Here is a 72089-nt window from a genome sequence, read left to right on the forward strand (position 1 = left end):
CGCTAAAGCATAAACATATGTCAATTGTACCCTTCAAGTACTTTAATATCTACTTGACTGCTTCTCAGTGTGCCTTATCTGGATTTGCCATGAACCTGCTAACAATACTGACTGTCTGTGAAATATCTGGGCATGTACACACCATAGTATACCTTAGGCTACCGACTGCACTAGTATAAGGTAAATTTTCCATGTAAGCCTTATCTTCTGCTGTTGTGGGAGATTATTTACCAGAGATATTGAAATGTGGAGCCAACGGTGTTACTACTGGCTTAGCATTTTTCATTTTGAACCTTTCAATAATGCGCTCAATGTACCCTTTCTGGCTCAAGAACAATTTTCAGCTTGATCTCTCTCTTTTAATTTCCATGTCTAATATTTTTCGTGCAACACCCAAATTTTTTGTTTCAAATTCTTTACCAAGTTGAACCTTTAATCTATCTATCTCCACCTTGCTCTTGGAAGCAATAAGCATGTCATCCACATATAGAAAATAGATATAATCACTTTCAGAAAGCTTATGAATGTATTCACAATAATCATAATTACTTCTGAAAAAACTTTGTTTTAACATAAAGGAATCAAATCGCTTTATTGAGGAGATTGTTTCAATCCATATAGCGATTTCTTTAAGCGACATACCTGATTTTCTTTACCCTTAACCTTAAAACCCTCAGGTTGATACATGTAAATTTCTTCCTCTAAGTCACCATGCAAAAAAGTTGTCTTTACATCTAGCTGTTCCAACTCAAGATCACCCTGAGCAACAAGACTAAAAAACACCCTTATGGAAGTGTGCTTCACCACAGGAGAAAATATCTCGTTGTAATCAACACCTTCTTTTTGTGCAAATCTCTTTGCTACTAACCTAGCTTGGAATCTTGTACCATCTGACTTAGTAGGATCTTATTTTCTTTTATACACCCATTTACAACCAATTGCAGTCTTTCCCACGGGTAACGGGACCACCTCCCATGTCTTGTTCTTATGGGAGATTGCATCTCTTCTTCCATGACGACCAACTAACTTTTTCTATCTTTGTCTTTGATAGCAAGGTTGAAGGTGACCAGCTCATCATCCTCCACCGAGAGTGCATAATCTACAAAGTTTACCTGCCCATAATGTCTCAGAGGCTTGTCTGACCCTAACTTCTGAATGAATTTATAATTTCTCTTTGGCCTAGTGGATGCTAAAGAATCCTGCTACTGCTGTTGTAATACATGTGCATTTTCTCGCTGAATCTCCTCATGATCAAGTTCATCCTCTGCATCATCTCGAGTAGCATTAGGATGCTCCACTTGAACATTATTAGAATCTATTTGTTGGTATTTAGACTATATCTCCACCACTTGAGTATTTAAAATTTTTCCAACATCACCATCATCTGACATCGTATCTTTAGACAAAACTACCATAGATCGTTCATCAAAGGGAATATCCCTGCCAATTACAAACTTAGAATCATTTACGCTCCAAAGATGATACCCTTGAACCCCTCTTGGATACCCCAAAAGATTGTCATTTTAGCTCTAACATCAAGCTTATTATCTTTGACATGATAATAGGCTGTGCATCCAAAAATTCTGAATTTCTCGTAATCTGCATGTTCTCCTGACCACACTTTATAAGGTGTGTCTCCATCTAGAGAAGAATGTGGGGATCGGTTCACTATGTAGCAAGCTGTAGCAACCAACTCCGCTCACCACTCTCTGCCTAACCCAGAATTAGAGCGCATACACCGTGCCTTCTCAAGTAGCATACGATTCAGTCGTTCAGCGACTCTATTCTGTTGTGGTGTTTCTCTAATTGCCCAATGTCTCACAATGCCTTCTCGATCACAGAACTCCTTGAAAGTTCTATTCGTGTACCCTGTGCCATTATTTGATCGTAGAGTTTTCAGCTTTCTGCCTGTTCGATTTTCAACCATTGCTCTCCATCGCTTAAAAATGTCGAATACCTCGCTTTTATGCTTGAGGAAGTAAACCCAAATATACCTGGAATAATCATCAACAAAAGTAACAAAATACCTGGAACCACTCTTGGAAGTAACTTTAGACGGGTCCCAAACATCAGTATGCACGTAGTCTAATAATCTTCTGCTTTTGTGTGTCTTTCCATACACGCAATGCTCACAAAATTCCATTTGTGATTTTTTCATATGTTTAAGCAAACCTTGTCCACAAAGCAATGATAGACCTTTCTCTGACATATGTCCAAGCCGCATGTGTCATATTCTTGTGCAATTTTTTTGATCTCTACTTTCATCGATTCCAACTGTTAACTCAACTATGACTGTTGTCCCCAAAAGAGAATAAATAGTACCGTGACGAACTCCCTTCATCACTACCAAAGAACCACGAACAACTTTTAGTACCCTATTTTTTGTAACTATTTTGCAACCATTTTTCTCCAACAAACCTATGGAGATAAGATTTTTTTGCAAGTCTGGAATATGTCTCACATCCTTTAATAAGGTTCTTACTATTCCATCACACATCTTGATTCTTATAGTACCTAACCCCACAGTTTTATAAGCATGATCATTGTCCATTAAAACTGTGCCACCATTTATGCTTTGATAGATAGTAAACCGCTTTCTATTTGGGCAAATATGGTGAGATGCTCCTGAATCAAGAATCCACTTATCGTAGATATCGTAAGATTGTTCTGTCACAGAGTAACAGTCTTCCTCATCATTTGAGACGTAGCTTGCTTCTTGCTTTTCTTTTGGGTTGTCATTGTTCTATTTCTTAAAAGTTATCTTCTTATTTGGACAATTTGCTTTGAAATATCCAGGCTCTCCACATTTAAAGCATGTTCTCTCCGCGTGAGGTCTAGATTTTGGCCTAGACTTTCCATGCTTATTACCTTTTCCTCTTTCATTAGTCCTTCCTCTAGTCGCGAACAATCCTTGTGCTTGATCATTATACTCTCTTTCATTTGGAGATGACATTACACTTGTAGCAACCTTACGTAGATCATCTGCTAAAAGTGATGCTCTCGTCTCATCCATGGTCAGAGTGTCACCCACCAGCATCAACGTCTGCACCAGATTTTCATAGGATTTCGGTAATAAAAATAATAATATGAGTGCCTGATCCTCATCATCAACCTTCAGATCTATATCCTTTAAGTTTGATATAATCCTATCAAACTTATTGATATATTCTCGAATTGAGGTGCCTTTTTCCATCTTGCACGTATACAATTTAGATTTTAAGTAGATCCTGTTAGTTAGAGTCTTTGTCATGAAGTTACTCTCTAACTTTGCCTAAACGCCTGCTACAGTTACTTCTTCATTTACCAAAAAAGCAACATCCCTCTCAAAGCATAAGATTATTGCAGCCCGCGCCTCAAGATCTAATTCTTTCCAATCCTCATCTTTCATTTCCTCCGACTTTTTCTCTTTTCTTGCCAGTGCCTTGTGTAATTTTTGTGATATAAGCATATTTTTCATCTGCATCTTCCAATAAGAAAAATCATTTTTCCATTAAACTTCTCAATTTCATATTTGCCTACTTTGACATTATCACTAGTGGAAGTCATTATATTCAAAATTGAATTTTACCACGCAAATAATGAATAATATAACGTTGGCTCTTGATACCAATTGTTGAGTTTACAGCGAAATTTTGACTTCTAATAGATACAAAATAATATGAAATTGAACACTACTCACAATAATGTACTCACTATATATTTTGTAAAGAGGAAAAATAATATGAAAAATTTCTTCTAACTAACTCTATAAGATGATGTGAATAAGGATATTGTTATTGTTATTAACTTCAATTACAATTTTAGAGACGTATATATAGTATCTCTATGCTATAACTTCAACGAATAAGAATAAAATTCTCCGACAAAAACTCCTTATTAAACATTTTGAGTTCTCTCCCGGCAAAACTCATTTATTTTACTTCCTAAAATTACTCTTATCCTTCTTTTATTCTCACAGTATTAAATTATAATTTATTTTTTGTAAATTAATTAGAAAAATAAAAATATTTTGTTCCAAATACATGTCCAATAAAATTTTATTAACATAAAATTTATTAAGATGATAATAAATTTACTGGTCCTTTAATTAAAAGTGGTGGATTCATTTTGAAAATATTAAAATAACAAATATTAGATTCTGGAATGCCACAAAGCTTGAAGCAATCAAGTTACAAGATCATGGTACTATCATCCAAACCGACAATAAGTTATATCTGTAACTGTGTTCTCCAATTCCTCAGTGTGGGGGAAGCGTGGCTATTCCTTCACCACAATTGCTTTTTAGTACAGAAGACACATGGCCTCATCACTGAATCCTAATTCATATTTCAAACTTTAATACCATTTTTTTTAATTTATTTCTTTCACTGTCTTCAGTTCTAATTAACGCTACTGATAAAAATGTTATCTCATTGTGTCTATGTTTTGAACTTTACTTATTTGATCTCATGCAACTTGTTTTTATTAAATGAATTGTGATGTGATATTTTGGTCCCTAACCTAGTATTTTGCCATGTTCTTAGACAGTTGAGAGTAAATATGACTATGAATAATGTATGTTTGTTACTCATACTTATTAGACAATATAGGATTTTTTTACGATTATGTTATGTATGTTTTAAAATCAATTATCAGTATAAAATATATATTAAAAATATAAATATATTTTAAAAATAAATTAAATTATACCTATAATTATACACAGATACACTGTTGATTGATTTTAGTATATAAAGAGTATTTTTTATTTTACTGTGACCACTCAAAAGATTCGAAATTGAAGAGGTCCCCTGTAAGGTTCAAAACTGAAAGCTTGCAGTGTTTTTTGGTGTCATAGACGAATAATAATAATTAAGTTCGTTTAGTTAAAGTTTTGATAATCATATCGTCGGGTATCTTTCTCTAAGCTATTATTTAGTGTGATTGTGCTGGTGGATAAAGTGGTTAGGAACACTGTATTTTATTTTTATTTTTTTAAACCAAATATAAGTCCCAACAAAAAGTGAAGAAAAACAAGAAGAGAAAGTGAAATGATAATTAGTAACCTAGAAGGAGTAACAAAATGTAATATACATGAGTTACACAATGATACATTATTGATGCCTTCAACAATCAACACCTTTCATTCTTATTTTCCCTCATTGCAACGCAGGATTCGCTAAATTGAAGTTTAATTTCATGTTCTTGAAAATCTTGGGTGGAAGGAGTGTTCAAATGGCCCATAACTCAATGTGATGAAGGTGGGCACAACTCTCTTTAATATTGGTTTCAATTGAATAAGATTTGCAAAATTTGTGTGTTATAGTGCATAGATGCCTAACGTGTCATGTATGTTGTAGTGAGTTTAAAGACTAAATTCCTATAATGTTGTCAGAATTTACTGTTTTTGTTATTTTAGTGTCTTGAATTCAAAATTTATTATATTGATATCTGAAATTTAACTTTAAACATTATATTAGTTTTTGAACTAGTATTTTTATCCGTAATAATATTATAGAAATATACATTTTTTAAAATTATGATTCACTTTATTCTAATAGTATAGATTATGCATGATACAAAAGATTTATAAAATCAAACTATTTTTACAAAAAAAAAAATCGTAGGTTGACAAAAGTCTCTGATTAAGAAAATCAAGGTATCTGTAGATAAAAAATCAAATAATAAGATTTTTAGTTATTATTTTTATATGAAAAAGTCTAATTTTTTTAATTAATAATTAATTTTAACATTTGTTATTTAAAATTTAAAATAATTTAACGTGTATATTTTTACATTTAATTAGGTGTTAACTGTTAAATCTGTTGCACAAATAAAAATAATTAATTTTTATACTTGCTATTTAAAAATAATATTTTTTCTCCTTGTGTATATAAAAATATAATTAGATATTAGCATAAAAAAATTATACTATTAGTTATAAAATTAACTCAAAAATAATTTTTTTTAAAACAATTGAATCTTGATTCTAACTTTTAATTATAACATTAGTATTCTCTCCAAATTATATGCAATAAATATTTGAAAAAAATAGAAATGAAAATATAGATTAGAAAGATAAGCGGTAAAAATTTAAAATTAAATAAAAAACTATGTATATAATAACAATAATAATAATATTTTTTATTTAAATTATATTATTTTGTTAATTTTGCAGAAAGATAGAAAAAATAAAGAATGAGAGAAAAGAGAGAGAAAGATAAAGATGAAGAATGAGAGTGAGAGTGAGAGTTTGTTAATTTTGAAAGAAAAAATTTTATTTTAATTATAAAAAAATATCGGATGACATATTTTGATTTGTCAAATTACTAATATAAAATATAAATTATATATAGAGTAAAAATAGTAGAAAGAAATAAAAAATGAAGAGAGGTAGATGAGAGAATTTAGGAAGGGAGTTTATTAATTTTGAAAAAAATATTTTCTCTCAATTTTAATAAGAGAGTGTCATATGATACATTTGATTATTAAATTAGATAGTAATATATGATACATAATATATGTATATTTTAATTTTAATTTTAATATTTCAATTTTATTTTTAATGCAATTAAAGAATGTCATGTTGCATATTTTGATTGTCAAATTAGTAATTAGTAATTGATATATTGATAATGATATATAAAATAGATAGAGTGGTTCAAGAAAAGAGAAATAGAGAAAGGAGAGGGAGGAGAGGAGAACTCTTTAATTTTAGTGGAAAATATTTGATTTCAATTGCAATGAGAAAGTGATATGTGGCACATTTTGATTATAAAATTAGTAAGGAAGAGAGAAGAATTCTTTAATTTTGGAGAGAAAGATTTAATTCCAATTACAATGAGAGAGTGACATGTAGCACATTTTGGTTGTAAAATTAGTAAGGAAGAGAGGAGAATTCCTTACTTTTGGAGAAAAAAATTTGATTTTAATTGCAATGAGAAAGTAACATGTGGCACATTTTGGTTGTAAAATTAGAGATATATAATAGAATAATAGATATAATAGATTTTTTGGCGTTGAGTCAACGAATAGAAAGCGAAACTAACTTTGACTTGCCATGCTAGATATAAGGCTAAATGATGTCGTTTTGTTTTGACGCTTAAACAAAGTAAAAACAGATTGTTTTGGAGAATAAAAAAAGTGCTTTGCACATCATACAAATTTTTCTTCACCTTCTTCTTCATATTCTCATTTTTGTTTGACGCGGTTTAGCTTTGTGTCTACTGTAATAAATAAGAGCTAACTCAACATTTCATTCACTCACTTAATGTTAAAAAGTATAGTTATTAAAATCGAACTAGTAAAAATAATGACATAATATTAAATAATTGAATATACGTATAAAATTATTTTATACTGAAAATTTATTAAAATTAAATTAATTTTTATATAATCTAAGAACCACAGAGATGAACTTGTGTGGCAGTAATATAATTATAGATAAAATATTTTTAAAAATTAAATAACCTATTTTGTTTTTTTCTCAACTATTTTGAACCGGTTAATTGTATACTTTTGTTGGTTCTGGAATTTATTTTTAATAAAGTGTAAAACGTTTTATACAGTCATGCAATTACATTCATTTTTTTGGATAATTATTCTTGTGATCAATAAAAAATAATTATTTTTGCTAATGTAATATTACATAATCGAATGCACATGTAAAGCTGATAGTGTATCGAAATTAAATTCATTTATTTGTTTTTTAATCAGTTCTACCAGTTTATTTGTTTATGATCAGTTCTCCTGGGCTTAGATTAGTTTTTGAGCAGCGAGTTTTAGGCCGAACCAGGAGCAAGAAAATTTTTGGGCTGAAAAGAATGGATCAAACGGTTGACCCGGAACCCGGTTTCGCACAACAACCCAAACAACAATAATACCCGACCCGAGATCCAGTTTTGAAGAGAAGGAAAGATTTTGGCGGTAGGGTTTTTTTCTTCTTTCCCAACTCTGTTTCTCCTCTAGCCTTCTCCTTCGTTGCTCTCTTCTCTTCTCTCGCTGCTCTCGCCGGAACTCTGCCCTGAAGTCTCGCTCTCTGTACACTGGCCGTCATTTCTGCAGGTAGAATTCGTCCATCGATTCTCACGGGCCATAGCCTCACTTCCTTGTTCTTGTTGCTATTTATTCATTGTTCCAAGGCTAGAGCTACTTTAAATATTTTTGCTTAAATTATTTGTGCTATATGTGCCATTATTATTATTATTATTATTATTATTATTATTATTATTATTATTATTATTATTATTATTAGCTAGAGTTCGATTTGGTAGATATATATAGTTGATAGAGTTATTTGTGCTATATGTGTTATTTAAAAATATTTTTGAATATAAATTTTCAAAATTATTCCTTGTCAATACTTCAATTCGCAAGTTCAGAATTTAGTTTGATAGTTTAGAGGCATATTCATTTTCATTATTTTTTCTCTTTTATAGATACTTTCTTCTTTATTTTTTGTATATTTTTGGATTTACATAGACTTGTTATTAGAGTCTGGTTAATCCGGTTGATTCTGACCTTGTAACATGATGGGTTTGATATCTGGTCTGGTTTTTGCTTCGGACAGCAACAGTTAAACCCTAACCGAAGAAAGAAATACAAGAAGAGCGTGAGTTTTAGCAAGGTACAGATGGATATGGGGGAAGAAGGCGCTGAAGGGATCTCCAAGAGGATCCAAGCACGGTTCGTGACGAAGCTTGAAGCTGAATTCCAAGTGTCAGCTGCTGCCATTGCCATCCCCTCTGACCTCACCCGGTTTGGCCTCTCCTCCCTTGTCAACGCTCTTCTCCAATCCAAAGGTATTATTATTATTGTTCTCATTCATTCCAACACTACGCCAAATCAGACACCTTTATTTATTCTTTTTTTAATTTGATAAAATTAGGATGTGTAAGTTAGCTGGTGTTTTGTTTTTTTTTTGTTTTTTTATTTTTTTTAATTTGTGCAGATCCTGATCATAAACCGGAGCCGTTCGACTTTTTGATCAATGGCGAGTTTGTTCGGATGTCGCTTGAGCAGTTCCTTCTGGCCAAGGGGATTTCTGCGGTAAATTATACTTATAACAAATATGCCATTGTATTATAGGTTGAGCCTTTCAGTGATAAGGATTAAGTTCATTATGGAATCTATCATTGAAGTGAAAATGAACAGATGCACTGCAAATTCATAAATATAAATATATAGACAATAGACAATGTATCTATTTTATTTTAATAAAATTCAATGTTAAATCATGGGAGTCTGCCCTATTTTACACATTTAAAAGAATACTGTGAAATTCCAAGGGGGTGGATTTGGAACATACAACTATGACTTATCCATTCCTTTGCTCTTTATCTGTCAGCATGGGAAGTAGACAGCATTATCCATTGCTCTAGATGAATAGGCACATATCTAATCTTTGTGAATGACTGATTATAGGAAAGGATATTGGAAATCGAGTACACGAGGGCTGTTGCTCCACGAAAGGAGGAAGACCCTTCTATGCATGATGACTGGGTCAGTGCTGTTGATGGTTCATCTTCTCGGTAAGCATCTAAATCTGTAGTGTTTTGACTCGACATTTCTTAAAGTCTTACATATAATAATTCAGCCTTGAATTTGTATTTTATCAACTGTATAATTGATCTAGGACATAGTATGTGTGCAACTTATCGTATCCTATAATTCGATTGTTCATATTTGCTGATGGCACGAGTAATCGTCGTAAAATTTTGGCAACATTGGGACCAAGTACATTGTCTTTTTAGGTGTCTTCTCTATGAAATTTCTTTACAATGGAGCTGGAGTATAGTAGTAGAACTAGTCAGATGATACAACTACCTCTGCTTGTGAATCGGCTGTTAGCCTGTTATATATTTGCCAGTTAGATAAATGAATGTGTTTTAAAATACTTATTTAGAGTTAATCCTTGACAATATATTTGTTTTAGTGGCTGAGATATTAGACTTTTTGTTCTGTTCTTCAAAGTAAGATTGATTACCTTGATGTCCTTCACTAAAAATACTAAGTTGAATTCTTTGCAGGTTTCTTTTGACAGGATGTTATGATGGTTTAGGGAGGTAATAATCTTTGTAGTTTTGTTCTTCAAGAATAATTGACATACTTTATGGTTGAGTTGAGTGACATATCATTTTGAGTCTCCATGTAGTGAACTTCCATCATATGCATATATTTCAGGGTGTGGAAAGGTGCTGGATTGTGTACCCATACATTGGAGGGACATAGTGATGCTGTTACATCTGTTGGTATCGTCAATCCAGAAGGTATGAAGACATGGAGTTTTTCCTACATGCTGCTACCTTTGTTTCTGTTTTATTTTTCTGATTGTACAATATTAACAGTTACAGATGCATATTCTGTTTCTGTTGTGAAAATCCAAAAGTATCTAACAGTATTAGAAAGTTCATTGTTGATTCTCCCTGGCTATCAAGTTTAATGTCCATTAATTTCGCTTTTGTTTTTTCTTCTGTTCTTTTTCTTTCTATGGTGATGATACTGGGTTTTTAATGATATTATTATGATTATTTCTTAGTATTTTCAATGTTTCAGTTTCTTGAAAGACAATTCTTAGTATGAACACAATTAAATTTGCATTATCCTCTAGTAACTATCCTTTTATGTGTCCAGAAGGCATTCACGCTTGTTTAATGTTTCTAGCACTCATCGAAAGCTAGTTTCAACCTAGCTTAATTCATTTTTTTTATTTGTCTTGTAAACATTTATTCTCATGTGTGGGCATTACTCATCAAGGTTTTGCCATATTCAGGTGTGGATGCTGTGACACTGGCTACTGCTTCGAAAGACCGTACACTGAGGCTATGGAAGGTAACTAAAAGAAACTGCTGAGCTACAATCCCATATATTGAACTTAAGCTGATTACCTTTTTACTTGTGTAAAAGATCAACACAGAAGAGGATATCAACCGTTCTATGAAGATTAGGGCTTTCAAAATCTTACGTGGTCATAAGGCTTCGGTACAGAGTGTTGCTGTGCAGACTTCTGGAGAAATGGTTCCTATTTACTTCTCTATTAAATTCTTCACATATTTTTTATTAGTTCAGATTATTATATATGATTTAATAGTGGTCTTTGACATTACTGCTTATGTCATCACATTTGCTAGGTTTGCTCGGGTTCTTGGGATTGCACCATCAACCTGTGGGAAACGAATGACAATGGAGAAGATGACCTAGTCTCTAAGAAAAGAAAAGTTAGAGGTCAAGTTGAGGAGTCTCAGTTAGAGGTTTGTACAGGTTCCTGGCACATCCCCCCCCCCCCCCCCCCCCTTTTCTCTCCTCCTTTTTCTTTTCTCTCTGTGTGTGTGTGTGTGTGTTGAAATTGGAATTTGTGTAGTCCCTGCTAATACACCCCTCCATTTAAAAAGCAATAAAAAAGATTTGATAGATAGAAATATGTTACCTTATAAGAGGTAATTGGAGATGTTTGCTGTTTGTTCTTCCCACATGCTAAGTATACTCCAGTCCCTCATTCTTTCGGTAGCATCTCAATGCCTAAAAGAATTTGACTCAATTATGAAAGTGTAAACTTCAATCTTTAATATATTTGTTAATTTAACTAAGGGTTGACCATGAAATCTCAAGTTCTTGTATATTGAAGGCCTGGAGCTGGAGGCTAGGATAGTTTTGAAACTATTATGAAAGGGATTTGTTGATTTAATTCTTAGACATGTTTAAAGCGTTATTTAACTGGGACTGTAAACCTATGAAAGTATTTCATTCTCTGATGTATCATTATATAGTTCTTGATTGACATACGAACCAAGCCTTCATCAATTGCAGTTTGTTGTATTATAGGGCGAGGCTGTTACAACCCTTGTGGGCCATACACAGTCCGTATCTTCTGTGGTATGGCCACAACGAGAGTCAATCTATTCTGCATCATGGGATCATTCAATTCGAAAATGGGATGTTGAGACGGGCAAAAACTTGTCAGATATCGTAAGTTGACAGCTACCCCTTGTGTGTCTAATTTGCTGAAATTGTATGTTGTTGAAGTCTAAAATTTTTACACATAAACCTGGTTCAATATGATAGAAACAACATTTTGTGGTTATCTGTTAATTTTTATGTTTGGTTATTGATTTAAATATTTTTCTTCCTAAAGTATTATTGCAAATTATTATTCCTTTATGGACAATTGGACACCTGAGGCTACATTGTCCTCCATTTATAGTTCTGTGGGAAGGTTCTCAACTGCCTTGATATTGGTGGAGAAGGTTCAACTCTGATAAGTGCTGGTGCTTCTGACCCTATTCTTAGGATTTGGGATCCTCGTAAGCCGGGTTAGTAAATACATCAAAAGATTTCCTCTCACCTCTCAGAAATCTTCATATGCACGCATACCAGTATCATATAACATATTTTCTTCTTTCTTCAGGGACTTCTGCTCCTGTCTTTCAGTTTGCATCTCACACTTCTTGGATTTCTGCTTGCAAATGGCATGACAGTTCTCGGTTTCATTTGCTCTCTGCATCGTATGATGGGAAGGTTATGTTGTGGGATCTGAGAACAGCGGTAATGCATTCTAATCTTTTCCGATTGCTTTATCCTATTGGTGCAACAATGAACCATGTTTAGTATTTTACAGTTGATGATTTTTCTTTGTTAATGTTGCAGTGGCCTCTCTCTGTCATAGAGTCACACACGGACAAGGTATACAATGATCTTTCTGTGCCTCAACTTTTCTTTCCTGCTTGATTAAATGATTTGGGTCGAAGTTTCTGTTAATCGAATTGTCATCTATTTGATTCAGGTTTTATGTGCTGACTGGTGGAAAAGTAACAGTGTTATCAGTGGCGGAGCAGACTCAAAACTATGCATTTCTTCAGAAATTCCTGTATAGCAAGTTAATTGTATTACTTGGGGCATGCTGTAACAGTAGCAGATATTTATTATAATATAGGGAAGGAATTCAAATTATGAGCCAATTTTGTCTTAAGGCCAATTTTGCCTGTGAGAAAAATTTCATTTTTGTTTGGCTAACTGGATATTTATGTTTACACTCATAATATAGTTGTCCTGAACTCATTTGCCTGCCAAATCTATCAACATTTTGCTTATGTGTGTGTGTTGCAGTTTGTTCTGCATTTTTGTTACTTTTGTGAAGGTGGTGGGTTTAGGTTATTCACACTTAAAAAATGCATATACCACTGCAATCTTTTGCTACTTGACCAATCGTAGTGATTTTTATATGCTCATTTTTTAAAATGTGCAGATAACACAACTTTACAATTTAACTAAGATAGTAAGATAGTATAGACAACAGAAAGGTTTAAACAAAAAAAGAGAAGTAACATGAAAGCATAGCTGGCTAATGCTCTTATATTGTGCTAATTCATGTTTTGATCCACTTGATAAATCTATTTAGATTACTGTTAGACAAGCCACCTTGTTCAGTGGCAAGTTGAACCTTGTCCTTGATACTTGCAGCTCTTGCTTTCAAATGTTCATCACTCAAAAGCTGCTCAATTTTGTCTCTGATTTCCCCTTTTGTGACTATGTCACTTTCGTCTCGTTCGAGTGCAATTCCTACCTTCCAAACATCACAAACATAGCTCCTATTCAAGAACTGATCAGCAAAGTGAGGCCAACATAAGATTGGGACTCCATTGCTTACACTTTCCATTGTAGAGTTCCAACCACAGTGACTTATGAAGCAAGCAACCGAAGAATGACTTAGAATTTTCTGCTGTGGCGCCCAACCCACCATCCTAGCACGGTTACTTACCCTTTCTTCAAACCCTTCTGGATACAGATTTTGCATCCCTCCTTTGATATCCGGATGCAGAACCCACAGGAAAGGCCTATTTGACGTTTCGAGTCCCAAACAGAGATCTTGGAATTGTAGTGAACTAAAAGTTGTGATGCTTCCGAATGCGACATATATAACTGAACAGGGTGATTGTTGATCCAACCATTTCAAACAATTCTGGTCTTGTGGCCAGAAATGACCTGCAGAGTGGTCAAGTTCGTTATGGCTTGATGACAGAATTGGCCCTATTGGTGTGATTTTTGGAGCCAGAGAAAATGCTGCAGACTCAAGATCATAAGTTGAATTGCAAAGAATCCATTCAGTTTTCTCCATAAACTCAATGTTTTTCAACATGAGCTGGAAAATATGCTTCTGAGCAGCTGTGCTCCCTGCGCGAACCCAGACAAGGTTTTCTGTGCTTACAACTGGCATTGTTGGTGATAGCTGAATGATTTGATTTTCCAGTGGAGTTCCTGGATGATGGATTGTTATAATGGAGAGAAAGACAAAGAGTCACTCACACTTTAGATTCATTTCATTTCAGAAGTTATGAGAACAAATTTTTATGGTTACTAGTTACTCTGGAAGTTTATTATAAATTAATTTGCGTATTTCTGTTGATTGATAGTTAAACAGTATTAAGTACTTTTGAAGCTTTCAAGTAAGAATTATGTTTTTTCTTCTAACTAGTAACCTAAGATTGGAACACGAAGCTAACATTGGATATGCTTTCTTCCAATTCCATATATAATGATGTTTTTTGAATATGAAATGGAATGTTACACAAACAAGACTTCTTAAGCTATCACTTTAGTAATTAAGAAAAGCTGAGAGAGTTTGACTATATTGGATTGCCCTTATCATTGTGTAAAAATCTATAACTTTTAATTAGGGTGCAACAATTTAACAAAATTTGGTTGGATTTTACTTTTACTCAATTTTGATTTTGCCAAGATAAGGTGCTAAGCCAAGGCTAACAAGCTAAAATTCAAGTTTGATTTTCAACAAAAGTAAATAAATAAACAAGAATATTTATCGTGAAGAGAAAATAATGTATTTTTTAAAAACTTTTATAATCACTTTATTTTTCGTTTTTGGACATAATTTTTAAGGTGAAAACTTACATGCAGAAGTCTTCATGCGAAATTAATGATAAAAAATAGCGTATAATAATTTAACAGATTTGATTCAATTGTCATCTAACAATTTTTAACTAAAAATTTCACGTGAAAATAATTGTAGATGAGTTTCTACCGATTTTTAACATAAAATTGTTGCTTATTTTAATTATATGGTGAATATCCATTGTAATTATGTTATAGGTCTTGAACAATAAAATGTGAACTCACCATCTTGGTCGATGAAGCCACTCTCAATCAACTTTGGGATGCTCAATCCCAACACCAACTGCGCGGCGGCGGCAGGACAGAACGCCACCGGTCGAATCCCCTTCTTTACGGCAATGCCAATAGCCCAGCCAATGCTCTGATCAGCAAGCACACAACTAATCTTTTCTTCACAAAGTGATCCATCATTGATGTCTTCAATGATCTGCTCAACTTTCTCCGGCATAACCTTCAGCACCGCTTCGGACGACTTCCCCGGCATCTTCCTCTCTTCTGAGGATCCTAATCCATCAGGTATCCACACAAGATTCATTTGAGATAGCAAAGCATTATTATTCCCTTTTGGGAATGCATTCATGATCCTCTCATGGTTATGTTTAGTGTTAACAAATGTTACCTTGATGCCTTGTTTTACTAAGCACAAGGAAAGTTCCATTAGTGGAATCACATGCCCTTGTTCAGGGTAAGGTACAACAAGAACATGAGGCCTTGCCATCTTATTATTTTTTCCCTATTTGAACTTAATTTCAAGTTCTTGAAAATCTTTGGTGGAATGAGCATTTAAACTACCTTATTCTTGTGACATATACACTACAAGATAGATAGAAAATGTCATTTGCATGAAGATATAGTACATAATACATAAAATATGTGACCTATGCACGTAAGTTAAAAAAAAAAAATCAATTTTATTCGAAGTTGATTAATTATTCGGATGAATGTGGGCACATCTCTCCTTTGGTCCCTTCTCAACCTAATCTAATGATTTTGCATGATAGATAAACAATGACAGGTTGAATTTGTTATCATCTATTAAAAACAATATATCTGGTTAAGCAAAATTTTATATTATAAGGTTTCGATCACCTCAACCGGACCTGTTAGGCTAGTATGCTGTCATGATGTGTGGTAGTGTTATCATTTACACAATAGAAAATAATTAAATTAAGTATTTAGCAAAACAATCCCGCTATGTTACCAACAATATTTCTGCCAACTTCTGTCAATTTTTGTTTATAATTGTGTTTAATAAAAGTGTATTTGTGGATGTCTCTAATAAAAATGTCTTTTTTATGATTGTGTTTAACGAAAGTGACTTTAAAAAATGTATTTTCTGAATGTATCTCTTTATACATGTATTTAAAATATAATAATTAATTATTGTTGGTAATAAGTTGACAGATAATATATTGGTATCCTATACTTTTTCTTAGCAAAAAAGTGTTTATATTAGTTAATTAAAAGAATAAAAGTTGAGAGTGATGGCTTTTCCGATAAGTTTAATATATATACATTTTTTTTAAAAGTTTATATTTAATTTATATTTTTATTCAAGTATTTTAATTATAATATTATTAAAAAATATATCTTTAAGATACTTGTTAGCAAGACCTTTAAATAATTACGACCGTGAGAGAGACCTCTTATAGAATATATATAATATAATTGGCATCAATGTAAGATGCAGGGACGGATGTGGTTTCAAAAAGGTGCCAAGAACTTGGGGACCATTTTACCTGTCACCTATTCGTTTGGTTTTACCCTCGGTTTTAATATTAGTCTAGCGATTTTTTTTTTTTGTTGAAGAGTGAAGATTATAGTATATTTTTGAAAAAAATGGGCACGGCAGATAATATTTTTAATTTTTTTTATTATTGTAAAGAGTACAATTTCCCCTTTCTATTAAATATCACTATTTACCATAGTATTTATTATCTTTAGTCTAATTTAATCTTTCTGAAGGAATAGTTCAAAACTTCAAGTTACATTTATAGTACGTACAAATTTTATATTAATTCTGCATTGAGGATATTTTATTGATAATAATACTCATAATCATACTTGGTTTTAGATTAACGTATATTTTTAAACTTATTCATTAGCAGAATTCTTCTATTGACTGTAACAATTCCAAGTTATATATATAAAAAAAAAATCTTGGTGATGGTAAAAAATTGAGTTAATACTCAATTTGGTCCTGAATTTGTACGTGAGTTTTAATTTAGTTCTTGAAATTTTAATTACTTCTATTTAGTTCTAAATTTTATAAACGTGTCTCACATTAATTTCACAGACGATTTTTAGTTTACAAACGTTAATGGAGCGTTGAAATGAACAATCAAATGCCACACTTAAATCTGTACAATGATGTATTTTAGTTTTGATATTCAAATAGTTCAAAAATGATGTTGCATCACTTGTTTTGTTAGGTAAAGTTTCAATAAACACCACTTATGATATTATTTTTAGGTTATTTGAATGTCAAAATCAAAACAATATCATTTTATAGAGTTTAGTGTGTTATCCGCCTGTTCAAACAGCGTTCTATTAAACAGCTATACATTGAAAATTATTTCAATGACTAACATGAGTCATGGTCGTAAAATTTAGGGACTAAATAAAGACAATTAAAACTTTAGGGACTAAATTGAGATTCATATGCAAATTCAGGGACCGAATTGAGTATTATCTCTAAAAAATATTTAAATAGATAGAAGTACTCTTAAAAAATAAAATATATTTTTTATTCCTAAAATTTGTTAAAAATTTTAAAAATAATTTAAAATTTTATTCTAATTTTTTTTTAATTTGTATCAAATGTATCCGTGATAATTAAGAGGAGTGCTAGGGGTAGATTTTGTAATTTGTAGCCATCAATTAGTCATCATCACTATTTTTAATGGTGTGAGATTACATCTAATAGTATAAGATCACTTACTTTTTTTATTGGTTAAGTGCGGGCTAAATTTTAATAAAAGTGCTAGTCTGGTAGACTTTCTCGACAATTAATTTTCAAAAGTTATAGAATTAATTTAACAACAGTCTAGAATTATTAGCTCCTAATTTTTTAACTATTATTGTTGAATTAGTCTTAAACTTTTTGAAAATAATTTTTTAAAAAAAATTAATACAAAATAAGATTTTTAAAAATATTTTAAAATTTTTTGATCAATTTAAAAGAAAGTACTTATTCTGAAAAAAATTCATATTCAAAATTAATCTTTAAAAAATTTTAGATTAAATACTTATAGTTATAATACTTTATGCCAAAAGACTTCTTTGTAGATTGCTTCCTATCTTGATCGCCAAGTATGCTAGTATGGCTACTATTTGGCACATGTCAAGACAAATTAATTAATTAATCCCTCTTCCAAAACATGAAAGCCTCGTCATTTTGATACACATTTTAAATGATAGGGATTAACACGTTTACTTAGAATCCATTAAACTCTCACAATATTAATACATTTACCTCTTTTTTAAGTATCTATCATTTAAAAATTTAAAATATAATTTAAATACACATAATTTATTTAATAATCTAATTAATGCATGTTACTACTCTTTTGGTATATAATATGAAATCTTTTTTATTTAAATTATATTTCAAATTTTTATGTACTCTCATACTACAAATAAAATTTATATGTACTCTCTACAAAAACAAAAAAAGTAGGTGAATCTAAAAGGAAGCAAATGTGCTGCCCACTATTGATAATGGATAGCTCCCACTATCTCATAAATCTTTCTCAATAATTGACAAAGGGTTATTTTTATTTTTTAAATTTAAATCAATCCAATTGGATTATAATTTAATTTAAAATTTTTAAAATAGATATATTTGATTAATTAATAATAAAAAAGAGTACATAAAAGTTTTAGTTTAAATTATAATCCAATTGGATTGATTTAAATTTAAAAAATAAAAATAATCGTTTACCAATTATCAGAAGAGATTAATGGGATAGTGGAGAGAGAATTGAAACGGTTATCTGTTTCGTTATCTTCCCCTATCCACGTGAGGGATATTATTGCTTTTCATTAAATAATCTTTCTTTTTAAGTACTAATTGATCAAACATATCAATTTTAATCAGTTACCAAAAAAAAAAGGTCACAAAAAAATATCTATTTTAATCTCTTCTACCAATTTTTTATGTACTAATTGCATGTCAAAAGTTTGGATTATTGATATTATTAATATTTTTTATTATTTTTAATTTTTTTAAAAAAATACGTGTATATATCGTTTACACTGTAAACGAAATATGGCAAAAAAAATTTAAATCAGTAAATTCTCGTAAAAATATTTATTTCGATAAATATTACATTTATTTTATTTATTAAAATAAAAAATTCCATAACGAGGACTCTATTTCTTATGCATATAAAAAATATTTAATAACAACAAAATGTTAGTAACAAATTATTAAAATTTATTATTATTAATTTTATTTAATATATTCTATAATAAATAAATATTAAATAAAATAAATTTAAATTGTTTGGGCGAATTTTTACTGTGTTTCGTTATTATCTAATTATTATGCCATTATACTATTGTAACTCCAAAATTTCTACCAAGAAAAAAAAAAAAAAAAAGAAAAAAGAAAATCGACAGAATTTCATTTTATGTCAGTTCAACTTAAATTGAGTTATAATTTCTTTCTTCTATTGTTTCCACCAAAATAAAATTGAATTATAATTTAGGGTCCAGATAATTAATAGTTAGATAATTAATAGTTATACAGGCAAAAAAAATAGTTAATAACTTCTATTTTGTTTTGGGCATATAAACTTATTCTGCATCTAGACGTAACCTTACCAACATAATGGTTGTTATATAGTTATTATCAACTAATAAATTCCTCTTTTTTTTGTTGGGTAGCCTGTTGAATCCGGAACCCATCAAATATACAGCCCCCGCTTATGCCAAATAACATGAGAAAATCGTGGGACACATAAATACATTTGTCCACTTGAGTTGCATTAGGGATTTTTTTATTTTAATAAATAAAATAAATATAATATTTATCGAAATAAATATTTTTATAAGAATTTATTGATTTAAAATTTTTTTTGTCATGTTTTATTTACAGTGTAAATGAGATATGATAAGTTAAATTAATACGTGTTATACTGTAAACAAGATATACACATATTTAAAAAAAATTGAAAATAATAAATATTAATAATATCAGTAATCCAAATTTTTGGCATATAATTAATACATAAAAAAATTGATAGAAAAGATTCAAATGGATATATTTGATCAATTAGTACTTAAAAAGAGAAATTATTTAATGAGAAGCAATAATATCCCTCATGTGGATAGGGGAGATAACGTAACAAATAATCATTTCAATTCTCTCTATTATCTCATTAATTTCTCCTAATAATTGGCAACGGTTATTTTTATTTTTCAAATTTAAATCAATCCAATTAGATCATAATTTAAACTAAAATTTTTTATGTACTTTTTTTATTATTAATTGATCAAACATATCCATTTTAAAAAGTTTTAAATTAAATTATGATCCAATCGGATTGATTTAAATTTGAAAAAAAAAATAACCGTTTGCCAATTGTTAATAGAGATTAATGTGACAGTGGAAGAGAATTGAAACGGTTATCTCTCACGTGAATAGTGGGAGATAACCATATAATTATTTTTATATTATCAGTACATTAAAAATAAATTATTCAAATATTTAGTAATATATTTGTAACTACCCATTATCAATAATGGGCAGTATATTTGCTTCCTTCCATATTCACCTACTTTTTTTTGTTTTTGTATGGGAGTACATATAAATTTTATTTGTTGCATGAGAGTACATAAAAATTTAAAATATAATTTAAATAAAAAAGATTTCATATTATATACTAATAGAGTAGTAATATGCATTAACTGGGTCATTAAATAAATCACGTGTATTTAAATATATTTTAAATTTTTAAACAATAGGTAATTAAAAAAGACGTAACCGTATTAATAGTGGGGAGTTTAATGGTTTCCAAGTAAACGTGTTAATCCCTATAATTTAAAATGGACTAAAATTGATCAAACATATCTATTTTAATCTCTTCTACCAATCTTTTTATGTACTAATTACATGCTAAAAGTTTGGATTATTGATATTATTAATATTTTTTATTATTTTTAATTTTTTTTAAAATAATACATGTATCTCGACATATACGGCGAAAGCTAGTGCACTCTAGGCAAAGTAGGGAGTGCAGCACTCTTTAAAAGTTAACCTGCTATCAAAAGTAATTAGGTAAATTAAATTTATTTATTATTGTTATTTTTTTTGTCATATGGGCTGAACAAACAAACCGACACTAACAAAAAAAAAAAACTAATTCGCTCGTTTAACACAGGACTATCTTTACACCAGAAAAGTACTCAGAAAAATTTGATCGACTTCCTCGTTATTCTGTTATTGTTGATGTGATGTCTTCAAGTATTTTCATTGTTTTGTTTGCTAGCAGGTGCTTCCACTATTGTTCTGTCTAGCCACAGATTTTGACGCTCTTGAACCCACCCCATTCCACATCTACCATAACTCCAAACGTAAAACTAATTCTGTAGAAGAACCCGGTCTCCATGAAGGCGCCATGATTCTCAGATGACAACGCAATCAAAGCACAGAATACATGACAGTTACAACAAATCCATTATCTTTTATTTCAAATTATCCTCAACGTGTACGTAATAGAATGAAAAATTAAAATACAATTATATTTAAACAATTATTTGTATTATTTTTATTAATTTATTCAAAAAATAATTAAATTTTGAAGCTAATTGGTATAAAATATTACATATATAAAACTAAGAAAATTTTTTATTTGTATAAGAATGAGCCTAATAAATAATTATTTTATTAATATATAATTAAGAGTATTTCTTTTTTTGCCAACGAGTTATAGTTCAAATGACATAGTCTCTATATTCACCTAAGAGTTGGTAAAAAAATAAGAATACTTTTTTTTTATTAACTTTTTTAAACATTAATTATTTATTTTACATACAATATAGAAATAAATGAATATAATATTTATTGAGTAGACACGTAAAAAAAATTTATTGTCATAGTATTTGAACCAAAGAAAAAAAAGTATTATTTTAAGAAAAACTAATAATATATTTTTAATAATATTCTTAATACAAAATAATAAATTTTAAATATTTTTTTAAATAATATATATTAACTAAAATAATATAATTATCCCAAATAATATATTATAAATATAGTAAAATGACATATTTTAATAAAAAAATTGTTAATAAAAACTTATATGAATTTTTGTTTTGCACAAAATAAAATTATTATATGTTTGTTTGTTTTTTACGTTGTATATATGTTTTTTTAATTAAATTAGTATAATACAAAATCTTTTATCATTCTGTTCATATTTAATGTTTTAATTTTATTTCTCACAAAATAAAATTATATATATATAACACAAAATTTTTTATCATTATGTTTATATTTAATATTATAATTTTATTTCACATAAAACAAAATTTATTTAAATTTTAATATTATATACATAATATATATATATATATATATATATATATATATATATATATAAAACACAAAATTTTTTAGCGTTGAGTTTATATTTAATATTATAATTTTATTTCACACAAAACAAAATTTATTTAAATTTTAATATTATATACATAATATATATTTAATATTATTTTTTTTTAAGATTCTAATATATTTTTTTTTTAGATTTAGTACATGAATTTTCAACTTATTTTTTATGTATTATTTATTTTAATTCTAAAATCCAATAATTTTTTTTACAGACATGTTGTTTTTAATATTTATATACTATTTTTTTTATTTTGAACTTCAGCCCAATACCTGAGACTTACAAAAAAAAAAATCTAAAACTTATCAAAAAATGATTAACCTGATTAACAGGTTACCTTTTTAAATCCAGACCATTCAAATAAAATGTAATAAATGAAGAGTTCAGATTTACGAATTCACAAGGTGTGCAGCACTCCATACTTAACAAGGAGCGTTTAAGGATTCGTCGACATATACCTATATTTTGTTTACAGTGTAAAAATCATCTCGTTTACACTGTAAATGAGATATGGCAAGAGAATTTAAATCGGTAAATTCTCGTAAAAATATTTATTTTGATAAATATTATATTTATTTTATTTATTAAAATAAAAAATCCGACCAGTAGGGGAAAGTAAAATTTGAATTTTATTCTAGTTTTATTTATAGGTTAAAATTTTTTTTTTAAAACTCAATCATATTTTTAGAATCTCTCCACTCTAATTCTACTAATATCCTAAAGTTCTCAATCTTACCTTATCCAATCTTATCTCCAGCAAAATCAAAACTTTTAAATAAATATAAAATTTAATTATTCTATATTTTATACATATTAATAAAATAAAAATAAAAAATTAAATTTAAATTAAAATTAAAAATAATAAAATTTTAAAAAAATTTAACATATACAATTATAAATAACATGATCATCAAGTTCTTAATAAAATTAAAATAATATAAATAAAAATAAATATTTTATCATTTTTTTCTAATTTTAAATTTTTGTAAGTTGCAATATTACTTTTTAAATAACAAACATACTAAATTAATAATTTAAATAATTAGCTTAATAATTATTTTAATTTTTTTTAAAATATCATCGTATAATATATTAGAAGTGTCATCCTATCCTATCCTATTCATAGCGAATCGGATTAAATCAGATTGAGTATCCGCAAGTATGATATACGATGCCAGTCCTACAAAAAAGTTACTTTTCCCCCATTTGGTTTTTACGTAGGTTTCTGTTCTCTTTCCAACTTCATCAAGTGTGGTTATGTAAAAAAAAAAACAAACAAACAAACAAAAAAACAAAATCTAGCGTTCTGAAAGAAATTAATTGTCTTACTGTATTGCTTATATTTTTTGGATATATTATAATTTTGTCATTTCCTAATAATTGTCCTAACAAGAAATATATAGACTAAAAAAACCAACAAAATATTCCTAAATAGTCATTTGGACTGAATACATTGCAATAGCAGGCTCTAATTTTATTATTCTTCCATTAAGTAATGGTGTCTTGTTCAAAAAATTAAGGGACAAGATAAAATAAGATAGTGGAACTCAGGTTTTCTACACATGTACTAAAATTCTAACTGTTCTCTACTCCATCTATAAATAAATTACTTATGCTCATCACCATCATATGGTTTCACAGTTCATCTCACAACACACATCATATATATGCATTATCCTTGCACCTAAGTGAAATCTAACATAGTTCTTGCAACTAATCTTAAGTTGGCCCTCCTTTATTTAACAATTCAAAAAACATTATACGTTAAGGCCAATTCTATGATGAAGAGGTTTTTGCATGCATAGAATGAAGAGAACTAGAGAAGTATTTAATCTCATTTTAAAAATAAATAAAAATAAAATGATATATTTTGTGTGATAGCTATCCAACCATCCCTCGTTGAGAATTATCTCTTCATCGTTTTCCCTGTCCATCATAGCATGCACAATGCAAAAAACATAAAAACTCCATTAATATTACATTAATTCCAATAATAGAACAAAGTCAACTAAGAATGCAAAAATATGACATAGAAACGCATGAACTGTTTTTTCTTATTATTACATATTCATAAAGAAACAACTAGCCAGCAATCCTTAATTGAGCATAATAGTAGAGGCCAATCCTTAATTATCCTTTCAACCAAGTCAGAAACCTGCTTAAGTTCTTTGAAGAAGTACTTCCTTCTTCCATATTCTGCTTTAGCTTCTCCATCAGCTTATGAGACCTTGATCTCGTATTCTCATTACTAAGCAACTGATCCACTTTTGCCTTTATCTCTTTACGTGACACTAATCCCTTTTCATCCGAATCAAATGCCATCCCAACCTTCAATGTATCACAAACATAATTCTTGTTGAAAAGTTGGTCTGCGAAATACGGCCAACACAGGAGAGGCACTCCATTAGACAAAGCCTCTATGGTCGAATTCCAACCGCAATGACTTACAAAACAAGCTATAGCAGGGTGACTTAGCACCTTCTTTTGAGGAGCCCATCCAGTTATTTTACCTCTATAACCCTTGAATTCAAGAGGGAGACACATTTTATTGGTGCAATTAGGATCTTGACGCACAACCCAAAGAAAAGGTCTATTGGTGAGTTCAAGTCCAAGTGCAAGTTCTGTGAATTGTCTTTGGTCAAGTAGTGTGTGACTACCAAAGGCAACATAAACTACAGAACAATGAGGTTGTTGATCTAGCCAACTCATGCAAGATATATCTTCTTTCCAGAATTGTCCAGATGATTTTGTAGTTGCCCTTGTCAATAATGGGCCTATTGGCGATAATAGCTTTGGTACTAAGGAAAATGCTTCAGGTTCAAGTTCTTGAATGCTGTTACAGAGATACCACTCTGTCAAATTTGAATGACGCATGCAGTGCACCACATATTTAAACATTCTCTTTTCAACTGACGGATCAAAGAGATTTCGCCACCAACTAGATCCGATGTCCATACCAGGAATGTAAGAGGATAACCATAATGGTTTTTTTGAGATCTCAAATCCTGCAATTCAAAACAAGATAAACTTATTTTTTAACCAAAGGAATACAACATGTGTGTGTGAGACTGTGAGATGTGATGTGATATTAATAAAATTAGAGAAAGTCTAGGGCCACCAGATTTTATGGTTTTTAGCTTACTATGATGTTTTTAATGGTGTGAGATTGCATCTAATAGTGTAGAATCATTCAATTTTTTTTTATGGTTAAGTGCTGACCAGAATTTAACAAAAGTGCTGGCCTCCTAACACTTCTCATAAAATTATTGGGAGCCACTTGAATAAAGACGTCTAAAACATAAAGATGTTTTCTAATAATTAAAATTTAACACATATAATTGATTAAATCGTGTTATTTTTGTCAAAATTAAGCCAAAAAAGTTAATTTGACTAAAAAAATGGTGAATCAAATCTTAAACTGGTCTAAATTAATATTTTTTTTATAAAAATTGACTACAATACGCTTATTATAAAAAATGACTAAAATATTCCTATTATATATATTAATTTTGATAATTCTAAATTCTAGCACTTTACTTCTTGTCATAGGATTAAAATTTAAAGTTTTTAAAATTAATATATATATAGGATATTTTAGTTATTTTTTATAATAGAAATATTATAGTCATTTTCTATAAAAAAAATATTAATTTAGACCAGTTCAAAATTTAATTTATTAATTTTTTGGTTAAACTGATTTATCTGATCTAATTTTAATAAAAATAACACATTTTAATCAATTATATATGTTAAATTTTAATTATTAAAAACCATCAAAAATATTTTTAATATCTTTATCTCAGTGGCTCCTAAAATTATTTACCAAAGACTATTTTATACTGTGAATACATTCAAAAAACATTTTATGTTACTAATACATCAAAATTAAACTCTAATATTATATACATTACCATCAGAGTCTAAGATGCCATCAGCAATAAGTTTGGGAGCGTTATACTGCAACACAAACATAGATGCTGCCGCAGGCCAAAATAATGCACCTTTGATTCCCACTTTGCGTGCAACTTCCAATGCCCAACCCATAATCACATCTGCAACAATGCAAGTTACTTTAATGCCCTCATTCAATTGAAGATCTTCTATGAGCTTCTCAAGCTCTGAAGGCATGGTCCTCAATACGGAATCACATAACTCTCCTAGATGGACTCTGTCATGGTCAGGTCCCAACCCATCTGGGATTGACACCAATTTGATTGGTGAAGGTGATCCATTGTTGTTCTCCATGGATCTGACTACTCTCTTATGGTTGAAGTCTGAGTTGACAAAGATGATATTGCATCCATGCTCAACCAGCTTATGTGAAAGGCTCATCATGGGGTTTACATGCCCTTGAGCTGGATATGGCACGACTAGCACTGTTGGAGTGCTAATCATGATGATGACGTCGCCTCACGCCTTTCTTTAATTTTGTGTTCAAATGAGTTTGATGGTTCTCCATTTCTTTATTTCTTTATTTATTTATGTTTGTTGTGCTACTCATTGTTGTGGTGGTTTTTCACAAGAGTTGTCTATTGTTGCTGTGAATATTACTTACTATCCACGTGATCTACGTTTATTAATTATTTAATTCAATTCCAGAAAGAGAAATACTAAATAATTAAATTTTTTTTATAAACTTTAACTAAGCCAAATTTATATGAGTGTTTTTTTAAGGTTATTTTTTTCATACAGAAAAATATTGGTATTTTTGTTGTAATTATTAGTGAATCAATTTTGTAAATAGAAAATTAATACACAAAATATATGTTAAACACATTATTATTCTGGTAATAACACGCAAGGAGCGTGTTAAACATGTGTTATTATTCATTTAAGATGTATATTGGACACATTTTTTATATATCCGTAATACTTTTATATATTTTAAATATAAATGTTCAACTAAAATACCGTCTTTATTTCCATGTCAACAAATACACCATGTTTTTTTTACCGTGTTTTCTTTTTTTTTCCTCCTTCGTCATTATTATCATTATCATTACTATCTCTTTCTCCACCTCTTTCTTTTTCTTCTTCCTCCTTTTCTTTTTTTTTTTTCATTTGATTTTTTTTATTTTCTTTTATTATTATCATCATCAGTGGTACCATTGTCATAATTATTTTCTTCTTTTTTTTTTTTGAAAGAAAAACTCAACACAATAAATAGAGCATAGAGAATAACACCATAGAAATAACAACTAATTAAAGAAGAACAATCAAACAAATAAAGCAACTATAGATCTCCCTTTGTCATTTTTGACATTGTCATCAATAATAGAAGGGATCTGCACCTAGCCATTTCTTGTAGCTCAGAAATGACATGTTGATAATCTCCTAACTCCTTTTTCTTTGTTCTGAAAAATCCTCCGATTTCATTCCAACCATACATTATAAATTATCTCACAAAAGCACACCATCCATTTTTTACATTCCTCCTTTCTACTTGAGATTTCACTCTAATTTTGAAAGTGTTCCTTTACCGTATCCGGATAAATCTATTGCATATCAACATATGAAAACCAAGCACACCATACTTGCCAAAAAAAACTATAGCAAAAAAATAAGTAGTGGCCACATTCAACAACATTGTTACATAAAAGATAAAACACATAAAGTATCTTTTTGGTAAATAAATTCAAACCGACTCAGTCTCTCCTTCATTTTATCCTACCAATCAAGACAAATCAAACAAACAGTTCCACTCTAAATGAGACAAGACTTTTTTAAATACTCCTTGTAAAACTGTAGCTTGATTTCATTATCTTCTTCTTCTTCTTCTTAACTCAATATCACATAATTAGTTTAATGATAATAAAATTAATATAAGAATTTTTTATGCAAAAAATCTTTAAAGAACATATGCCACAATTACAAAAGTTATATGTCAAAATTAAAAAAGTTCCTGTATCGCGGCTAATAAATTTAAGTGTTTTTTTTAATAAAATTTGTACAATTTAAAATTCTTCTCCTTTCCTCCTTAAAAAATATACAAAAATATTCACTCACTCTCACTTTCTTTTTTTTTGAAACAAAAGAAGCTCAACATAATAAAGTGGAGCAAATGATTCTAATAACAAGTGTTACATAGAAATAAATAAATCCTGTTAACTGCCAAAAGGATCTCTATCGATCCATTCTTTGTAGCTTAGAAATGTCCTCCTTATTACAATCTCAACACCTGCTTCCTTATGATTAAAGATCCTAACATTACGTTCCACCCAGACATTCCAGATCACTGTAAAAAATCTCAACACTCTCACTTTCTTTAGCCCAACTCTATCTCCATCTCAACATCTCAACATCGCCACCATCATCACTATTCCCAACCTCATTATGAAAATATCTCTATTCGACTGCAATTCTCCCCCACACCATCCTATCAACCCACCACTGACATATGCTTTTAACTTGGTGCACGACGCACTGCTACTTTTTTTCCCTTTTAATTCCTGTTATAAGGAAGTTATATTGCAGGTGTTGGATTTGAACTTTTCAAGAATACCACATAACTTGAACATTTTCGTAGCCACAAACCATGACTTCACCGTCCAGATCCATCATATCACGGTTCTCTTATTCTGCAATAATCATAAACACACAAAAAATCAACTATATTAATACATGAACCATGATAATTAATATTAATTAATAATTAATAATTAATAATTAATAATAACAACAAATTAATACATGAACAACGGGGTTGTGATGGTTTTCTCCAAGACACCATATATGAATATTGAGAGACAGAAGAGAGTGGATGGAAATATGGTTGAAATTGGAGATAGGATTATGGTGTTTATGGATTAGATTTGATTCGTATATTTGTGATATTTATTTAAATTTAATTAAAAATTGTGAATATAGATCTGATCTGCATACTAATAAGATTGTATTATAGATTTTATATAGGTATCCATATATCCAATTCGCATATTTGCGGAATTACAAATAAATAAATAAATATTTTTTTTATGTTTTATTTTAACTAGTAATTATCATATATATTGTATTATTTTATTTTTATTATTTAAAAAAATATGTTTAATATTATTTTAAAAATAAACATATTTAAAAGAATAAAAAAAGAGATTTTATTAATTTTTTTTAATAAAAATAAAGTTTAAAAAATATTTTTATTTTTTGTGAATATGTCCGATATTCGATCCAAGTAAAAATTGGATCGGATCAGATCCAAACTAAAAAAATTATAGGTATTAAACCTAATCATATTGATGATTTTAGTGTGGATAGAATAAAATTTTTAGTCATATCTGATCTAATCTGATCTGCATTTACCTCTAAATAAAATTAGAGGAAAGAAATAATGACCATAGTGGCTTGAGAAAGGGTATTTGGAAGAGAGAAGAATATATTGAAAAAGATTATGATACAGAGGATAAAATTTTTTAAAAAAAAATTATTAATTATATTTTCACCAGAAAAATTTGAACACAAGAATAAAATGATTGTAAATCGAAAATATTGAGAATAAAATTAAAATAAATTAAAGTTTAAAAATATTTTAAAATTTTTAATAAATTTTAAAAATAAAAAATATATATTTTATTTTTATAAAAAATATTAGCTCCTGATGAAATAGGTGCAGATGGAACTGCCGAAAGGAAGCGCAGATGGAACTGCCGCTTGTCTGAAGGAAGCGCAGACGGAACTGCCGCTTGTCTGAAGGAAGCGCAGCCGCAGACGGAACTGCCGCTTGTTTGAAGGAAGCGCAGACGGAACTGCTGCTTGTCTGAAGGAAGTACAGACGGAACTACCGCTTGTCTGAAAGAAGTGCAAACGGAACTGCCGCTATCTGAAGGAAGTGCAAACGGAACTGTCAGAAAGAAACGCAGACGAAACTGCCACAAGAAAACACAGACGAAACGCAGACGGAACTGGCACGAGAAAACGCAGACGGAACTACCACGAGAGAACATAGACGAAACTGCCACGAGAGAACGTAGACGGAACTGGCGAAAGAGAGCAAATATTACATGATTTCTTCATTATTATCGGTAAGCAGGTGTTTGATCATTCGACTCAAAAAAAATACAAGACAGAGAAAATAGACTAGTCGGTGAGGTGAAAAAGCATTAAAGAAGTGACAAAAGAAAAAGAAGAATGACATAGAAAAAAATGCAAAAACTACGGTAAAAAGTGACTAAATTGAAGAAAAGATTTGTGTATTATTGAGTGTATTCAAGTTGTTTTTTCAAATTGTCTTGAATGATATAATATAAAAGAGTATTTATAGGTACTAAAAGAATTGTAATAATAAAGACGTAATTTCATATAATAAATATTCAGATATACTAAATAATACTAATTGATCCTAATTATATTCTAACAGAGCTTATATCGTAAGCTCAAATTCAACTCAAAGAAAGTTCACGAACTTGCTCAAATAATAGGAATATAATTTATAATTCTATTTCAATAAATTATAACTTATATATTTTAAAAATATTAAAAAATATAAATTATATATATTATTTATTTATCAATTATAAATTTTTTATTTATGTTATACATTAAAATTATATATAAAAAATAAATATAACATTTTAAATAATTAAAAATATTAATATATATTAAATTATTAATACGCATATCTTATATGTATTTAATCTATATTTTTAATATTATGAATATAATCGAGTCTGCTCACGAACTAATGAATTGAGCTTATCTAAGCTCAAGATCAACTCATTTAATTTATAAACTCAATTCCAAGTTCATGCTCGGTTTACCAACTCACGAGTTCAACTTGTCGAACTATTAACGAGTCGAGCTCGTAGTGACTTGACTCACTTCAAAGCCTACGTACAAATGAATTACCACCTCATTTTGCACGTGTCACGCACTCACACAGGAAATAAATTATTTAAGCCTGGCACATGCAAATTAGGCCAGGGCAGAAAGGGAGCCCACGAAGTATCTAGTTCTAGAATCATGCAGAATGGGTCTGGTCCCTCTTGTCAGTTTTCACTTACCTTATCTGATACCCTAAAGCCCAAAACAACTACAACCACAAAATTGTTGGTCCACCCTTATTTTCGTCCAAGGGGCTCATTTGTGTAAGGGTTATTGTCATTTCCATTGGCTTCAGGTCTTGACATTATTTGCAGTCGAGTATCTTTTGATCGACAACTCTTGAAAACCAATATTACACGGTTAATATTGTAGTCAACTCAACACTAATATAAGGTAAAAAAAATTCGAAACTCTTCAAAATAAGAACATTTGCAGTTTAATTAAAAAAAGTTCGAAATCTAAATTCAACAAAAGCTCTTTTTAGTGAATTTTATATTAGGTTTGTTTGTTAATCTGTTATAATATTGGTTGAAATTGACTGCTATAATATTAGTTTTTCAACATTACTCTTTGCATATCTTTTTGTTAGTGTCGTTTTGTGGTTGAAAATTTTATATAAATATAAAAATATTTTTAATGGCATGCCGCAAAATGGGATTTGGAAGTAAAATCTCAAATTATGTGTTTTGGCTTCTCGCACTCTACAAGAAGCAGTTTTTAATTATTTGTTGGGTTAGCACTTAACTTTCTTTTCATCGCTAATATAGCTTCAAGTCACTCAACCATGTCAATTGCAAAAAGACAAAAAGAGAGTAGTTAAATAAATATAAGAATTGAAGAAATAAATCAATAAAGTCGGGAAGAGAAAAAGTGCTACAAAATTAAATCAAGTGGTGTGGAAGTAACAAAAGTTTAGAAAAATCAAAAGCAAAATTTAATTTGAATTCAAAGTGGTTATAAGTTTATGGTTTATCACTAAAATTTTACAAATTTTTTGTGCTATCAATTTGTATGGACTAGAATTTTCATGAAACATGGTTAAAGAATTGAAGAAGCAAAGTTTGAGTTGAATACAATAATTATCAATTGGCTAGATATTGCTAGAAGCTAACATATTGGAAGCTTGAAGATTTTTGAAGAACATTCAAGAGAATAGTACAATTACAACATTCTACAACATTAAAGAAATTTAAATTCAAATTGAATTGAAATTAGAAGATTATGAAAACTACATGAATACAAGATAAAAGATGATTTATAGAGTCAACTCATGAAATGGTGGTCATTACAAAATTGATTTGTAATTTATAAATTATTATTTTAGTAAGAAGTATTATCTATATAAAGACACATATATCTTGTGTATTGTATGTTCCATGAAATAAAAAAAGATATGATTATGTAAAATTTTTCTTTATTCTATTATTTCATATGAATATTGGTGAATTTGAGAAATTGAAAATACGATAGTATTATTTAAAAGAGTCAGTGATATTAAAATCAATTAAAATATGGGTATTATACTTACAAAAAGTCATTACCAACAGTTTGTTTTAAAGCATTTTCATCAGCAAGTATCATTTTTAGACTCTATGGGTTATCATTTCATAGATTTAATAGTATTTCAATTGTTTGACGTTTTACCGCATTCACGCCCTTAAACTTGATTTTGTGATATGCAACATGCAAGTAACAATAAAGGTTGAACTTTTTGTCATCTTCTATGATTATAAAAAACGATTCGGTATCTAAAGTTCTCTTAATTTTAAAGTATGAGAAGTGTTAAAAGTTAGTAGATTTTGTGATTTGTAATTATTAATTAGTTATCATTAGTATTTTTAGTGATATGAGATTATATTTAATGGCATAGAATTATTTACTTTTTTTTACTAATTAAGTATTGATCAAATTTTAATAAAAATATTATCCAAAACTTTCTCTTAAATTATTTCTCTTTAAGATCATAATATAATTCTTTAAAAAAGTTGAAGATCATACTATTAAGATTAATTTAGAAGAATAAAAAAGTTTTGATAGGCTTATTATTTTTCATAGACTTTTTTTTAAGGATTGAATCTGACCTGTTTAAAACTTAACAAGTCCACAATCCTATTTAAAAAGTATGTTTCGTGAATTCAAACTCAAAATAATAAACTTAAAAAAAATCTAATTGACATAAAATGTGCACGTATTATAAAATTTATAATTCATAATTTGTGAAGAATAATTTATTTATATATCATAACCATATTTATAATTCATAAATTTTTTTTGAACAAAAAAAATTACAATCTTAACTAGTCTTAACTATTAATTATTTTTAATAAAAATAAATAATTAAAAGTCTAAATTAAAAATAATTTATTTTAACAAAAAAATATTTTGACGACCCAATTTAACGAATTTTATAAACATTTTTTAATGTCTATATAATCTGATTTTTTTAACTAATAGGCATTACAAAAAGACAAAATCTAACCTACTTAATAAAACGTCGAATCGAATCGAGTCGAACGAGCTAAACTACAAACTCCCATCAATTAGCCCGACCCACTTTTACTACTACTTAGAAGTCTCAGTGCGCTCACGAGTGGTTATCACTTTCTTTTTTACCATTGTATCGAAAAATCTAAAGAGACACCACTAGGTTTCAGAAAGATGAAAGAATTTATATACAAAACAATGTTAAGAGCAGTGAAAAACTTGAAAAGAACAATCACATACAACACAGTGGTACCCCATCTACAGTGAAAATAAAAATTTGAAGCGTGGTAAAAATTTTCAGAATGTCTCATTTGAGAAAAGGTGCAAACTAAGCAGTATTTATGTTGAGAATATGAACAATTATGATATGAAAAAGATGAAAATCAAAACACAAACAAAGAAATAGAAATCAAACATGTATAATAAGAAGCCTAAAATCAGTAATAAAGAGACTAGAAGTTCTTGGAAATCTCAAAAGACGCTCGAAGATGATGAAGAAATTTGAAGGAAAAAAATTGAAGATTGCAGAAGAAGAAGAAGGAAGATTAAATAAGAAAATGAAAAGAAGAGATATATTTAAAGTAATTTTTTGTTTGATTGATGGAAGTGAAAACTCATTTAAAGTTTCACGAGTTGAAACCTATTTTAGCCTTTGAAATTTGTTATCGATCTTAATTTCGACCCCTAAATTTATAGTTATCCAATTAACACTTCTAAATATTGGATTGTGCCTCACGCTTGCTCTTGTAGCTATCTCCGTTAACGGATATATATGGTACATTAAGTTGACAGAGTGTATATCCATGTGGCACCTAACTTGCTAGAATGGATGTATAATGAGTGAATGATGTGGCAAAAGTTGAATGAACTCAATTTGCAGGCCTCTTTTCCCAATATGTTCGAGATTTTGCCGGAGAAATTGAGTTCATTCAACTTTTCCCATGTCATTCACTCATCACACATCCATTCCGGTAAGTTTGGTGCCACGTGAATACACACTCTATCAACTTAACGTGTCACATCAGATCTTCGTTAACGGAGATAGCTACAGGAACAAACGTGGGTCACAATCTAATAATTAAAGGTGTTAATTGGGTAACTATAAATTTGGGTGTCAAAATTGAAGCCGATCGAAAATTTCAGGGACAAAATGGATTTCAACTCAAATTTCACGGAAAGAAGAAATATTTGAGTTAAAAAAAAAAACAATACTTTTGGCATCCAAAATAAAGATTGAATAATCTTTTAGGCCTAGATATGTAACTTGATATATTCATATTGGAGTTAAACCTAAAATGGTATTTGAGATTGATGTCGTGCACTAAAATTGTCTTTGAAATTCTAATTGTACCAATTACGTCCTTGAGATTGACAAAAGTGCATCACGTTAGTCCTTGACCCATTTTTCAATAAAGATGTGATGACATGACTTGATGACGTGGGATGTTAGTGACACATGTCATTCCATGGTTTGGTCACGTGTAATGGTATGATGATGTGTTGACTTGTGACACATGACATGCTGATGTGGATGATTGTGTCACGTGTCACAATGCTATTTGGCCACCTGTTCATTTGAGCCACGTGTCACAACAGTATTTGTCCACGTGTCATCTACTATGTCATCATTGTAGAAGCACCAAATTAATCCTTTACTTTGGATTAAGTAATTAAGTTTAGTCCCTGAAATTAAATATCGTACACCAAACTAGTTCATTCACTAGTTTTTTCTCATTTTCTTCTATAAGTTTAAAATTCTCAAACATTTCAAAGACCAAATGTGTTCTCAAACATTGTGCGTTATTTGAGGAAAACAAAATAATTTCACAAGAATAACATGAAGAAAAAGAAACTATCAAGGACAAAATTATTTTTAAAAAGTATTTTTTTGCTCGAAAGACGATTTTAAAACCAATTCGAATTTTAGAAATGATTTTGTATGTAAAAAAACAAATTAGAGACAAAAAAAAAATTTCAACTTATACATTAAAAATTAAAATCGTACTTAACCTCAATTTTAATAAGCATCATGGGACTTTAATTTAATTTTCAAAGTCTGTTTCTTTTAATAAAAATTTAAGAGTCAAGCTTCAGGTTTGCTCATTTTAAAATTTCATAAATCAACCCTACTACTTTTGTGGTCAGATAGTTTAAAAAAAAAAGTTAATACAAAATAAAAAATATGTGAATGGCTACTTGTTAGTATGAATATAAGCGTTTTTTTATTTTTTATTTTCCTTTCGTATGGAATTCAAGCTCTAATTCACTACACAAAATATAAGTAATAATTATTTTTACGAAGATATTTTTATCTGAAAATAATATTGTGCATCTTAAATGATTTAATTAAACATATTAAATGAAACATATCAAATCATTTCACTGTCTCAGGGTTATTAATGTTATGTTCAATTGAAGATGCTGTTATGAAAATAACTACTTACACAAGATTTTATTTTTTATTTTTTTTGGTCGGCCCTAAGGCCAAGATATTATTTTTTCTGGTCTTGTACAAAAGTTTATTAATAAGCGACCTACACCCAGAAAAGTTCGGAGATCTGCACCCATGGCTAGTGGGGACTTCGAGGATGATGATGATGATGATGATTGGGGTGGTGGAATGCGCAAGATAACTAGTGGTGGCCGTAGAGCTAATCTTAGAAACCAAATTGGATTGGTCTAATGGTTAACTCACTAGTTTGCTTAGTCGCGTGAATGGATTGCCCATTGTTATAGACCTTATTTATATTTTAACGTATATGTTATATTGATAACTGATTTTGATAGCTGACTTTAACAACCATGCACGGAATTATTATACTAACAACAATGTCGCATAAAAAACTCGTGAACAGTTTTCTTATTATCACATAATCATAACAAGGCAACTAGCTAACCGTTAATTATTGTGAATAATAAAGGACAATCCTTAATTATCCTTTCAACCAAGTAAAAAACCTGCTTAAGTTCGTTGAAGAAGTACTTCCTTCATCCATGTTGTGCTTTAGTTTTTCCATCAGCTTATGAGACCTTGATCTTGTGTTCTCATTACTAAGCAACTGATCCACTTTCTCTTTTATCTTTCCACGTGAGATCATTCCATTTTCATCCGAATCAAATGCCATTCCAACTTTCAATGCATCACAAATATAATTCTTATTGAAAAACTGGTCACCAAAATATGGCCAACACAGGAGAGGTACCCCATTAGACAAAGCTTCTATGGTCGAATTCCAACCGCAATGACTCACAAAACAAGCTATGGCAGGGTGGCTTAACACCATCTTTTGTGGAGCCCATCCAATTATTTTACCTTTGTAACCCTTAAATTCGGGAGGGAGAGACACCTTATTGGTGCAATTGGGATCTTGACGCACAACCCAGAGAAAGGGTCTATTGGTAAGTTCAAGTGCAAGTGCAAGTTCTGTAAATTGTGTTTGATTAAAGAGAGTGTGACTTCCAAAAGCAACATAAACTACAGAACATTGAGGTTGCTGATCTAACCAACTCATGCAAGATATATCTTCTTCCCAGAATTGTCCTACTGATATTGTATTGTTGTTGTTAGGTGTCAATAATGGACCTATTGGAGATAATATGTTTGGTAATAAGGAAAATGCTTCAGGTTCAAGTTCTGGTGTGCTGTTACAGAGGAACCACTCGGTCAAATTTGAATTACGCAGACAATGCATCATATACTTAAACATTTGCTTTCCAACAAACGGGTCGAACATATTTAGCCACCAAAGGTCTCTAATTTCCATAGTTGGAATGTAAGACGATAACCACAATGGTTTTTCTGAGATTGGAAGTCCTGCGATTTTATACAAGATAAACTCTTACTTTATCAATTTAACCATTAAATAACAACAACACTACATATATACCAAGTTTTGAAAGAAATCCGACATCATCAATATCAACAGTGAAAGAATCATTTTATATTTTGAACATTTACTATATTAGGTGTACGTATAATAAAATTAATTATTAAAATTAACAACTAATATAAAATATATATTAAAATTAAAAATTTATTTAAAATAAATTAAATAATATATATTTTTATATAAATACATAATAATTAATTTTAATAGTTAATTTTAATATAAAAATAATATTTTTGTTTGAATAAATATATTACATTGATGTTCAAGCTAAGTATTTAAAATGTATAACAAATAGTTTTAGATACAAGACCACCGGAAATGATAATTTCAAAGTTAAGTTTTTTGGTTTTTTAAACATGATGATGTGACTTTTAATAACCTGTATGCTTGTTGCATATATATCCCGGTAAATTTTACAATATCGTATTTAATTTTTGTTTAATTTATTTTTTAATAATAAATTTTAAATATTTAACAATTATTTATTTTTAATATTTTTAAAATTAAATATTAATTTTTAACTTTTGAATAAGTTAAAAAAATATTTTTAGACACTATAATAATTATTATATATTCTAACCAAAAAATAATTAAATAAATTTTTTTACTTTTACACTTTAAAATTAAATATTAATTTTTAGTCATTTTAGTAAGTTAAACAAATACTTTTAGATAATATAGTAATCACTATATATTCTAACCAAAAAATGATTAAATAATTTTTTATTTTTATACTTTTAAAATTAAATATTAATTTTTATTTTTTTTAGTAAATTAGACAAATACTTTTAGACATCATAACAATTACTATATATTCCAACTAAAAAATGATTAAATAAAATTTTTTATCTTGATTTAACAGCTGACATTCAACTTTTATTACAAAGAATTTACTTTATTTTTAGTTACCACGATATTTCTATTAAGGGTCTATCTGATTAATGGATTACTGCATGTACAAGACGAGATTAGAACTCTCGATATTTATTTAAGTGGATGAGTGAGCTAACTATTCGACCGACCCAAATTGATTTACAAAGAACTTAATCATTTTAAGAAAAAAAATTCAAGAGCCACAAAATTTATTATTTTTTGTTAATATTTTAGTTATTAGTCTAATTCTTTTACAGCCTAATGGTATAAAATTGAATTGAATAATTCTGTTGTTTAAAATGCTTATCAAATAATTTAAAATTTTATAACGGACAATTTCATTCTTTATTAATACAATATCATATTTAAATAATAAATATATTTATTTATTAAATTATATATGAAATAATTAAAAAATTAAATTTTTTAACTAAAATTTTCTCCAACTAAAATTTGTTCACTTTTTAAGAAAAACAAAAATTAGATTAATCTAAAAATATTAAACTTAAAAAGCATTGTTATTAATTAAAAAAAATAAAATAATTCTCGATAGTTGATTTCAATGATAAACTAACAACAAAAAAATAACCATGAACTATTAAGAATTAATTTATTGAGTGCTCTAATGACATAACAAGTAAAAAAAGGTTAGTTATTAACAGTAAATTATAACAACTAATTAATATTATTAAAATAAAACAAAATTATGTCTTTTTTTGTTAGTGACATAATTGACACAACTCCACTTAAAATATTTAGACGTAACAGATTGACAAATGATTGGTGTTATTAATCTAAGTTAAACACGTCAAAATTATACGTGTGGATATTTCTTTTAGATCTACATAGTAGACCTTTCAAAACAAAGGTATTTATTATATTGAGTTGAAAAAAAGGGAAAAAAAGGAAACAAAGGTGGTGAAAGAAGAAAAAGTATGTGTTAAAAGATGGAAGACACTTAGAGAAAATGAGTGAAAAAAATTAAGAAGTAATTAGATTATAAGAAGGGGTAAGTACGATTTTGGTCCCTAAAGTTTAGTGCCAGAATCGAAACCGTCCCTCATCTAATTTTGGATATAAAATCGTCCTTAACGTTTTTTTTCGTATTAAAATCGTCCTTTTCAATAAATTTTTTTGTTTTATTTCTAAACTACCCCTATCTTATTTTAATAATAAAAATTATAAAATTAAAAAAAAAACGCGTAAAAACGCGTTGGGGGGTGGGGGGAAGAAAAGGGTATACGAAGGGGGAGAGGGAAGGGGAGGGGGAAGGGGGAAGGGGGGAGGGGGACGGCGCCAGGGAGCCTCCGTCGTCGCCGCCGTGACCTCATCGTCGCCGCCGCCTCCTCCAAAACTCTGATGATGATGACGATGAAGGGGGAAGGGAAGCCGCCGTCTCGCCGTCCCGCCACTGCCTCTCCGCCCCGCCGCTGCCTCTCAACCGTTCATGCATGCTCCTCTGTTGATTTGGCTGTGTACTTGAATTTGTTAATTTATTACTTGAGTTTCTGTTTCTCTGTTTCTGTTTCTGTTTGGGGATGGGGGGAAGGGGAGGCGGGGAGGGGGGGGGTGACGCGGGGTGGGGGTGCTGGGAAGGGGAGACGGAGAGGGAGGGGTGACCACGGGGTGGGGGGAAGGGAAAACGGGGAGGGGGTGACGCAGGGTGGGGGGAAGGGAAGACGGGGAGGGGGGGTGACGCGGGGTGGGGTGGGGGTGCTGGGAAGGGAAGACGGGAGGGGGGTGACGCGGGGAAGACGGGGAGGGGGGAGGGGAGGTAGGGAGGGGGAGGGGGAAGGGGAAGGGGTTTAGGGGGGAGGCAGGGAGGGGGAAGGGGAAGGGGACAGGGGGGAGGGGAGGCAGGGAGGGGGAGGGGGATGGCGGCGGCGTTGGTGGTGGTGCTGGTGGTGCTGGTAGTGCTGGTGGTGGTGTTGGTGGAAGTTGTGGCGGTGGTGTTGGTGTTGGTGGTGGTGATGGTGGAGGAAGTAATTATGTTGGTAGTGGTGAAGGTATTTTTGTCCAAAAAAAAAATAAAAAGGACGATTTTAATACGAAAAAAAACGTTAAGGACGATTTTATATCCAAAATTAGATGAGGAACGGTTTCGATTCTGGCACTAAACTTTAGGGACCAAAATCGTACTTACCCTTTATAAGAACATTTTAGATATTTTAAGTTTTAAATAAAATCCTAATGAAAATAAAATTCCAAATTAGATCTATTTGCGTTGGAATTGATTTTGAGAGAAAACAATAGAATTGAATTAAATTTCATCTAAATTAATTTATTTGTTTCAAACACTGAAATTAAAATAAAGAAAATTAAATTCTAAGAGATTTTTTTAAATTAAATTCTATCTAAACTAATTTAATTATTTTTGTTTTTGAAATTAAATTTAATTTTTATGAAAATTGAATTTTAAGAAGTTTTTAAATACCTAATAAATCTAATAATTTAATATTTTTAACTCATTTTTATATATTGCTGATTAATCGTAAAAAGAAAATGAGAAATTCTATTCAGGACCTCTCACCCTTATTTTCAAATTCTAACTTCAGATCTATTGTTAAGAAATCTACATGTCTACTATATTTAGCAGTGGACTCTGATAGAAGTATATAGGAGTATGTAGTACTATAGCGCATCTATTATATTTATTATATATTATTAATTTTATAATTAAAATATGTTACATATTATTTTTTTATTATAATTAAAATTAAATTATTCTCTCTAAAATTAAAAGGTTCTACACTTATTTTTACTAATTTTACTTTTGTTAGAAACAAGAGGCCAAACTAAAAAAAGTATTTTTTGTATATTTTGGTCTGATGAAAAGTACAATATACAAGGGGTATTTATAGGTGCTAAATGAATCAAAATAATAAAGGTATAGAATCCTACAATTAATATACAGATATACTATATAAATATAAACGAGACTAATTGATCTAAATTGATTCTAATGATTCTCTAAATCCCTCCTCAAACTCAAGTGGGAGTTAAGAATACGAGCTTGAGTTTGGATAACAAAGTCCGGAAACGAGTCGGGTGATGAACTTTCGTGAAGATATCAGCAGTCTGATCCAGTGTTCCAATAGCAATGAGACGAACAACATCAGTAAGGATACGTTGCCGAACAAAGTGACAATCAATTTCAATGTGTTTGGTGCGTTCATGAAACACATCATTATGTGCAATCTGAATAGCACTGCGGTTATCACAAAAAACATCAGTAGGAGACGACTGAGGAGCACCCAGATCTTGGAGGAGCCAACGAACCGAGATAACCTCAGCAGTGGTGTTAGCGAGGGCACGGTATTCAGCTTCTGTGCTTGAGCGAGCAATGAACGTTTGCTTCTTAGCACGCCAAGAAATGAGAGCGTCGCCAAGAAACAAACAGTAACCAGTAGTAGAAGGACGATCAGTAGGATCACCAGCCCAATCAGCATCAGAGTAAGCCTGAAGAGACAAAGAGGAATGGGCAGAAAAATAAAGGCCATGAAATAGAGTGCCTTTGATGTAGCGAAGAATGCAAAGAACTGCCGCATAGTGAGTAGTACGAGGAGCTGACAAGAACTGGCTAAGTACATGAACCGGATAGGCGATGTCTGGTTGGGTGATAGTCAAGTAGACGAGACCTCCAACTAACTGTCGATAGAGAGTCAGATTATCCAAAACAGTGCCATCCATAGGGGTAAATCGAACATTAGGCTCAAGAGGAGTAGACTCAGTGCGACTATCTGTAATCCCAGCGCGAGCAAGAAGATCTGAAGCATACTTAGTCTGAGAGAGATAGATGCCATCATCGGTGGAGATGACCTCGAGACCAAGAAAATAGCTGAGAGAACCAAGATCTTTCATCTCAAAGGTATGGTGAAGTGAGGCCTTGAGATCAGAGATACCATCAACATCATCTCCAGTAATGATCATGTCATCAACATACAAAAGTAGAAGAACAACTCCACGTTCGCTTTTACGAATGAAGAGGGCATTCTCATAAGGGCTAGAAGTAAAACCAAGACTGCATATGGTAGTGCTGAACTTGTCAAACCATTCACGAGGAGCTTGCTTAAGTCTATAAAGTACCTTGCGAAGGAGACAAACCTTACTAGAAAGACAAGGATATCCAGAAGGTGGTTTCATATAGACTTTCTTTTTCAAATCCCCATTAAGAAATGCATTCTTCACATCCATCTGACTGAGAGACCATTTTTTAACTGCGGCAATGGCAAGAAGAGCTCTAACAGACGTAAGACGAGCGACATGAGCAAAAGTCCCTTCATAATCAATACCATACTCTTGCGTACAACCTTGAGCAACCAAGCGGGCCTTATAACAGTCAATAGAGCCATCAAAGCGAGTCTTGATCTTGTATACACATCTACTGCCCACAACTTCCTGATCAGAAGGAGGATCAACCAAATCCCAAGTGTGTGCTTTTTCAAGTGCCTGTATTTCTTCCTACATTACTTGTTGCCAATTTGGGTTTGAGGAGGCTTCTCTGAATGACTTAAGTTCATGTTGATGAAGGATAGTAGAAAAGTAATGGTAATCAAGAAGATGAGGAGGTGGATTCCTTACCCTAGAAGAACGAGCGGGAGGAGGAGGCATAATGGTAGGAGCAGGATCATCGTCCGGTCTAGAATTATCGGGAGATAGAGAAGGTGGAAGAACAGGAGGCTGTGGAAGGTCACGCGAGATAGAATCTGTAGAATCATCACTAGAAAAAAGATCAATATTGGGGTTAGTAAACAAAGGTGACTGAGTAGTAGGAATGGACTCAAAGGATGAGAATCGAGAAAACATGTGGTGCTCCTATAAGACAACATGACGAGATATACGAATATGTTTGGAGAGAGGATCCCAACAACGATAACCCTTGTGTTCAGTGCCATAACCAAGGAAACAACACATACGAGCCCGAGGTTCAAGTTTACTATGTTCATGAGGCTGAAGAAGAACAAAATATACACAACTAAAAACTCGAAGAGAACTATAATATGGGGAGGTATGATAAAGACGCTCAAAGGGAGTAACATTACCAAGAACAGAAGAATGGAGTCTATTGATAACATGAACAGCAGTAAGAACAGCTTCACCCCAAGTATGCTCAGAACACGAAGAAGAAAGGAGCATTGCACGGACGGAGTCAAGAATGTGACGGTGTTTGCGTTCAGCTCTACCATTTTGTTGAGACGTATCAGGATAAGAAAACTCAGATAAAGTACCCTGTTCTGCAAGAAAGGTTAAGAGTTTGGAATCACGGTATTCTATAGCATTATCACGTCGAAAAACCTTAATGACATTAGAAAACTGAGTTTTAATCATAGTATCAAAGTTGATATAGATCTGAGGTAACTCATGGCGATTAGTCATCAAATAAACCCAAGTAAAACGGGAATAATCATTAATAAAAACGACAAAGTATCGAGCGCCGCCCATAGAGGCAGTGGGAGCGGGGCCCCAAACATCAGGGTGAATGAGATCAAAAGGAGAGCAAGCAAGAGATGAATTATTGTGAAAAGATAAAGCAGGTTGTTTGACAGTTTGGCAAGAAATGCAATTAAAAGATTCATATGGAACCTAACCTAAAACACCCTGAGACACAAGAGGACGCAGTTTTCCTAAGGAGGTGTGGGCAAGACGTTGATGCCATAAGTGAAGGGTAGAGGGAGAAGAAGCAGCACAGAGATTTGGTACATGAGGAATATGAAGATTCTCGAGTTCAAACAACCTTCCGACCTTATGTCCAGTCCCGATGATTTGTCCCGTCCGAGAATCCTGTACACGACAACCAGAAATGGTAAAAGTGGCTTCAAAACTCAGATCAACAAGTTGACCAACAGAAAAAAGATTGAAGTTTAATTTGGGAATATAATAAGTATCAGGAAGATTAAGAGTTGACTGGGATATAGAACCCTTGTGTGTTGTGTGCAAGAGGGAGCCATTTGCAGTATTGACAGAAGGTCCATTTGTAGTGGTAGACATGGACAAGAAAATATTACGCAATGGAGACAGGTGATTAAAGCAACTCGAGTCAAAGTACCATTTAGAATTACCTGGAGGGGTCGAAAAAGCAGCAGGGGTATTACCAGAAATGGAGAGAAGACACTGAAGAAGAGATGAAATATCAGATAGAGAGACAGGAGACAAGTTGAGTGGATCAGGACGTGGTGGGCGAGTAGGACAGACAGTAATTAAATGTCCCGAGAGCTTGCAGTAACGGCAGAACAGCTATAAACAATGGTAGCTAATATGACCTTTCTGGTGGCATGTGCGACATTCAACAGAAGGACAGTCGGGGAATAGGTGCCCAGAACGGTTACAGTTTCGACAGAATTTATCTTTTCTGTCGGTGGTAGCAAAAACATCTGACTTTTCCATGATAGTAGTCACAAAGATCAAAGAGAGGAGAGAAAACGGCAATTTCGGAGCAGAAAATGAGAAATCGGAGTGCAAAATCGGAAAGAGCTCACCAAAAAAAATCTTAGAGAGGGTCCCATTGTCTGCCACGTTAGCTGCCACGTCGGAGGACACGTCAGCTGCCACGTCAGCACGAAGGAACACGTGGCGCTACGAGATTGGACGAGCAGGACACATCAGGGCTGACTGGGCGGGGTGACACGCGTGCAGAGGAGCGGAGCGGGTCGGGAGCGCGGGTCAATATCGGGTTGAGAGAGTAGCAGTGTGACACGTGGCAGAAGCGGAGCCGTGGATCTGAGGAGCTGATCCAACGGCGCTGGAGGTGTCTGGAAGGAGAACGGCTGAACGGGACAGGCAACTTTGGGCGGCGCGTGGCGGCACGTCCGGTGTCTTCCGGCGATGATTCCGGTGGCGTTGGAAAGCTTGCAACGAGGAGAAGGAGAGGGTGGCGGCGGTGACGAACCAAAGCGTCGGAAGAGACTCGAAAAGTGAGGGCAAAGTACTGCCGGAAGAAACAAAAAAACGAGCTAGAAAGCAATTATTTCTGGAAAAAAAAATTTACCCTAAGCTCTTGATACCATGTTAGAAACAAGAGACCAAACTAAAGAAAGTGTTTTGTGTATATTTCGGTCTGATGAAAAGTACAATATACAAAGAGTATTTATAGGTGTTAAATGAATCAAAGTAATAAAGGCATAGAATCCTACAATTAATATACAGATATGCTATATAAATATAAACGATACTAATTGATCTAATGATTCTCTAACAACTTTCATTATAATTAAAATCAATTTTTTTTAAATTAAACAGTTTTTTCTCTTCTCTATTAATTTACAACTAAAATGTGTCACATATCATTCTCTCATTATAATTGAAATCAAATCTTTCTCTCCAAAATAAAGAATTCTCCCTTCCTCCCTCTTCTTTTATCTATCCTTCTCATTCCTTCAATGACTAATTATAAATTTGACAATCAAAATATGCAATATGACATTCTTTAATTGTATTAAAATTAAAATTAAAATATAACTATATTATATATTATACTATATTATATATTACTATCTAATTTAATAACAAAATGTGTCACATGACACTTTTATTAAACTTAAAAGAAAATATTTTTTTTCAAAATTAATAAACTTCCTTATTAAATTCTCTCAGTTACCTCTCTCCTTTTTTTTCTATTTCTCTCTACCGTTCTCATTCTATAAATAATTTATTATATATTTATATATTATTATCTAATTTAATAATCAAATGTCTTACATGACACTCTTTTATTAAAATTGAGAAGAAATATTTTCTTCCAAAATTAATAAATTTTCTTCTTAAATTCTCTCATCTATCTGTCTTCTTTTTTCTATTTCTCTCTGTCCTTCCCACTTTATATATAATTTAAAATTTATATTTTAAATTAGTAAATTGAGAAATCAAAATATATCACCTGATATTTTTTTATTATAATTAAAATAAATTTTTTCTTTCAAAATTAACAAGCTCCTTCTCTCAATGTTCATCTTTATCTTTCTCTCATTTTTCTCTCATTCTCTATTTTTTTTATCTTTTTGTTCTACAAAAATAAAATTAACAAAATAATATAATTCAAATAAAAATATTATTATTATATACATATTTTTTAGTTTTTTATTTAGTTTTAAATTTTCACTACTTATCTTTTTAATTTATATTTTTATTTCTCTTCTTTTAAATATTTATTAAATATAATTTGGAGAGAATACAAATGTTATGATTAAAAGTTAAAATCAAGATTCAATTATTTAAAAGAAAATAAGTTTGAGTTAATTTTATAACTATCAATATAATTTTTTTATTCTAATATCTAATTATATTTTATATACATAGAGAGAAAAAATTTTATTTTTAAATAACAAGCATAAAAATTAATTATTTTTATTTGTGCAACAGACTTAACATCTAATCAAAAGTATATAAGTTAACGGAAATGTTTGGTAACCAAAGAAAATCAGCCAAAAACAGCCATAACTTGCCTTATTTAACATTCATTAATTGTTGCGATAATTAATTAATATTAAATAAGGCAAGTTCTGGCTGTTTTTTTTTTTTTGTCTATCTAGCATTACCCATAAGTTAAATTGTTTCAAATTTTAGATAACGAATATTAAAATTAATTATTAGTAATAAATTAAACTCTTTCACATGAAAATAATAACTAAAAATCTTATTACTTAATTTTTTTGTCACATACAATCTTTTTATAAAAGTAGTTTAATTTTATAAATCTTTTATGGTATAATCTATAATATCAAAATAAAATCGACGTAATCTTAAAATATTTATATTCATTTTAATTACGGATAAAAATACTAGTTTATATATATAATCTAAACGAAGTTAGTGACATGTCAATTAATATCAAATTACCATCAGAGTCTAAGATGGCATCAGCAACAAGGTTGGAGGCGTTATACTGCAACACAAACACTGATGCTGCCGCAGGCCAAAAGAATGCACCTTTGATTCCCACTTTCCTTGCAACTTCCAAAGCCCAACCCATGAACACATCAGCAACAACGCAAGTTACTTTAATGCCCTCATTCAATTGAAGATCTTCTATCAGCTTCTCAAGCTCTGAAGGCATGGTCCTCGACATGGAGTCACATAACTCTCCTAGATTGACTCTGTCATGGTCAGGTCCCAACCCATCTGGGATTGCCACCAATTTTATTGTTGAAGATGATCCATTGTTGTTCTCCATGGATCTCACTACTCTCTTATGGGTGAAATCTGAGTTGACAAAGATGACATGGCATCCATGATCAACCAGCTTATGTGAAAGGATCATCATGGGGTTTACATGCCCTTGACCTGGAGCTGGTAGAACTAGCACTGTTGGGGTGCTCATCATGATGATTATTTATTTATTTTTTCACTTTTAATTTTGTGTTCAAATGACAATCAGTTTGATTATTCTGCCGTTCTTTATTTATCATTCGGTTTTACTGTTTTAGATGTAGCTATGTATTCCTTGGTGTACGGAGATTTTTTAGATTTTTCCAAGGAATGTGCGGACGTGTGGTCAGTATTTCACTCAGCCACACTCTCTAAGTCTATCCTCTTTTATTATTATTTTAATATAAAAAAAATCTAAAATAACCAACACCATATCTAACTAATATTTTAATAAATCAATTAATTTTACAGAAAAGTTCTCCATACAAGCGATTAGGACTTGTAAGCATTACAAGTTAATTAACCATTAATCCCCAAAACGTGCTGCAAGTGTTACGTCCCTTACACGCGCTATATAAAGATTCTGTGTATATATAACTACAAAATTTAAAAGATTTGTTTCCTTCTTCGTTCTCCTTCTTTTTAAATTTGTTCTCCTTCTTCTCGCGCGTCTACCCCTGCTTTTTCGATCGTTCTTTTCTCCTCCTTTCTCACTGGTTTGTTCTTCGTTATTAACGTTAGTTCCTCTCTCTGTAACTCTAGCTTCATTTTCTTTCGATTTTCTGGTTTCTGAAATCAAAATTTGAACTCGTTTTAAAGATAATAGATGATTCAAGTTCAGATTGTCAGCTGAATCAGGACGAAGTGGATTATGAATTTAAATCTAACGAAGTTCCTGAGGTTTGATTCACATACGATTACTCTGAATTTTGTTGCAGTTATTTGTATAGCATTGTGTAGCTGAATAATTCGTGAACATTGACTGTGAAATTAACGCGTGAACATAAATCTGTTGATTGAATCTAAGTATTAGTTTTGATTAATTATCTGTAATTTATAGCAGACGCTCGGGTGTAGATCAGAATTTTTTGGGTGTATTTTTGGGAGAAGTGTGGGTGTATTTACAGTTTATGGATTTTTTGTTATTTTAGTTGAGTTGTTGTCGTTCGGGTGTATTATATCAGACATGATTGAGTGTATTTTTAGTTTTTGACATGGTGTATTCTGCAGCCTGTGTATTTACAGTTTATGGCTTTTTTTGTTATTTTAGTTTAGTTGTTGTCGTTCGGGTGTATTAGATCAAACATGATTGGGTGTATTTTTAGTTTTTGACATGGTGTATTCTGCAGTCTCTCTCTGTTGTTGATGACCAGTTTGTTCCGAAGGTTAGAATGACCTTTACCACCCTTGAAGATGCTGGAAAATTTTACAGGAACTACGCCAAGGCTGCAGGTTTTTCTACAAGAGTTCGGAGCACAAATAGGAAGGAAAACGAGATTAAGAATCAATTGATTACATGTAGCAGAGAGGGAAAATAGAAATCTAAAATATCTCCGACCGAGAAGACAAATTCGACAGCCGGTTTAAACTGTCCTGCAAGAATTTATATACACACATTGAAGGATGTTGGTGCTTGGATCATTTCAAATGTTGTGCTGGATCATTCACACCCTTGCTGTCCAAGTAAAGCAGAGATGCTCAAACAGCACAGGGAACTAAGCATGTCCATTCGTCGTACAATAGAGAATAACGAAGAAGCTGGTATTAGACTAAGCAAAACTTACCAATCATTTGTTGCGGCTGCCAGGGGTCACCGCGAGTTAAATTTTATTGAAAAGGATGCGAGGAATTACATTACGAGAGAAGTGCATAATGTTTCTGAACAAGAAGATGCAAAGGAATTTGGAAAATATTTGTTAAGAATGAAAGAGAAGAATCATAATTTCTTTTTTGAGTTTGAACTCGAGGAGGATCAATCGATTAAGCTGACTTTTTGGGCCGATGCAAGAAGCAGAGCTGCCTTTGAGTATTTCAGAAATGTTATTTTATTTGACACTACCTACAATACAAACAGGTAATAAACTGTCCCTGTTTATGATGCTAAATTAATGTTTTTTATGAATCTGCCACAGAGGTGTATATTGGGTTTTTTTGGGTGTATACAAAGCATTTGTTGGGTGTACGTAATGATTTTTCATTCTGCACTATTGTAATTTGTTTCAGGTATAATTTGGTTTGTGGTTCTTTTGTCGGGGTGAATTACCACGGTCAGTCAATACTTCTTGGATGCTCTTTGATGAAAAACGAAGAAATTGAATCATTCAAATGGTTATTTCAATGTTGGCTTCGTTGCATGGGAGGAAATGCTCCGAAAGGATTTCTCACCGATCAATGCGCATCAATGAAAAGGGCTTTAGAGGCTTGTATGCCAACAACAATTCACCGTTGGTGTATTTGGCACATCATGAAGAAGATTCCAAGCAAATTAAACGGGTACAAGGGACATGTAGAAATTGAACAAGAAATGAGCCAAGTTGTTTGGAACTCTCATAGTAAAGACTCATTTGATAGGAATTAGAATGATTTTCTGCTGAATTTTGGTCTTGTGGACAACAAGTGGCTTTCAGGTAATGTTTGTTTAAAATATGCAGCAGATGTGTAAATTGAATTTTTTTCGGGTGTATTTATAGTCTGTGTTCGGGTGTATTCTGCAGATCTCTATGAAGACTGTCATATATGGGTTTCAATCTATCTGGATCACCACTTCTGGGCAGAGATGAGAAACACATAAAAAAGCGAGAGCATGCATTCATTTTTTAACAAGTTTATTACCCGGAACAACTCGCTTATTCAATTTGTCAAACAATACGATAATTGCCTCGGAAGCAGGGAGCAAGCAGAGAGAGAATCAGATGCTGCAGATTTTCATACGGTCATACCGTGTGCAACCAAATCCTCCATTGAAGCTCAGTTTCAAGATGTGTACACTCATCAAAAGTTTAGGGAAGTCCAAGCACAATTCAGAGGAAAGGCGAATTGCATCACTAGATTAACAAATTTCGCTCTAGGCTATTCAGTATATGAAGTTGGAGAACAGGTTTTCAGCTCAATATTCAACAAGTTTGTGGTTACTTACGACTCAGTAGCAGCTGAGGTAAAATGTCAATGCTTATTATTCGAGTCAAGAGGGATATTGTGCTGTCACGCACTAAGCGTGTTAAGCTTTGAACGAGTAAGCCAAGTGTCACCTAGATATATACTGAAACGATGGAACAATAAGGTTAAAGAGGTGACACACACACACATCAAGAGAAGCCACGACGAGCCACTGTTGGAGCCAAGAAGCAAGAGGTTTGACCAATTAGTTTTTTGTTCGCAAAATATTTGCAAATTTACATCAGAATCGGAAGAGCTGACTGCAATTCTGCACCGTGCGTACGATAACGTCATGGTTGAGATGGAATCATTGAAAGCCAAAAGGAAGGGCACATCTTTTTTATCTCACGAAGACGCCAACTTGGAATCCGTTAACGAGCTTCAAAGCCCTCCAAGGATTTGAACAAGAGGACGTCCAAAAAATAGGCTAGGTTCAAAGTTGGACAAACAGATTGCAAATGCCACAAAGAAGAAGAAAACGAAAGGTTTAAATGAGGTAAAAGTGATCTTTAAATATGTGGTGATTGAGTTTATTTTTCTCGTTAATAGTTTAGCTAATATGTGAGTTTGTTATATTCAGTTAAACCTCTTTGATGCTGCATCAGTGGTGCATTCAAAAGAAGTGTTATGAATTATCAGTTCAGGATACCAGCAGCAACGGATAACTCTTTGGGTGTATAGTTACAAAATATGGGTGTAAAAGCACTGTTTGTTTGGGTGTATTTCTGAATTTTCTTATATTTCATATTTTACACACACACACACACACACACACACACACACACACACACACATATATATATATATATATATATATATATATATATATATATATATATACTTCAAAACCTTGTTTTTATGTTATAAAATACTGTTTGTTTTTTTTAACAACGGTTTAAGGGTTTTAGGTATTAGGGTTTAGGGTTTTAGGGTTTAGGGTTTTAGGGTTTAGGGTTTACGGGTTAGGGGTTAGGTTTTAAGGGTTTAGGGTTCAAAATTTTAGGGATAAAGCATCAGGGGGATAGATTTTTGGGTGTATATTCAACTTTCTTTGGGTGTAAAAAATGGCAGGTTATGGGTGTATATTTAGTTTGATATTTTTTTTCATATTATAGTACCTGTAATTCAGACATTTTGAATACAGCAGAGAGAGTTTAATTATTGAAAGAAATTTTACAATAAACTGGATTATAATTGAAAATTTTTTACAGCATGTGTTCAATTTGTTACAAGACTATATAACATTTACATTAATCAGTGTCAATATCCTTAGAATCTATCTGACAATATGGACTCAATAACAATGAGGATGGCTTGGACAGTCTTATTGCATTACTTCCCCTAATGGCTTCAGCTTTGTCTAGGTTCATGTCATGGAATAGAATCTGGGAAGCATATTCCACTCTAAAGTGGTCCACCTCGTGCTACAGTTAAAAAGAATATTTTATTTAACCAACCATGTTAATTGAGTAATGTAATACAGAGTTATTTAGTTTTAAACATATTTACCTAGGTCCAATTTTCCCACTCATACTTCCTCCTTTTAATGTTTGCGGGCTAAAATATCTCAAGCCACTTCATTATGTAGATAGCACAGTCATAGCTGAAAACTAAAAAATAAATTACAAATTACATATAGGAAAGTTTCATTTTCAGAGTGAAAGATTTATACCTTGTCTTTTGGCCCGAGATGTGAAGGTATAGTGGTACAATTTCCTTGTCTTTGTCCCTTGATTTCAGAGGTGCCCCCAGCATATACTTTAATTCGTAAAATTACATATCCCTTAAAATAGAAAACAAATCAGTAATACATGAATAAATTCAATAAATGGATACACCCAAAGGAGCACAAAGTTACACCTTATATTGAACAGAAATACACCCAACTATTAAAATACGGAACACAGAACTAACTTATAACGAATGTATTCAGCGCAGTTCTCTCATCGGAGGGAGATTTCGTGTGATATGGGTCGACTATATAAAATTTTCTCTTTCTTGTATCAGCCAACCATAACTACCAATGTTGTGAATGACAAACAGGTGCAAAAATCTGAAATATGTTCAGATTGAACACTGTTTTAGTTTATTTGGCACATAAGTAAAAAATGGTAATAAGAAGTTTTAGAAATGAAAACTTACATAACGATGGGTTGCTAATTTTTTAAGGTCCAAGAAGGGTATAAACATTGGGTAGTCTTCCACCCTGAACGGCTTATTGTTTTTAGACTGTAAGAATACCCCCTGTGGATGATTTCCAAGGGCCATGTTCTGCAAAAATTGCGAACCACAAAATGAATACAGAAAATACACCCAAACGAATCCAAAAAATACACCCAAATGAATAAACAACTTACACCCAATTTAACAAAGAAAATACACCCAAATGAACACATTAAATACACTCAATATAAGACAGAAAATACACCCGAAAGAATGCAGAAAATACACCCAAAATTTGGTGAAGCAACCCTTACCACAATATCAGGGGGGAGACAGTATACTTCCTCTTGAAACCTTTTAATCTTTTGCTGGTTTAGGATGAAGCACATGGCAGAGACAATCTAGAAAAAGATGCCGAAATCAATTTTACATCAATCAGATTTGTAGTTAATTTTGGTGATAAAAACATTAATGTTGTTGTAATATTACCTCAGCTTCTATATGCGTTTCAGGCGCGAGTGATGCAAGGTGGAGTTTTGACAGAGTGTATCTATCTTGGGCTTGGAGTGTGCATGTCAAACTCATTAGTTAGCCCATTTGCGTGGATCTTCACTCGTATAGCCCAGAGGTAGCATTTCTCTTTCATGTCAGAACTATGTTGATTTGTCCTCGCAGGAGTTTCAAACTTCTCGAAACTCTCTGCGTCACTCTCCTTTGGAATCTGTGGACTTTTTTCTTTTGTTGTCACCCCACCACTTGCAATTTTTTGTACCAGATCCCCTAATTGTTCTAGCAATTTTGGAGTTTCTGGAGTTTTTGCCCTCCCTCCATCTTGCGTTGACGCCCCCTCCTGTGTTGCTGCTGCTTCTTGGCTTGAATCAGTCAAGCCAAGGCTGAATGATGGCATCAGATCTGTTTTAGGAACATACGATGTTGTCCGTGCCATCATCATCAGCGCAGCAGCGTCTTCTGGGGCTGGATTACTGCGTGATCATGTATAACGTATTATAAGAATAAGAATTTACGGATGATAATCAAACATTGATTTTACTCTGTTGAACTTACATTTTAGATGGAGTTGGGGGAAGCGTGGGTGTGCTTTCTTCAAGTTGTTGGGGGGGGGGGGGGGTTCAGGAGTGCTGCACGATTACATAAAATCAATCATGTTATAAAAAAACTAGTCAGGATTCAATCGTGAAAATATACACCCCAACAGTTGCAATATACACCCAAACTGTAACCAAATATACACCCAAGACTATTTCTTACCTTTTTGTAGTTCCTTCAATTTGTAGCACAGGGGTTGGTTCATTTTCTGTCTCAGGTGTTTCTTCAATTTTTAGCACAGTGGTTGTTTGAGACAGTGGTAGACAAACTTGAATCGGAACTCTAAACAAGAAGAAAAATAAGAGGTTAACAAAGCTTTCGAAAAAAAAAAGGTTACAAGGTTGAAATTTTCTTGAAAAACTCACATTGCAAGCCCTTCGGACGGTGTCTCTTCCCTCACAACCATCATATTCTCTTCAACCGGCTCACTGGCTGACTCTTCAACCAGACTCAACCTAAAATATACCCTAAGAAAGTCAAAAATACACCCGAACAATTCAAAAGAAAGACAAACTTTATTTTTTGAGAACTTACATACTTGCAGTTTTTGCTTTTTTCCTGCCTTTTTTTTTCTCGAATAAAACAATAAAGGGCTTTTTTTTTTCTAAAAAATATATATAGAATTAGAAGTAGAAGGTAAGAAGAGAACAGAAGCAACGGTTATTTGAAAGAGAAATTACATGCTCTCTGCCGGTTTGTTTACGCTACTTTGTTCTGTGTGTCCTTGAGAGGAAGGATCATCACTTCCCAAGTTTACGTCCGGTATTCTAAACATAATAGAGTACATGTTATTCACAAAAAATACCATACTGTTAAATCATGATAACAAGATTTTATCAAATGAAGCTTCTTACGTTTCAGATGAGACATAGTGACCTTTCGTCGATCGCAGGTCAGCTTCCTTCTCCCTGCGAAAAAAGAAACAATTATTAGCAAAGAAAACACGCTAAAATCTGAAATATACACCCCAACAAGAGATACCCCTCTGCAGTAGATTTTTCATTGTTTTTCCTTAAGAATTCATCTAAATATTCAGTTCCAATTTCAGATCTGACAGTACATGCATAAAAGAACATGTTAACAAATACAATTTTGATGATAGACGGTAATATAGCTTACAAAGTACTGTACCCATGATAGGATTGAGCTTGCTCAGGAGATAAATCCTCAACAATAACCAATTTCTTTTTGGATTGTGTCCGGGGGAAAAAAACAAGTATGAATCAGAAATACAAAATTAATTTGATCACAAGATACTATCCAAAGAAGTGCTTACTTTTTTGGTGTTCTCTGTGTCTTTTTCTTTGTTTTTTGCTTCTCTACTGGTGATGATTCTTCGCTTCTATAAGTTAATAAGAGACACTCTGTTAATACATGAAATCTTGATAATAAACCCAAAGGAAATGAGTAATAATTTCAGAACATTACTCATCAGTTGATTCAGATTCTGAATCAGAATCCTCCTGATTCTTCTTTCTTTTTTTGGACTCCATTCTGGAAGGCAAACAATCATTATTTAAAAACATACTAAAAGGGATAAAATGCACCCAAATAAATAAACAAGATACACCCAAATGAATGCACAAAATACACCCAACTTGATAAACAAAATACACCCAACCGGATAAAAAAATACACCCAATTTGATAAAAAAAATACACCAAACTGGATAAACAAAATACATCCAAGTATGTTACTTACTTTTTGGCTTTTTGGCTGGGTTGTTTTCTTGGTGAATCCTCTGAGTCTTCTTCACTCTCAGACTCAGAGGTAGAATTGTTACTATCAGTTGTTTCTGTCTCCGATGATAATGTTGAACTTGCCTTCCTTTTTTTTTTGTTTTTTTGGTTTCTTGTTTTTTTTTTCTTTTTTTTTTATTTTTTTTATTTTTTCCTTTGTTTCCGCCATCTTTACAATCCCCTAAAACATTAGAAATTTTAGTTAGCAGCATTCAGGTAAATAAAATACACCCAAGATATTTTGTTCACTTACCATATATTCCTCCATTTTCGCCCTCATTCTTTTGACCAACTACTCCTTACTCCAGTTTGCAATCCAGGGTTCTGGAGGTCTTTCTGCCCTCTCCTTATCTTTAGGGCAAATAGGCAGCCGTCAATTGCCTTTTTCTTTTTCAGCTTGTAATCTGTTATGCCCTTGATGATAAAACTTAAAATATGTCCTCCCCAGTTCTGCTTTGTTATTGTTTCCATCTCGAAAATTGGGGCCAAGTGCACATGTGAGATTTTGTTTATTGTTGTTGGTAACAGAAACGCCATCTGTATATAGAGGATGAAAATCCTCTTGAACATGAGGCGATCTTGTTCATTATCAACGCCAATAGCCATCATCTCATCTGTCAGATTTTTGAGGGTCTTACCCTGGAATCTTCTAAAAATTTGTTTGTTATCTTCAGAAAGATCCTTATAATTGACTTTTTGAGGAAATAGATCTCTTACAAAAAGAAAAACAACATAGTATAAAAATAAGTTCAAATACACCCAAGCATCAATTGAAATACACTTGAATATGGCTCATTTACACCTATAATTTTTAGCGAGTTACCTGACGTGTTGATGCCAAGCGCAGCCCCTATTGTTTTTGGTCTTACTTTAAATGAACCGTAACATGTTTTCAGTCTGTTTTCCCCTACTTTGAAGGAGTTAGCCAACTTCCTTAATATTTAGTGATGCACCCTTAGCGGCCGGATATGCATCAGGCCACCAAATCCCAAATTCCTAACAATTGTTTTCTTCTCTTCGCTCATGTTTTTGAATTTCTCATTTAACAAATGTGTTGCACACTTAAGGTCTTTGGTTTGCTGTAAACAAAGAAAAATTATAGTCAGATATATTTCTATTATATAAAACTGATTTCATCTAAGACATATATTTGTTCTTACATTTTTTTCAGCTTGGTTTCTGCCTGCCATTTTTTCTGAAATGAAAAATACACCCATAGATATCAGTAAGATACACCCATAGATATGAGCCACATACACTCATAGATATCAGTCAGATATCACTCAAACATGCATTAATATACAAGGTCAAGCAACATTACAAGGTCAAGCAATATACATCCATGGACAAGCAAATATTAGAACAGTTGCAACTGTTGACTATATTACAGTATATCAGTTCAGAAATATACACCCAACAAATTATGCCATATACACCAATGTCAGATACACCCATAGATATCAGTCAGATATCACTCAAACATGCATTAATATACAAGGTCAAGCAACATTACAAGGTCAAGCAATATACACCCATGGACAAGCAAATATTAGAACAGTTGCAACTGTTAACTATATTACAGTATATCAGTTCAGAAATATACACCCAACAAATTATGCCATATACACCCAACAAATTACTCCATATACACCCACCAAATTACGCAATATACTCCCAAAAATCAGTTACCAGAAGAACTAGAACAACAAGAACAGTAACACCTAGAACAACTAAGAAGAACAGTATAACCTAGAACCAAGAATAACAGTAAAACCTAGAACAAGTAGAACATTAAAAACTGTAAAATGATACCTAGAACAAGAAGAACAGTACAACCTAGAAGAACGTAGAAGAACAGTAAAACCTAGTTCTTCGATTTCGAAACATGGAAAATATACAAGATGAGTAAAATAGTAACATAACGTACCTTGAGTATTATATCTTCGTTTTTTCTGGAGATTGTTGATGGAGAGTTCTATGTTGTGTTGATGGAGAGTTCTAATCTTTGCGACGAGTCCTATCTCTGCAGTTTGCAATGTTGTTCGAAAATGGACGGTTTGTGTTTTTTTCGAAGGGTTTGGAGAAATGGAAGAGTGCGCCATTAAGGAGCGCTATTCGCGAAGAGCAACCGTTGAGTGGGACGCGTGTATTTTACACTCCATTCAAAGTGAGTGACTGCGCATGTAAATGAAGTGTGGGCTGAGAACTTGTAAAACTTGTAGGGCTTTTTTGCTTGTATGTATAGCAGGCCCGTTAATTTCATAATAAAACATTAAAAAAAGATCTAACATTATTGAAAAATCTAAAACTTAACCAAAAAAAAAAATCTGATAAAAAAAAATATTTAAAATCATTGAAAAGAACATCTAAAATATAATAAAATAAAAAACCTAAAATTATATATAAAAAAAATATTCGAAACCTCTAAAATTTAAATACTTGAAATCTAGAAATTAAATATTATTTGTTTTTTTAAAATATTTAAAATTTTTAAAATTTAAATATCTAAAATACAGGTATAAGAAATATTTGAAAGTAGTGTTTTTTTTAATCCTAATTAAAAGGGTTTTTATTGTATTTAGATTTTGAATTTTTTATTAAGTTTTGGATGTTTTTTTAAATATTTTTTTTGTTATATGTTTTAAATATTTTTTTAGTTAGGATTTAGATATCCTTTTTACCAATGTTTTAAAAATCGGACCAAACTAATTAGTGACTAGGAACTAATCATCTGGCCGATTTAATTGACTTCTAAAATTATTCTTTAAAAGACCGATCGAATCAATAATTAATCAGGGTAGAAACTTAGGTGCAGTCGACTTTACGTGATATCTGAGAGCTGTTAGATGAAAATAAAGTCAAATCAGTTAAATCATCTAACGGCTATCAGTATCAACTTCACGTGAAAACGACTTCACTTGAATTTTCATTTCAAAAGACAACGAGGTCCTTAACAAAAAAAATCCAACCCGATCCTTGTCAATTACCTCAAAAGAATAACGAGGTTCCTGTGTCAAAAAAAATTCATGTTATTTTTTTTTTGGCATATTTTTTTTGACATAGAGACTAATCAATCCAAAAAAAATTAAATATTTTTTTTAAGAGATTCGTTATCATTTTGAAGTAATTACTTATCAAAGTCGGGTGGTATTCACTCTTTTTAATAATCTGGCGTGGTTTTGAGGCGAAGGAAAAAAAAAAAAACCCCAAACCCCATCTAAATAATGATTAGTTTTATTTACTTCTGGTATAAGGAATATATTTTTTGAAGCATGCCTTTAATTGTGTAATCCTAACTAGATTTGTCATATTCTGATTTCTGAGTTTGTTGACTAGTAGTAGTAATAAATAATGATATGTAAATTGAGTTCGATTTTTGTTTTAGACCTTTTCAAGGCTTTTTTGAAGCAGGAAATTTTAAAGTTGTTACAAACCGTAAATACACTTAATTGTTTCAATAATCAATTAAAACAAAATTGGCACATGCGTAATTTTAACAAGCATCATGGGACTTTAATTTAATTTTCAAAGTCTGTTTTTTTTAATAAAAATTTAAGGGTCAAGATTCAGGCTTGCTCATTTTAAAATTTCATAAATCAACGCTAATACTTCTGTGGCCTGGCAGATAGTTTAAAAAAAAATAATTAATACAAAATAAAAAATATGTGAATGGCTACTTGTTAGTATGAATATAAGTGTTTTTTTTTTCTTTTTCTATAGAATTCAAGCTCTAATTCACTACACAAAATATAAGTGATGACTACTTCTACAAAAATATTTTCATCTGAAAATAATATTGTACATCTTAAATAATTTAATTAAACATATTAAATAAAATATATCAAATTATATCAGAATTATTAATGTTATGTTCAATTGAAGATGTTTTTATGAAAATAACTATTTACATAAGATTTTTTTTTTGGTCTTGTACATAAGTTTATTAAGAGAAAGTATGAGGAGCCAATATATGTAGTATACAATATGTACAATGAGAGTTAAATTGGAATTAATTTTAAATGACAGTTAAGTTAATTAATTTTAAAATTCATATTTTTCAAAAATAAAAAAATTCATTCTATAAAACAAATCTGTTCTCACTGATTAGTATCCAAACCCTTTTCCTCAAACCCTAATCCCTCACCCCCAAACCTCCAACGCCGTGCCGCCCTACCCTACTCCTAACAATCCGGCGTGCCTTTTCTTCGCGCCGTTACCACGCCGCGGTGGCACCGAGCAGACTTTCATCACTCCGTCCTCATTGCAGACCGCCACAACCACCGCCATTGATGCAGGAGCCCGCGCGAAGGATAGCAACATGCCGTCACGCTGTCGCGCCATCGTTCAGCGACCACTCACCCTTCCTCTATGACGGAATCAAACGCAGCCACTGCCGTTCACGAAATGCTCGTGCCCTCCCAGTCGCGCTTCGAGGAACCGCCACCATTCCGTCTCCCTTTCACTCGCGATTCGCAGTTCACTGCCGCAGCCCCCTATCCTCGCAGTTCGCAGATCGCTACCGCAGCCCTCCTCCCCTCGCAATTGCATCGTTGTCGATCACTGCCGCATTTCAAAAGGTCGTCATTTTTTCCCTTTTTTTTTTCAGAATTTTATGAAATTGTATGAAGCACTAAGTTGGATGTTTATTCTCTATTTTTTAAGCAGATTTCAAAAAGAAAAGGCCACTTAGTAACTAATAATAAATTGTTTCTTTAAAAGAGCCTAGATGTTTTCTATCCTGATTCAAAGCGCTGCGGTTGTTTTACAAAAAGTTATAACAGATATGTGAAGGAAATTGGATCCCTTTTAACAACTGTTCAGGTAGGATTTTCTAATTAGTAGAAATTTTTTTTGATGTATTATTTAATGTATTCTCATAACAATGCAGTTCATGTTATTACTGTTTGTTGTGATGTTGATGGACTAAATCATAACAGTGTGAGTATTTATATTAATGTGGTTAATTTATTGTTGTTGTTGCTATTTGTTGTTTAATTATGTGGTATTGGTATACATTTACTGTTGAAACAAGTTTTTTAGATATTAAAAAAGAAGAGTGCAACACGTTAAGGCTCACAGGATCAATAGAACAAAAAGGGTGTATCACCATTCTTAGTTCTTATTAATCTTTCTTCATTATTTCCCAAACTATGTCTCACAGTTTCACCAATCCCTTGTTCTTATTCTTGGCAATGGATTATATGTTTATTTTTGGAAGTGTCATAGCCTTTGGTTTGGTGCTTGTGCTTGTTTTGTACGGTTCTGCATCAAACAAGAAAAAATCCAGTGTTCCAAGTGCAACAATACATGCACAAAGTATGAAGACATCAGTAAATGGTACATGAGTTCCACCAGAAGTCTCAGAAGGATGTGATGATATCATCATTGTAGGTGCTGGTATTGCTTGTGCAGCTTTTGCTTTCACTCTTGGAAAGGTAGTACAAATACTTCTTTTCTAGTTTCTTCTATTTAGAATTTTATTTTATTGTGGTTTCTTTGAGTTATAGTCTTTAAATAAGTCTTAACTCATAGATAAGATCTTATACTATGATCTAACTAAATTGACATAAATAAAATGCAGAAAATGTAAGTTATACGCTGCAAAGAATGTATATTCTAGAGAGAATAGTGTTTTGTATATTCCATTTTCTGTTTTTGTTTCTATGGCTTGGAGTTCCAATGCTTCTTTTTCATGAAGGAAAGCATAGATATATATTATAAAATTTAATTTTAATGTACTCTCAGTGTAAAGTAGTTTTAATATAGGCCGGATGTTCATTTTACTAAGTAGGTCGATCGTTATTTTCATTCTAATTTAGATGTTTATGTGATTTGGATTGAATTTGATATAATTTTACCTGATTAGAAGTCTTTGTTAAAAAATAGTGAGCATGGTGCCTATTATAAACTGAAATTTTACTAAGACGCTTAATCTTGTTTAAGTTAGTTATTTTCTTGGTGGTTTATATTGCTGATATTTATGTCATAATACTATATATCACTTAATTCCTTTGGTTGGTTTTTTTGTTGTTGTTATGTTTGATTGCAGGTCGTTGAAGTGACGGGTGTGACTGAGCTAGAAACTGATGAGACGGAACTTAATCATATTGTAGAATTGGATTTAGTGTTCCATTCACTGAATTCAAGTATGCTTGGAGTTGTTGTAGTTAGATATAAGTGATTAAGTTATAACAGAGTTATGTGACATTTAGATTTGTAAAAGAAATACTAAATTGTATTTTTCTTTAGCCATTTAAACTAAGTCGGATGTTCATTTTATTATAATTGCAGATGGTTCTTTCCATTCTAAAGTAGATGCTTATTTTGGGTATATTATTTGTCTTTTACTTGATTTCCTGTATTTTATTTGCATATGGCCTGCAAGTTTTTTTTATTATGTGGGTTGAATTAGATTTAGTTTAATTTGATTGAATTCAAGCTGAGTTTTAGTTATACCATTTAAACATGATGCACGAGTGGTATTTTTGGTCAATTGTTTAGTTATTTTTTATCAACTAATGTGGATGTTCATTTTACTGTCTATGCAAATTGTTCTTTTTTTTTTAAGTGGATGTTTATTTTAGATATACCATTTGTCTTTTACTTAATTTTCTGGTTTTTGCATCCGCATGCTCCGCGTGTTTCTTTTGTTTCATGGTTTAGAATTATAGATTAAAATAGAATTCTTGTAACATTGATATTAAATTGAAAAATAAATAAAGTCTTAATTTGAAATTAAAAGAAATGTTTTTTATTACATAACATTTACATGAGATATATAATTTATAGTTTAGAGAAATACTAGAAAGTCAACAGTTAGTCATCAATATTTAAAAGTGTGTTAACATAAGAAGAATCTTCAAGAAATGCTGCATCATGATGACAGTATTAAGCTCTTCAAGGCTAAGTTAAGGAAATTTGTCATGAGCTCTCTACTTGTAATTTTTCGCCAACATTTTGGCTGCTAGAGATTGTACTTGTGATCCCTTTTTCTCTTCCTTGCTCTTTAATTTTGTAACCAGTGTAATAGCCAATGTGCACTGAAAAACAGGAACACAGCTCAATTTTCAGGCATATCAATCACTAGTGTGTAACAAGAACTCATTAACCCCAAGCTTTAGAAGATAATCAACAATCTATGAAAAAAAATTTTAACCTCAAAAAAGCATAACTAAATGATTAACTAAATAATTGCTTTCACTATAACCAATAAAACAGAGTGAAACTCAATTCCAACACAAAATAATTATTTTGGAAGTTTTTCAATTGTCAATTAATATAATGTTTAGTTTTATTTGCTACATATATATTGTGTCTTGCTGTCTAATAGAATTTGGCCCTTACTTCTTTACCATAACTTTTCATTGATATACAGGAAGTTCTTGAAATCCGTAAGATTCATCCATGTTTGCCATCTTTCAAGGCTGAATTCACTGTATCTGTTCCTCTGACTTGAATTAGAGATATTGCTCACTAGAATGACATCCCATGTGACCTCAAGGTTGTTTTCCTCCAGTACCTCAAGTATGTAATCCCATTTCAGTTTAATGTATGATAGATTGCCTGTTTCATGCTCTTTTTTGGCAGTTACAAATTAAGCACACTATACAAAACAAGGTTCACCGAAATGGTGGTTCTGAAGATTTGGTTGCAACAAAAGCTATGCTTGCTAAAATCACAAAGAACCCAAAAGAATATAATTAAGCATTTGTGGAGCAATTCAAGATATTTCATCAAAAACTCAAGGACTTCTTTAATGCTGGCAGGTTTATCTTGAATTCTCAGTATCACTTGTAAACATATGTAAATTAAACTTGTTTTTCTTATATTAATTCAAAATATCATATTATGAGACATGTTATATATCATGGTATTTTCTATTGAAGACCTTTAACCTTCTACTGGATCACTACATCATTTGAATGCATGATTAGACATTATAAACCAATAGATCGATCATGAAACTTCATGCATTCATTGACAAGACTGAGCATGCAACCCAGTGCATGCATCTGTGCAATTGTGTGGTTTGGTGAGTGTCATGCAACTTTTTTCCTTGTGTTAAGACTGTTTCTAGGACTACAAACTCTGGGTTGTGACCAGCAAAGTCATACAACAGCAACCTTATTGTTGCATCATACCTTGCTGTCTCTTGTGATTTCCAGCAGCTATAAGAGAGAGAAAAAACATCATTTTTTGTTCTGTTTATGTAACTTAATTGTTGTTCACTTTAAGAGTGAACATAGTACCTTAATCTCAAAGAGATAGTCAAATCACTTTTACAGCCAACTAACTTATTCTAAAGAAAATGAACATCCGTCTTAGTTGATACTAAACATCTAACAAATTAACCAAAATTTCATCCGTGCACCATGTTTAAATAGCCTAACTCAAACTCAACTAAACATAAACTAAGTCTAATCCAATTTTTCTTCATTACTCCGAAATCACTTAACAAAAGAAACTAGTGGAGCATGTACATGCAGAATTCAGCAAATCAAGCAAAAGATCAATACTATAAGTAAAATAAACATCCACTTTTTAAATAAACAAATCATCTGCATACATAGTAAAATAAACATCCATTTTAATTGATAATAAACATCTAATAAATTAAGAACTTTTATTCAATTATTACATTCTTAATTAAAATCCAATACCACCACCAATAGCACAAACAGACAGCATATATGCCTAAAAAGAAAAAGAACTATCATCAAAACCAACCATCCGATATCCTGCTAAAGTAAACATCCAATTAGGGTCAACTACAAATCGACAATGGTCAGCTTGGGTACGTCACATTGCATGCAAAGGACAACTAGGCGAGGGAAAAATAATCTGCTATTTGAACCAGATTACCTAAATTTTGCGACCTTTCCCACACTATCCTTAAATCAATTTCAACAATCTCAGCAAACATCTTATTCAACATGTTCCTACATACTAAAATTGCATGTATTCGATTTTCCACCATGTACAATCAAACATCTCAGCAGGCTAAACTGTGTCTAGAACACGAAGTAACAGAAAGATGAATCCTAAAAAAAGGAAATTAACCCACTAACCATAGATGATTAACGACGGTCGGAGATGGGGGGCTTTAACACTAATGAGGCCCTGGACTGTCGAATGGTCACGGCATCAACTCTCCGACGCAGGAGGCAGGATCGTGGCAGCAGGCTGACGCAGAGATGACGCGCGGGAAGCAGGTCCAGGTGCTGCTGTTCGGGTTGGCGCCGATGACTGGTCCGCGGCACGAGGGGACGCAAGGCTGGGATGTTCAGCCCAGAACGGTGCGCCGCAGTTGCTTCCAGCGACCGGGTACGGGTGCGGAAGCTGGGCGCTGCAGAAGGGGGTGGGCGATGCAATTCTCGTTCGAGCTGCGGCAGGTTGCGGGTGCAGGCGGCGACGAGAGGGTTGGGGGTAGGTTGAGTAGCGACAGTGTGGGATTTTGGGGGGAGAGGGTTACTGACGGTCAAAATAGGTAAATGGGGATAATTTGAAATTGGGGGTTTCAATTAGGGTAAATGATGGTTTATTTTTATTTTAAAATGGGCCAAATTAAAATTCTATTGTACATATTGTATAGATATCTCATTGTCTCCCTAGCGGGACTCGTTTATTAATATCTCGCTAATTTTTTTTTTTTTGGTCAGGTGGATTGGACAACCCCCAATTCTAGGTACCTCAACTGGATTGGACAACTTCCAATTCTAGGTACAACACACACCCACACGCTCCTCATATACTTACTATTTTTTTTTCTCGGTTGCTATTGATAGGAGTTGAGCCCGAGACCTTTAAAATGGGGAGGGGCAGAATACCGTGTGAGCTAAGGCTCATTGGCAATATTTCGCTAACTTATCTTACGTGAACGAATTGTCTATTGTCATGAACTTTTTTTAAGTTGGCCCAATTTAAGGGTCTAACTAAAAATAAAAATGTTATTCGTATATTAAAATTAGTTATTAAAATTTATTATTAATATATTTACATATATTTATATATGTAGATTAATTTATTTTTAATATATATTTATATTTTAATATATATTTTATATTAATAACTGATTTTAGTATAGTCTTAACGTAATAGTAACTAAAAAGCCGAGTAATACATGCCAAAAGAGATAACCTCCTGTGCATATCTTGAAAAAAAAAATTGTTTTTAAAACATTTTTTTTTTTAAATTCATTTAACAACCATGCAAAGAATGATTATACTAACAACAATGTCGCATAAAAAACTCGTGAACAGTTTTTCTTATTATTACATAATCATAACAAGGCAACTAGCTAACCCTTAATTATCCTTTCAACCAAGTGAAAAACCTGCTTAAGTTCGTTGAAGAAGTACTTCCTTCTTCCATGTTGTGCTTTAGTTTTTCCATCAGCTTATGAGACCTTGATCTTGTGTTCTCATTACTAAGCAACTGATCCACTTTCTCTTTTATCTCTCCACGTGAGATCATTCCATTTTCATCCGAATCAAATGCCATTCCAACTTTCAATGCATCACAAATATAATTCTTATTGAAAAACTGGTCACCAAAATATGGCCAACACAGGAGAGGTACCCCATTAGACAAAGCTTCTATGGTCGAATTCCAACCGCAATGACTCACAAAACAAGCTATGGCAGGGTGGCTCAATACCATCTTTTGTGGAGCCCATCCAATTATTTTACCTTTATAACCCTTAAATTCGGGAGGGAGAGACACCTTATTGGTGCAATTGGGATCTTGACGCACAACCCAGAGAAAGGGTCTATTGGTAAGTTCAAGTGCAAGTGCAAGTTCTGTAAATTGTGTTTGATTAAAGAGAGTGTGACTTCCAAAAGCAACATAAACTACAGAACATTGAGGTTGCTGATCTAACCAACTCATGCAAGATATATCTTCTTCCCAGAATTGTCCTACTGATATTGTATTGTTGTTGTTAGGTGTCAATAATGGACCTATTGGAGATAATATGTTTGGTAATAAGGAAAATGCTTCAGGTTCAAGTTCTGGTGTGCTGTTACAGAGGAACCACTCGGTCAAATTTGAATTACGCATACAATGCGTCGCATACTTAAACATTTGCTTTCCAACAAACGGGTCGAACATATTTAGCCACCAAGAGACTTTAATATCCATAGTTGGAATGCAAGAGGATAACCACAATGGTTTTTCTGAGATTGGAAATCCTGCAATTCGAAACAAGATAAACTCTTACTTTGTGACCAAAGAAAATAAGAAATACATGTCGGATAGAAGGAAATTCAAGTTCAGTTAACTTCACGTGAAATTGATAATTAAAAATCGTTAAATAAAAATTTAGTCTAATCAATTAAATTATTTAACGGCTCTCAACTATCAATTTCACATGAATTGAAGTTGACTGTACGTACGTGAGTTTTTACTTATATACCATATTTTCAAAGAAATCGTACATCAATGCCAATGATGAAAGAATAATTTTTTTAATATATTTTTTGAACCAACATATTACATTGATGTTCAAGTATTTAAAATGTATAACAAATAATTTTGATTTAGATACAAAACCACCGGAAAATGATAATTTCAAAGTTAAGTTTATTTTTTTTAACATGATGTGACTTTAAATAACTGGTATCATTGCTGCATATATATCCCAACAAAAAAAATGATTAAATGATTTTTTTTATCTTGATTTAAGTCATTTAACCACTAGCATTCAACTTTTATTACAAAGAACTTAATTATTTTAATTTGACTACTGTAGTTTCATTAAGAAAATGGGAATTTTCTAAAATTCTAACTTCAGGTCTATAGTTAAGAAATCTACATGTCTACTATATTTAGCAATGGACTCTGATAGAAGTATATAGGAGTATTTTTCTTTTTTGGTGACTGAAGTATATAGGAGTATGTAGTATACTATAGTGCATTTATTTACATATATATAAACTTAAGAGTAATACTACACATCTAAATTTTCTTATAAATCAAGTTTAATTAAGTTAAATAATAAGATCTGGAATAATGTTAACCATAACTAATTTTTGTTATGTTAGACCAATTTAATTAAATTTAGTTAACAAAAAGAATTGAATGCTTAGCTTATTCATAAACTAATGCAAGTTGGTGAGGTGTCAATTAATATTAAATTACCATCAGAGTCTAAGATGCCATCAGCAACAAGGTTGGAGGCGTTATACTGCAACACAAACAGTGATGCTGCCGTAGGCCAAAAGAATGCACCTTTGATTCCCATTTTGCTTGCAACTTCCAAAGCCCAACCCATGAACACATCAGCAACAACGCAAGTTACTTTAATGCCCTCGTTCATTTGAAGATCTTCTATCAGCTTCTCAAGCTCTGAAGGCATGGTCCTCAACATGGAGTCGCATAACTCTCCTAGATCGACTCTGTCATGGTCAGGTCCCAACCCATCTGAGATTGACACCAATTTTATTGGTGAAGATGATTCATTGTTGTTGTCCATGGATCTGACTACTCTCTTATGGTTGAAGTCTGAGTTGACAAAGATGATATTGCATCCATGATCAACCAGCTTATGTGAAAGGATCATCATGGGGTTTACATGCCCTTGAGTTGGAGATGGTAGAACTAGCACTGTTGGGGTGCTCATCACGATGATTACACCTTTGTATTTTTTTCACTTTTAATTTTGTGTTCCAATGAGTTTGATTATTCTCCCTTTCTTTATTTATCATTGCGGTTTTACCGTTTAGATATATGTATCTATTCCTTGGTGTACTGGGTGGAGATTTTTTAGATTTTTCCAAGGAATGTGCGGTGAATGTTACACTACTCATCAGTCACACTCTCGAGACCTATCATCTTTTGTATTACTATTTTAATATAAGGAAAAGTCTATCGTGGAGTTATCATAACATCTACAGAAGTAACGTGTTATAATTTTCTTAGGGATACAAAGTTCTACTTTTCTTTTTTCTCTTTCTCATGACATCAGTTGTTTCAATGACATACTACAAATTTAAGATTTTGGGTTAATAATTAAATTTACGAGGAATGCCAGTAACTTTTGTGATTTGTAGTCATCAAATAGCTATTAATGATGGTTTTAATGGTGTGAGATTGGTGTGAGATTTCATTCAATTGCTCACTTTTCTTTGCTGGTTACATGCTGGCTAGAATTTAATAAAATTTATTTTTTAAATTAATCTTCAAATGAATTTTTTAGTCATATTAGTCTCTAAAAGATAAAACGTAAGTCATATTAATTCTTTCCTCAGTTAGATGATGACGTATCACGTTAAATGTTACATGGCATGATGACGTAGTAAGTTAATACTACATGTCACAAGATGATTAGTTAACGTGTCAGATCAGTGACACCTAACACGTCACGTGTCACTTGACATGTAAAAAATATTATTTATAATAAAAAAAGTTTCTAAAAGTCTAAACATAAGCCATTCTCATCCCTAAAACTTTAAAAATTAATCAAATTAGTCTTTATATAAAATTTTTTTTATTTTTTTATAATATTAAATTTAAAATATTTTTTAATACTACAAATTTTAATATTATTTTTTAGATCTTAATAAACAAAATTCTCTTTACATAAAATAATAAAAATAATTAAATTATTTTATCATTTGTATTCTAAAATTTTATATTTTTAAATTGTAATTTTTTTATAGTAAAATTTTTTTATTTAATGAGTTTATCAAATTATTGTTGATTATATATTTAAAAATTTAATATTTTAAATCTTACTAAATAATATAGTAATTATTTTAAAATATTTTAATCTTTTAGATCTTACTAAATAAATATAGTAGTTATTTTTAAAAACTATTTTAAAATATTAAGATTCAACAAATAATTTCACAAATCGATTTTTTAATTATTGAGTTCTACCATATAAATTAAATAATAATAAGAATTATAATTTTAAGAAATTTTAAAAGATTTAAATTTCAAAATAATGCCTATATTATTTAGTGAGATTTAAAATATTACATAAAATCAACAATAATTTGATAACCTTTTTTAAATAAAAAAATTTTACATAAAAAAATTATAATTTAAAAATATAAAATTTTAAAATACAAATGATAAAATAATTTTTTAATAATTTAATAATTTTATTATTTTATTTAAATTTTTTTATTAAAATCTAAAAAATAATATTAAAATTAGTACTATCAAAAAATATTTTAAATTTAATATTATGAAAAAATAAAAAAAATTTATATAAAGACTAATTTGATTAATTTTTAAAATTGTATGGATGAAAATGATTTACATCTGGACTTTTAGATACTATTTTGATTATAAATAATTTTTGTACATGTCAAGTGACATATAGCGTGCTAGGTGTCACTGACCTAACACGTCAACTAATCATCTTGTGACACGTGGCATTAACCTACCATGTCATTATGTCGCGTGGCACTTAACGTGACACGTCATCATCCAATTGACGGAAAAACCAATTTAACTTTTATTTTTTATGGACTAATATGACTAAAAAAATTATTTGAGAACTAATTTAAAAATGGGTATGGTGATCTTTCACGAATGAATTTGACTATTAATCCTTAAGATTTTTGTCCCTTTTAAAATTGACTATACTATGTATATATTAAAATTAAGCATTAAAATCAGTTATTAATATAAAATAAATATTAAAATATAAATATATATTTAAAATAAATTAAACTATATATATATATTGATGGTTGATTTTAATGTATAAATAATATCTTTATTTAAAAATATATAATTAGCATTACTATTACATTTGTAATCATGGAGTTTTTAACTTAATATATTGGGACAACTTTTCAGTTATATTTCATATAATTAGGCCCTTGTTATGATCTAATTTCTTTTTTTTTAAATAATGCAATATATTTTTATAAGTTGCGCATAGGGTGAACGCAAATCGGATCGGATCGAATATGGTCAAAATTTTAACCTGATTCGCACTAAAATTATCGGATCAGATCGGTTTTAATATCCACAATTTTTTAGTTTAGATCGGATTGAATATCGAATATACTCGCAAAACATAAAAATACTTTTTAAAAGCTTATTTTTATTAAAAAATTAATAAAATCTCGTTTTTCTACTCTTTTAAATATGTTTACTTTTAAAATAATATTAAATATATTTTTTTAAATAATAAAAATAAAATAATATAACATATAATAATTATTAGTTAAAATAAAACATAAAAAGAATATTAATTTTTTTTTTGCGGATTCACAGATATACGGATACCTACATAAAATACCCAATTCGATCTTAATTTATTAGTGTGCGGATCTGATCCATATCCATAATTTTCAGATAAACACTACAAATATACGATTCAGATTCGATCCATAAACATTTAGCAGTATGGTTTTTTTTTTACACGATTTTTTTTCTTTTAGAATATTGTTTCTTTTTTGTTTAACGTTTTTTGTTATGGTAAATAAATTATAGAAAATTCTTATATGATAGATCTTCGTTCTGTTGAAATTATATAAAAAATTTCTTATATGGTAGATCTTAGTTCTGTTGAAAATTTGAAATGTAGATCTTAGTTCTGTTGAAATTATATATTAATTATAGATTATTAACGTTGATATTATTCATTTTTTCAAATGTATAATTTTTTAGTTAAATTTTAGTCCCTTCACCATAATCCTAATTCTATTATCATTAGTCACTTATACAAGGTGTTCGGCAGTTCACACAACTCTAACATGTTAATATTACAAGGAGTTAAACTCCAAAGTGGTCCATGAGATTCACAAAATGTACCGATTTAGTCTCTGACTTTCTAATTGCACTAATTAAGTTCTCCAAATTGAAAAAAATGTATCAAGGTAGTCCCCCTCATATTTTCCGGTCATATTCCTTGCCGGCGAGAGTGACGTGGCGAATGAATGCCACGCTGAAGTGTCTAACGGTTGGTTGATGTGGCAATTGAAAGTTTAAACCCCAATTTAGTCCCTGATCCCCTTTTAAACCCTAACTCAGAACTTCTTCGTCTTCATCATCATCATCATCTTCTTCTTCTTTCCTGCTCATTCTCGTACTCATTGCAAAGAAGGTCAACGCCAAGATCAGAAATCTCAAAGCACCACTTCAAGCTGAGGTGCTCTAATCTGCTGCAACCAACAGCGATCCTGACAACCTAATATCAGTGACACCCAAGCACTTGTCCATGTTCACCTCCCTCAACCTCGTGCCGCACGAAATGGCCGCAG

The 72089-nt window shown here is 31.3% G+C and overlaps 5 protein-coding genes and 1 long non-coding RNA gene across 10 annotated transcripts; 1 reads left to right on the forward strand and 5 right to left on the reverse strand.

The window, feature by feature from the left end:
• Window positions 1-7885: 7885 nt before the first annotated feature.
• On the forward strand, window positions 7886-13045 carry LOC112783739 (ribosome biogenesis protein WDR12 homolog). 2 transcript variants are annotated; one of them, XM_025826787.3, is made up of 14 exons: window positions 7886-8043; window positions 8549-8780; window positions 8930-9027; window positions 9403-9509; window positions 10008-10043; window positions 10162-10247; window positions 10751-10809; window positions 10885-10995; window positions 11109-11228; window positions 11800-11943; window positions 12179-12287; window positions 12383-12519; window positions 12622-12657; window positions 12758-13045. In XM_025826787.3, the coding sequence occupies exons 2-14, from the start codon at window positions 8612-8614 to the stop codon at window positions 12845-12847; spliced, it is 1302 nt and encodes a 433-aa protein (XP_025682572.1). In that variant the 5' UTR covers window positions 7886-8043; window positions 8549-8611; the 3' UTR covers window positions 12848-13045. The 2 variants fall into 2 exon arrangements, with proteins under 2 accessions (XP_025682572.1, XP_025682573.1); XM_025826788.3 differs by having other exon boundaries at window positions 7908-8043; window positions 8555-8780.
• Window positions 13046-13168: 123 nt separating this feature from the next.
• Window positions 13169-15745, reverse strand: LOC112783738 (UDP-glycosyltransferase 83A1-like). Its single transcript, XM_025826786.3, has 2 exons — window positions 15106-15745; window positions 13169-14229 (listed from the first exon to the last, which is right to left on the reverse strand). Exons 1-2 carry the CDS (start codon window positions 15596-15598, stop codon window positions 13340-13342), a joined length of 1383 nt encoding a protein of 460 aa, XP_025682571.1. The 5' UTR covers window positions 15599-15745; the 3' UTR covers window positions 13169-13339.
• An 8705-nt stretch (window positions 15746-24450) lies between these two features.
• Window positions 24451-27060, reverse strand: LOC112784557 (UDP-glycosyltransferase 83A1). Its single transcript, XM_025827800.3, has 2 exons — window positions 26408-27060; window positions 24451-25501 (listed from the first exon to the last, which is right to left on the reverse strand). The coding sequence occupies exons 1-2, from the start codon at window positions 26889-26891 to the stop codon at window positions 24627-24629; spliced, it is 1359 nt and encodes a 452-aa protein (XP_025683585.1). The 5' UTR covers window positions 26892-27060; the 3' UTR covers window positions 24451-24626.
• A 1481-nt stretch (window positions 27061-28541) lies between these two features.
• Window positions 28542-29314, reverse strand: LOC140182841 (uncharacterized). Its single transcript, XR_011879036.1, has 2 exons — window positions 29187-29314; window positions 28542-29074 (listed from the first exon to the last, which is right to left on the reverse strand). It is a non-coding gene; the product is annotated as an uncharacterized lncRNA (long non-coding RNA).
• Window positions 29315-36627: 7313 nt separating this feature from the next.
• Window positions 36628-48170, reverse strand: LOC112784620 (uncharacterized mitochondrial protein AtMg00810). Of its 4 annotated transcripts, none has more exons than XM_025827889.3 (2): window positions 47393-48170; window positions 36628-37611 (listed from the first exon to the last, which is right to left on the reverse strand). In XM_025827889.3, the coding sequence occupies exons 1-2, from the start codon at window positions 47874-47876 to the stop codon at window positions 36731-36733; spliced, it is 1365 nt and encodes a 454-aa protein (XP_025683674.1). In that variant the 5' UTR covers window positions 47877-48170; the 3' UTR covers window positions 36628-36730. The 4 variants fall into 4 exon arrangements, with proteins under 4 accessions (XP_025683674.1, XP_072086405.1, XP_072086407.1 ...); XM_072230304.1 differs by lacking the exon at window positions 36628-37611 and adding an exon at window positions 41357-44341 and having other exon boundaries at window positions 47393-47949; XM_072230306.1 differs by lacking the exons at window positions 36628-37611; window positions 47393-48170 and adding exons at window positions 41357-43266; window positions 43603-43794.
• A 17915-nt stretch (window positions 48171-66085) lies between these two features.
• On the reverse strand, window positions 66086-68857 carry LOC112784753 (UDP-glycosyltransferase 83A1-like). Its single transcript, XM_025828070.3, has 2 exons — window positions 68005-68857; window positions 66086-67055 (listed from the first exon to the last, which is right to left on the reverse strand). Exons 1-2 carry the CDS (start codon window positions 68483-68485, stop codon window positions 66175-66177), a joined length of 1362 nt encoding a protein of 453 aa, XP_025683855.1. The 5' UTR covers window positions 68486-68857; the 3' UTR covers window positions 66086-66174.
• Window positions 68858-72089: the final 3232 nt, after the last annotated feature.

Source organism: Arachis hypogaea, chromosome 20, assembly GCF_003086295.3.
Source record: "Arachis hypogaea cultivar Tifrunner chromosome 20, arahy.Tifrunner.gnm2.J5K5, whole genome shotgun sequence".
In the NCBI taxonomy this organism is placed as follows: Eukaryota; Viridiplantae; Streptophyta; class Magnoliopsida; order Fabales; family Fabaceae; genus Arachis; species Arachis hypogaea.

Bases quoted from the DNA above. Each gene is read 5' to 3' on its own strand.
- LOC112784557 (XM_025827800.3), bottom strand. From the start codon at position 26,891: ATGATTAGCACTCCAACAGTGCTAGTCGTGCCATATCCAGCTCAAGGG. The intron at 25,502-26,407 runs GTAATGTATATA...TTTGAATTGCAG, and splicing joins TGGCATCTTAGACTCTGATG to GATTTGAGATCTCAAAAAAA.
- LOC112784753 (XM_025828070.3), bottom strand. From the start codon at position 68,485: ATGAGCACCCCAACAGTGCTAGTTCTACCATCTCCAACTCAAGGGCAT. The intron at 67,056-68,004 runs GTAATTTAATAT...TTCGAATTGCAG, and splicing joins TGGCATCTTAGACTCTGATG to GATTTCCAATCTCAGAAAAA.
- LOC112783738 (XM_025826786.3), bottom strand. From the start codon at position 15,598: ATGGCAAGGCCTCATGTTCTTGTTGTACCTTACCCTGAACAAGGGCAT. The intron at 14,230-15,105 runs GTGAGTTCACAT...TCCATCATCCAG, and splicing joins TGGCTTCATCGACCAAGATG to GAACTCCACTGGAAAATCAA.
- LOC112784620 (XM_025827889.3), bottom strand. From the start codon at position 47,876: ATGATGAGCACCCCAACAGTGCTAGTTCTACCAGCTCCAGGTCAAGGG. The intron at 37,612-47,392 runs GTAATTTGATAT...ATAAAATCGCAG, and splicing joins TGCCATCTTAGACTCTGATG to GACTTCCAATCTCAGAAAAA.
- LOC112783739 (XM_025826787.3), top strand. From the start codon at position 8,612: ATGGATATGGGGGAAGAAGGCGCTGAAGGGATCTCCAAGAGGATCCAA. The intron at 8,781-8,929 runs GTATTATTATTA...TAATTTGTGCAG, and splicing joins CGCTCTTCTCCAATCCAAAG to ATCCTGATCATAAACCGGAG. The intron at 11,944-12,178 runs GTAAGTTGACAG...CTCCATTTATAG, and splicing joins GCAAAAACTTGTCAGATATC to TTCTGTGGGAAGGTTCTCAA.